Source organism: Schistocerca americana, chromosome 5 (assembly GCF_021461395.2).
Source record: "Schistocerca americana isolate TAMUIC-IGC-003095 chromosome 5, iqSchAmer2.1, whole genome shotgun sequence".
Taxonomy (NCBI): Eukaryota; Metazoa; Arthropoda; class Insecta; order Orthoptera; family Acrididae; genus Schistocerca; species Schistocerca americana.
Window position 1 is genome coordinate 31,581,238 of NC_060123.1, and position 72,089 is coordinate 31,653,326.

Below are 72,089 nucleotides of genomic sequence, written 5' to 3' on the forward strand. Positions count from 1 at the left end.
AATAGTAAAATTTAGTACGTACCAAGCTGAGCTGCAGTCACAGGTAAGCTAAAATATGGTAACAAAACTCTTACTCTTAATCTGTGCTTGTGTAATCTAAACATTGTAGCCAGCTATGAATACTTTAGCTGAACTTTGAAATTAAAGCAGTGTAATGGAATAATATTACTTTAATGCTGGCGTTTGAATTTCAACGACACTCGGGTTCATTCCGGAAAAGGAAGGGACCCTGCTTGGTAATGCAATTGGGACAATGAGCAACAAATGTTCATGCTAAGTTGCTGTAATTATAGTTACGAAAATGGAACAGTTTGAAAAGCTGAGGTCTGCCATACAGTTCTAAAACTTTACGTGCTTCCAGTCTTCCTTGTTGGTTGATTGAAGGTTTGAAGCCGTCGATCGAGGAGGTGGCGACAGTCACTCATTGTCGGCCGTCGCTGTTGCAGAAGCTGGATGTTGGCGCGCCTTCTTCTCGACACGGTCACCAGGCGAAACTGGCTCTTGATGTGCGCCAGCTAATGCTTCCCGTCCGCGACACCATGTCAGAAACTATCATAGCAAGTCGAGCGCAATTACATGCCGCCAAACCCCGAAAGGGCGGCAACTCGCGGGAGCGCCACACAACACACCTCCTCCCGCCAGACTCTGCTCTGCTCTCGCTCCACGCGGCAGAGTTAACACTACCAAAGATCGTAAACACTTTGGTTCTCCACACGACCTATCAATGCAATCGTTCGATAGCATAGTTTTCCCTAGGCAAGACCCAGCGTAAAAATACAAATAATATTTACAAAACAAACCAATTATACGTCGACATAAATGCATAAATATATATGTATATACAAACAGTAAAACAATTACAATATATAAAGAGACAGAAATGTCATATCTTCAGGTGACAAAACAAGGAAAAAAATTATAGTACAATAGATGGAAATAGAAGAATATGCATTTCCGGCGTTGCACGCTATCTGCATAAAAATGATCCTACCCACACATCCCTGCTTTTGAAGGGTTGGAATGACGTTAGTGCGCAAAATACTCCCATTGAGTTTACCAGTAACTCTGCAGGTAACAGGACCCGCCAGCAGAGCTCATCTCCTCGAAAAAATACGGCCCTGCGATAAACGACGACGTCAACCAGCACCTCACGGTCACTTTTGCAGAATGAAGTGGAACTGCAATTCTGCTTATTGACATGTCCTTGGAGGTGGAAATGGGCTTCATCTGTCCACTGACATGCGAGTAAGAAATTCCAGAGCGAACGGTGGTCCTGCTAGCAGGTCAGCACGAAGCAACTCCTGAACATGGGTGACTTCGTACTGATAGCAGTTCACGATGTTTCGTAGGATTTTATGCACTGTGCTCATAGGTAGGCCCAACGTTTGGACAATTCTCCGTGCACTGCATGTTTGCTAATCACTGCTCGAGTCCTCCTGCAGTGCTGTGGCCACGTCTTCGACGCATGTCGGATCGGGCTGTTGGTGCACAGTCGCTGTTCTTGTAAAAGAGCTTTAACAGCAGTGCGCGACTCATGTTGGGCGTCTCCGACGCAAACTGAGGAACAGCCGTGTGCCGCGATTCTGTTTGTGAGCGTATTCTGGCGCTTACAACATCCCCTCTCAGTGAAATCATCGTTTTTTTTTTCGGATCGTATCTCTCAACGTCAGTAATATGCTCGTCAAATCTGACGTCATCCTAACTAGCGGTTTCCTTTCTACAGGGTTTTGAAAGTGGAACTTTAAATATTTGCAACATGACCACCACTCCATTATAAACAATAATTTCACAAATAGATACATACTGTAGCACGGATTAAATTTTCATGGGTATTTTGTGACCTCACCGTTGGTTGTGGTACCATGCACTATCATTAACCCAGCTCCAGGGAGGTAGGGTCCCCTTCCCGATTCCTCCACTGGGGTAATTCCTGTCAGGCGCGTCCACGTCGCGGGGGTGGGCGGGCAAACTACACTTCAATAGGCCGGAGTGCTAGGATGGCTGAGTTCAGGCAGGGACTCAATCCCGTGGGGTATAACACGGAACCCATGCCCAGGGTTACGGGTGAAGACCTTAATGGCAGCGACGGCGGAGAAGGAAGACTTCGGAACGGCGTAGCTGGCAGATGAGGCAACCCTCCTTTCTGGGGATTAAATGAGAGGGGAACCACTGCCTTGTGGTGGAGGAGAAACTCCAAAGGCTAAGCGAGACAGCCCCAACAGAAAATCCTTTCTTGCGTTACGCCTAGCAAGCCAGTAGGAAAGGCTTCATATACTGCTTTCAAAACACAGACGAGCCTCGGAATGAACCACTCAGGATTTGGCCGCACTGCTTCTTCAAGTATTGGTGCGAATGATGGGAGACCTGATGATACTCTTCAGTATAAGAAGATGAAACCAACTGGACTAAAAAATAACCTAAATATTGGCACCCTTAATATATTAACCCTCAATGGAAAGTTGAAAGAAATGACAGATGTACTAACAGAGAGAAAGTTAGATATATTGGGATTAAGCGAAACAAAGTGGAAGGGAAAAGGTGAGAAGAATTTGAGAGGAGAAGGAAAACTGTACTGGAGTGGGAATAACAGGTTTGGAAAAAATGGTGTGCCAGTGATGGTGAATAATAATGTACAAAGCAGTATTGAAAGTGTGAGATATATATCACACAGGATCATAATTTTAAACCTGAGATTCCAAAAAGAAACACTACAAGTAATCCAGATTTATGTAACAAAGAAGACAAGATGGACTTTGAAAATGAGTTAGAAAACCATATAGAGAGTGCTAATATAGTGATGGGAGATTTTAATGCACAGGTAGGCAAAGACAGAAAGAGATTTGAGCAAGTATTGGGATGTTTTGGATATAGAGGCAGAAATAAAGAAGGGGAAAGACTCCTGGATTTGTGCCAGAGGAATGGAATGAAAATAGCAAACAGCTGGTTTATGAAGAGAGAAAGTCATGTTATCACCAGAGACAGTTGGGATGGAAGAACGAAGAGTGTAATTGATTATATTCTAGTAGATACGGAATGGAGAGAGACAGTAGCAAATGTGAAGGTAATTCCAAGTGTGAGTCCAGATAAAGACCGTAGATTACTGTTGGGACAATGGAAAATGAATCAGTATGTGAAAAATAGAAAACAGAAGAGAGTGATGAGGATGCGGGATTGGAAACTGAAGGAGAGTGAAAGTGCAGAGAAGTATAGACAATTAATCACACAAAAATTTCCAAAAGAAGTTTTCTGCGATGTAGAAAAAAGAATGAAGTTTATTCAAAGACACTTTAGTCGAAGCAGCACAAAAAGTATGTGGTAGAACATCTGGAAAGGACAAAGTAAGACAGACAAGTTGGTGGGATGATACCACAAACCCAGTAGTTAGAAGAAAAAATGGAACATGGAGAAAGTGGTGGAAAACTAAAACTGACGAAGACCATAAAAGACATATAGAGGGAAAGAAGAAGTACAAAGAAATAGTGGAAACTCCAGAGAAAAAGGCATGGGAAGAGTTTACAAAAAAACTTGAAGAGGATATGAAGACCAAAGACAGACAAGTTGGTGGGATGATACCACAAACCCAGCAGTTAGAAGAAGAAATGGAACATGGAGAAAGTGGTGGAAAACTAAAACTGACGAAGACCATAAAAGACATATAGAGGAAAAGAAGAAGTACAAAGAAATAGTGGAAACAGCAGAGAAAAAGGCATGGGAAGACTTTACAAAAAAACTTGAAGAGGATATGAAGAGCAATGAGAAAATGTTCTATAAAATGATGAAAAATAAAAGGAAGGCTTCTGAAGTACCAGTAAAGATGGAAACAGAGGACGGTACCATGATTGAAGATCCAGGGAATATAAAAGATCTCTGGAAAGAACATTTTAAGAAACTGTTAAACGCTGAGGAGCAGGTACACGAGGAAACAACAAACAATAGAGAAGTTGAGAGAAGTTGGGAAGGAGAATTAGGACAAATTACACTGGAAGAAATGGAAATAGCTGTGAAGAAGATGAATGGGGGAAAAGCGCCATGACCTGATGAAGTATCAGTGGACATGAGAAGAGCAGCAGGTCCAGTGGGAATGCAGTGGCTGTATAGAGTACTACCAAGCGTGTGGAGAAATAGTACAATACCTGACGACTGGAGAACAGGATACATTGTTCCCATCTTCAAAAAAGGCAATAAAAGACTTTGTAAAAACTACAGAGGAATAACCCTTATGAGTCATACAGCCAAGATTTTTGAAAGAATTTTACTAAATCGAATAAGTGATAAGATAGAAAACGAGCTGAGTGAAGAACAGCTTGGGTTTAGGAAAGGAAGAAGCACAATTGACCAGATATTTTCTATCCGGAAACTGATGGAAAAAAGTTGGGAGTATAAGAAAAGGGTGATTATGGTTTTTATAGACATAGAAAAGGCATATGACTACCAGCGAAAGACTCTGGAATGAAATGAAGGAGATAGATATAGAAGATGGATGTGTTGTTGTTGTTGTTTTCAGTCCTGAGACTGGTTTGATGCAGCTCTCCATGCCACTCTATCCTGTGCAAGCTTCTTCATCTCCCAGTACTTACTGCAACCTACATCCTTCTGAATCTGCTTAGTATTCGTCTCTTGGTCTCCCTCTACGATTTTTACCCTCCACGCTGCCCTCCAATGCTAAATTTGTGACCCCTTGATGCCTCAGAACATGTCCTACCAACCGGTCCCTTCTTCTTGTCAAGTTGTGCCACAAAATCCTCTCCTCCCCAGTTGTATTCAACACCTCCTCATTAGTTATGTGATCTACCCATCTAATTTTCAGCATTCTTCTGTAGCACCACATTTCGAAAGCTTCTATTCTCTTCTTGTCCAAACTATTTATCGTCCATGTTTCACTTCCATACATGGCTACACTCCATACAAATACTTTCAGAAACGACTTCCTCAGACTTAAATCTATACCTGATGTTAACAAATTTCCCTTCTTCAGAAACGATTTCCTTGCCATTGCCAGTCTACACTTTATATCCTCTCTACTTCGACCATCATCAGTTATTTTGCTCCTCAAATGGCAAAACTCCTTTACTACATTAAGTGTCTCATTTCCTAATCTAATTCCCTCAGCATCACCCGACTTAATTCGACTACATTCCATTATCCTCGTTTTGCTTTTGTTGATGTTCATCTTATATCCTCCTTTCAAGACACTGTCCATTCCGTTCAACAGCTCTTCCAAGTTCTTTGCTCCCTCTGACAGAATTACAATGTCATCGGCGAACCTCAAAGTTTTTATTTCTTCTCCATGGACTTCAATACCTGCTCCGAATTTTTATTCTGTTTCCTTTACTGCTTGCTCCACATAGATTGAATAACGTCGGGGACCGGCTACAACCCCGTCTCACTCCCTTCCCAACCGCTGCTTCCCTTTCGTGCCCCTCGACTCTTTTAACTGGCATCTGGTTTCTGTACAAATTGTAAATAGCCTTTCGCTCCCTGTATTTTACCCCTGCCACCTTTAGAATTTGAAAGAGGGTATTCCAGTAAACATTGTCAAAAGCTTTCTCTAAGTCTACAACTGCCAGAAATGTAGGTTTGCCTTTCCTTAACCTATTTTCTAAGATAAGTCGTCGGGTCAGTATTGCCTCACGTTTCCAACATTTCTGCGGAATCCAAACTGATCTTCGTTTGTAAAGAATTCGCGTTAGTATTTTGGAGCTGTGACTTATTAAACTGATAGTTCGGTAATTTTCACATCTGTCAACACCTGCTTTCTTTGGGATTGGAATTATAATATTCTTCTTGAAGTCTGAGAGTATTTCGCCTGTCTCATACATCTTGCTCACCAGATGGTAGAGTTTTGTCAGGACTGACTGTCCCAAGGCCGTCAGTAGTTCTAATGGAATGTTGTCTACTCCGGAGGCCTTGTTTCGACTGCGGTCTTTCAGTGCTCTGTCAAACTCTTCACGCAGTATCGTATCTCCCATTTCATCTTCATCTACATCCTCTTCCATTGCCATAATATTGTCCTCAAGCACATCGCCCTTGTATAGACCCTCTATATACTCCTTCCACCTTCCTGCTTTCCCTTCTTTGCTTGGAACTGGGTTTCCATCTGAGCTCTTGATATTCATACAAGTGGCTCTCTTTTCTCCAAAGGTCTCTTTAATTTTCCTACAGGCAGTATCTATCTTACCCCTAGTGAGATAAGCCTCTACATCCTTACATTTGTCCTTTAACCATCCCTGCTTAGCCATTTTGCACTTCCTGTCGATCTCATTTTTGAGATGTTTGTATTCATATTTGCCTGCTTCATTTACTGCATTTTTATATTTTCTCCTTTCATCAATTAAATTCAATATATCTTCTGTTATGCAAGGATTTCTACTAGCCCTCGTCTTTTTACCTACTTGATCCTCTGCTGCCTTCACTACTTCATCCCTCAGAGCTACCCATTCTTCTTCTACTGTATTTCTTTCCCCCATTCCTGTCAATTGTTCCCTTATGCTCTCCCTGAAACTCTCTACAACCTCCGGTTCTTTCAGTTTATCCAGGTCCCATCTCCATAAATTCCCACCTTTTTGCAGTTTCTTCAGTTTTAATCTACAGTTCATAACCAATAGATTGTGGTCAGAGTCCACATCTGCCACTGGAAATGTCTTACAATTTAAAACCTGGTTCCTAAATCTCTGTCTTACCATTATATAATCTATCTGATACCTTTTAGTATCTCCAGGATTCTTCCATGTATACAACCTCCTTTTATGATTCTTGAACCAAGTGTTAACTATGATTAAGTTTTGCTCTGTGCAAAATTCTACCAGACGGCTTCCTCTTTCATTTCTTTGCCCCAATCCATTTTCACCTACTATATTTCCTTCTCTCCCTTTTCCTACTCTCGAATTCCAGTCACCCATGACTATTAAATTTTCGTCTTCCTTCACTACCTGAATAATTTCTTTTATCTCATCATACATTTCATCAATTTCTTCATCATCTGCAGAGCTAGTTGGCATATAAACTTGTACTACTGTAGTAGGCATGGGCTTCGTGTCTATCTTGGCCACAATAATGCGTTCACTATGCTGTTTGAGGTACCTTACACGCACTCCTATTTTTTACTCATTACCCCTATTTGATTTTGTATTTATAACCCTGTATTCACCTGACCAAAAGTCTTGTTCCTCCTGCTACCAAACGTCACTAATTCCCACTATATCTAACTTCAACCTATCTATTCCCTTTTTAAATTTTCTAACCTACCTGCCCAATTAAGGGATCTGACATTCCACGCTCCGATCCGTAGAACGCCAGTTTTCTTTCTCCTGATAACGACGTCCTCTTGAGTAGTCCCTGCCCGGATATCCGAATGGGGGACTATTTTACCTCTGGAATATTTTACCCAAGAGGACGCCATCATAATTTAACCATACAGTAAAGCTGCATGCCCTCGGGAAAAGTTACGGCTGTAGTTTCCCCTTGCTTTCAGACGTTCGCAGTACCAGCACAGCAAGGCCGTTTTGGTTAATGTTACAAGGCCAGATCAGTCAATCATCCAGACTGTTGCCCCTGCAACTACTGAAAAGGCTGCTGCCCCTCTTCAGGAACCACACGTTTGTCTGGCCTCTCTACAGATACCCCTCCGTTGTGGTTGCACCTACGGTTGAAACGCGTACGTTTCATATGTATTCATTACCAGCGATGGCGAGGCATGACAGAATCTCTGACCAGAGAGTTATTTATCGTTGCTAGTCTGCGCTTGACCGCGCGAGAGTTCAGTTGCGAGTTGTACTCGGTCTGCAGTAGAAGGCGGATACAGTAGTGTGTGGCGAGTGGGCAGAGAGAGTAGTCTGTCGGAGAGTAGTAGCAGTCTGGTGTAGTAGTCGGTGGTAGTCAGTGGTAGTCGGCATGCGTCGACGGCGTGCTGTTCTTCCGAATCGGGTCAGGATTGTGGTGGACGATGTGTATTATTATAGAAGGTAATGAAGCAGCATTGCACTCAGCTAATAACGTATGTTAATTGTAATTAATTTGTTCAAAAAATGCCCCAATAATAATTTTTCTATAAAGTAACTTTTTAAAGAAAAAGATTCATTTCAAGTTAAATAATATTTCCTATGCATTCCTTCCAAGAATCAAAATTAAATATAAGCCAGCATTGCCGAAATATAAGAGCAGATATAGGTGCAGTTTTACTGAGGTAAGAATTTTGGTTTAATTATTTCACAGGGCCGTAGGCAGCACTGCTGTCCTTATAAAATTTATCAGGTTCAATTATTTGTGTTCAGATGTTACATTCAGTTCATGGTTCATTATTTAATTAATATTATTGTGGGTTTAATGAGCAATCATCTTAACGTTAATTTTGTGGGGAGTTTACATTTGGGCCATTACTATTCTTTAATTTTGCAAGGAGGTTACGCTTGGCACATTTTCATTATCATGGACTTTTATTTCTAATTTCTTGCGGGGAGGTTACACTTGGCGACATTCGGACCAGGATCGTATTTCTTTGTGAATCTTCTGATAAGTAGTCACATATCTGCTCTTATTTACGTAAATGTAATTAGCACTTGGCACAACGCATCTATTAATTTTGTCACTTTCTTTCACAGATCATCAGCAATTCGTTGCTCTTTGTTGTATTTGTGTTTGTTGCATTTTGTATTGTCTTTGTTTCATTATTGAATAATTGTGATTTGTGTAAAAATGCCGCAAAAAAACTGTTAATAGTACATCGCGAGGTATAGTGAGTGAAATAACTGAGTTAAACAACTTGACCGATAGTACTTGCGACTTACGGACTTACGGACAATCAGTGTGTACCGACCACTAATGTGGATTTTGATCCTAGTGATGAACAGACAAATTCAATTGTGTCGTCTGTTAATTTAACGACAATTGATGACGCGGGGCGTTCTGTTGCAATGAGCGCTGCCCAGCTCAACACAACCGGTTTGCAAAATTCACGTGACGAACAGACAAATTTTTCTAATGAAAATGAACAGTATAATCAGAGTACGACAGATTTAATTAATTCCGAGGTAGTGACCGATAGTGCACATACGATCAGCAAACATTTTCTAGAATCACAGAATATCCAAATGGATACACAAAACGTGACAATTGCAGGTACACTATCAAACAACACAGAGAATAGAAATGCTAATTTTGGGTCGGATCAAATGATGGCATTATTGCTACAAGTTCTTGAAAAACAAGACAACCTTATAGAAGATTTCAAACAACAACTTAAAGAAAATTCCAAACAACAGAATGAAAAACAAGACGACAATCACAAACAACTAAATGAAAAATTAGACAACAATTCCAGACAGCTTAGTGAACAGATTAGAGCCGTTGCCGCGCAGTGTCATGATACTAAGGAACAATTACGTGAGGAAATTGAGACTTGTGCTAGGAAAAGTAGTGAGGAAATTAGATCTGTTGCTCAAGAATTAAGGGATATGCAAACAGCTGCAACAGAATCACTTTTAGAGACGAAATTAGTGCAGTCGGTAAACAATGCTCTGAGAAGGCCACACAATTACGCGACGAGTTTAAATTAATGACGGCAGAACTTTCGAGCACAATGGATGCAAAGATAGACGCGAAATTTGAACAACAGAACAGTCAAATTGACGAACGTTTTAATCTTCACCTATAAAACAGTGATACGCGTTTCCATAAATTTATACAGGAACAGAATAAAGTAAAAGGACACGTCATGGAAGCACTATGCACTGAACGCTTTTTTTAAATGCAATGCTTTTTTTAAATGCAATTGAATACGCAGAATGTTGTTCACGAAAATGTAATTACCCTTGACGACATCAGAGACACTCTTTTGCAGGAAAGACCAATTGTTCAAAAAACCATTTCACACCCTGTCATTGCATTGCATTTAAAAAAAGCGTTCAGTGCATAGTGCTGTGGAATGCAGAAAAAAAACAGCAAATTGGCGCTCATAGGAAGAAGAACAAGACCAAATATGCAACAGGAGCGTAATATGTAAGAAACTGTCTACGCAACCTGCCACTGATGATGCCTTGCAGAAAATAAAGGCGAAACGCGTATGGCACTAAAATTGTGTTTTATTCAGTTGCTGTCAGACGGTCCATAAGTGAAAATCATCAACATACCGTAGTATTACGCGCAACTGAGGAGGACAGGACCAAAAAATTGAAGACGCAGAATGTTGTTCACGAAAATGTAATTACCCTTGACGACATCAGAGACACTCTTTTGCAGGAAAGACCAATTGTTCAAAAAACCATTTCACACCCTGTCATCGAAATTAAAATTGGATCATCGAAATTTTCAGCAGTAATCGATTCTGGATCACCTATGTCAGTTATAAATGAAGAAACTTTCAACGAGTGTAACAAAGAAAATACCTATCCTACATTACCATTAGGCAAAACGAAAGTGAAAGGAGCAGTATCGAGTAAAGGAGTAGACGTTAAATTACAGACACATTTATCATTTTGCATTGCAGGTCACACATTTCACTCAAATTTTTGGATTGTTCCTTTATTGAGAACAGACGTTATTTTAGGTACTAATTTTCTGGTACAACACGACGCAGTTATTGATTTTCAAAGTTCCTATTTAATGTTGAAGGATGAAAATGTGCAATTGGCTTTAGAATTTCAGCACTCTTTATCTGCGGAGGAACAGACAATTATTTGTACTGAGGTCATTTCCGTATCACGCAGCATAGACTGTAATTCCACATTGTTCACAGATACGTACGTACATAACTATAATCCTCCAGACGAAGCTGACTACGACTTTATGCAAATGATTTGTGATAAAGTTAAACAGAGTAGTGCAAATACAGACGACGAACGCACGCAACTACACAAAATTCTTTTACAGCAAGCTCCAGTTTTTGACAACGTTCCTGGTACTATGTCCGGTTTTATGTATGAATTTCAAGTCAAACAGCACGACATATTTCAAGTCAAGCATTATCCCATTCCGTCTGTTATACTGAAAAACGTTGAAACTACCTAAAAAAATTAAAGAATTAGTAACATTTCCTACATCTCGTCGACTACGACACCATGAAATAATTGACATTGCGCTGAACAACATCAAACGTGCCGCAGAGCGCCGGAGAAGACAGCAAAAACAGGTTTGTACACGCCGTGACTTTCACGTTGGACAGAATATATTAGTACGTACACACTATTTATCCAACAAAATAAAAAGTAGGTGCAGTAAATTTGAACTTCTACACGCAGGTCCATATCGGATTCGCAGCATTCCTCACCCCAATGTTGTACACGTCGAAACTTTGAGAACCAGAAAATCGAAAGGAAACCACCACGTCTCCAACATCAAACCCTTTATTGAATGAACATACTTCATGATTTATCACACTGTAAAGCCATTTCCTAATTTTTTTTATGACCACTTATGCAATTATATTCACATGAACACTTACTGATGATTATTGTATTATTTTCTTGGCAAGTGACCAGCAAGGTAAGGTTAGCAGGTCGCTTTTCTTGTCGTTACACATCAGACCGTGCACATTTTTCCAGATAAACTTTCCTATCTTATAAATAATTATGCAATCCTATCTAGAGACATATTAATTTTATTAAATTCTCTCTCCATTAAAGTCTACAATTCTCGCCTCTATTAACTACACAACATACAAGCTGAACACAAAGAAGGTCACATTCCTTGTCGTTATATATCAGACCGTGCATATTTTCCATTTCTTCATATATGTATGATTGTTTTCCTGATTTGTTTGTATGCACTATCAATTAGTTAAGATATAGCAAACACCAGTTGACTTTGACATTTTTGCCCTATGATATCTCAACATCGTGACTATTTTTACATTTTTTGCTGCTGCATTATGATATTCTGTGTACATTTTTGCATCTGAACACTGTCTATATTTTTTGACATAATACGTTTTCTGTCATGCTATGCTGTATGCTTAATTATATCACTATAAACCAGTTTTTATCTAATGGGTATATGAATTAAATGCAAGACATTAATCTTTGTTCATCATTTTCAGAAAGAAAGAACGTGTAAAGGAAATAAAATAAACAGAAATGGGAATTTCACCTACGGAATAAACGAAAGAAGATGCAAGAACCTTATGAGGAAGAGTAAATGGATCAGAATTAACAAGCATTAACAAGAATATACTATACACATCGTAGAATAGCAGTCTTAACTAATTTTTTCTTTCAGAATACGAAGCGATTGATGCAGGCTGTCAGACAGAACTTCACATCTTAGTTTTAGTGAGGAAATATGCTAGAAATAAGGAGTAGTTGTGTAATGAATAATGAAGTGATTTTTTTTTTTTGCAGATGATAATGAATGGTGATGAATAATGATGAAGAATACGTAGCTATGAATAATGAAGTTTTTCTTTACAGGTGATGAAGTGATGGATAATGAAGTTTTTTCTTTACAGATGAGGATGATGTTGAAGTTTATGTATTTATGCTCTGTAGTTATTTAAGTATTTGTTGCAGTTCGTTTTGACAGTATGTGTTGTATTGCATAGTATGATGATTGAAGGTTTTGGAAAGGACAGCTAGGGAACACATATTATACACATTTTACTACCTGTTAATTCGAAGTTCACTACTTTTAAGCATAAAATGCGTTTCTTCTTTCAGTCTAATAATCCATTTTTGTATATTTTGCAGGAGAAATTATTCATGAAATTAATGTACTATAAGCAGTTGTTCATTAAACCCATGTCATTTACGAATGTGATTACATATACTCTTCTTGGTTCATAATCTTGATACAGCTGACTCATGACGAATAACGTTACACATCTTCATTTGCAGCAATAACTCAAAAGCAAATATTGTTATTAATTATCGAACCCAACGCAATGCATTGCTAGCACAAAAAAATGCTTTGTAACTGGCAAATGAATGCCACTGATTAATGTAATAAGATGAACTATGAGGACAATGTTTACTATAATTAGATTAAGTATGCCATTTATTAACTCATTTTCGATGATGACTTCTGATGGTTTGTAATTAGGCAATAAATGCCAATGTTCTCTGTAAATGACTTCTGATGGTTTGTAATTAGGCAATAAATGCCAATGTTCTCTGTAAATGACTTCTGATGGTTTGTAATTAGTCAATAAGTGACAATGTTCTCTGTAAATGACTTCTGATGGTTTGTAATTAGGCAATGAATGCCAATGTTCTCTGTAAATGACTTCTGAGGGTTTGTAATTAGCCAATGAATGCCAATGTTCTCTGTAAATGACTTCTGATGGTTTGTAATTAGGCAATTAGTGCCAATGTTCTCTGTAAATGACTTCTGATGGTTTGTAATTAGGCAATGAGTGCCAATGTTCTCTGTAAATGACTTCTGATGGTTTGTAATTAGTCAATGAGTGCCAATGTTCTCTGTAAATGACTTCTGATGGTTTGTAATTAGGCAATGAGTGCCAATGTTCTCTGTAAATGACTTCTGATGGTTTGTAATTAGGCAATGAGTGCCAATGTTCTCTGGAAATGACTTCTGATGGTTTGTAATTAGGCAATGAGTGCCAATGTTCTCTGTAAATGACTTCTGATGGTTTGTAATTAGGCAATGAGTGCCAATGTTCTCTGTAAATGATTTCTGATGGTTTGTAATTAGACAATGAGTGCCAATGTTCTCTGTAAATGACTTCTGATGGTTTGTAATTAGGCAATGAGTGCCAATGTTCTCTGTAAATGACTTCTGATGGTTTGTAATTAGCCAATGAATGCCAATGTTCTCTGTAAATGACTTCTGATGGTTTGTAATCAGGCAATGAGTGCCAATGTTCTCTGTAAATGACTTCTGATGGTTTGTAATTAGGCAATGAGTGCCAATGTTCTCTGTAAATGACTTCTGATGGTTTGTAATTAGGCAATGGGTGCGAATGTTCTCTGTAAATGACTTCTGATGGTTTGTAATTAGGCAATTAGTGCCAATGTTCTCTGTAAATGACTTCTGATGGTTTGTAATTAGGCAATGAGTGCCAATGTTCTCTATAAATGACTTCTGATGGTTTGTAATTAGGCAATGAGTGCGAATGTTCTCTGTAAAGTTACTCATGAACATTATTCTGTAATACTACGTACATGGTACAGAACTGTACAATGACTGGGCAATGAGTGCCACCCATTACTAGTGTAATTCCCAATGAAGACTAGTATGTGACTTAATGTCCTTCTCCTTCTAACCTAATTACCTGGAATTACTGCAATATCCATTTGTCCTGTATATCCTCATGATCATGGAGCACTATATTTGGTTTTTGCACTAATTCTACGATGTTGTAACAGACAAGGACGTGGTGTTAACACGATATGCTGTCCACCACCATGAGCGATGAAGATGATATTATGGTCCCACTGTTTGGTGTACCTAGTGTACTACCAAAAGGATAACATGGAATATTACTACGACATTTCAGTGTCTTGGCTATACTGATTAATACTTCTGGGAAATGAACTGTAGATTGCCTCACTTGGTGTTGTGCTTCTGTAGAAAGATATGGACTTTCAGTGCAGCTGCGTGCAACCTAGAGTGCTACAACCATGATGCAATCAATCCCTTTCCTATCCTAATTCTTGTAACATATTAAAATTCATTTTGTTATCATGATTTGTATTCATGGCCTATACATTTTGTGATTTTGCAAATATGTTCTGAACTAGAGGGCATGTGCACCTTTATCATTTTGTTAACATGATTTCTACTCATCGCATTTACATTTTTTGTGATTTGCTGATATGTTCTGTACTCATTGTATATATATTTTGTCATTACTTGATATGTTCTGTACTCAGTGCATGTGCACTATATTTACTTCATGTTCTACACCTATATATCTGTATATTCTGTAATTGTAAAGTTAATTAGTTAAAAAAAATTTGTTGCTCATGGCAAGTCCAAATGACTTGCTCCCCCAGTGGAGGGTTATGAAACGCGTACGTTTCATATGTATTCATTACCAGCAATGGCGAGGCATGACAGAATCTCTGACCAGAGAGTTATTTATCGTTGCTAGTCTGCGCTTGACCACGCGAGAGTTCAGTTGCGAGTTGTACTCGGTCTGCAGTAGAAGTCGGATACAGTACTGTGTGGCGAGTGGGCAGAGAGAGTAGTCTGTCGGAGAGTAGTAGCAGTCTGGTGTAGTAGTCGGTGCTAGTCAGCGGTAGTCGGCATGCGTCGACGGCGTGCTGTTCTTCCGAATCTGGTCAGGATTGTGGTGAACGATGTGTATTATTGTAGAAGGTAATGAAGCAGCATTGCGCTCAGCTAATAACGTATGTTAATTGTAATTAATTTGTTCAAAAAATGCCCCGATAATAATTTTTCTATAAAGTAACTTTTTTAAAGAAAAAGATTCATTTCAAGTTAAATAATATTTCCTATGCATTCCCTCCAAGAATCAAAATTAAATATAAGCCAGCATTGCACGAATCTATGCCGAAAAAAAAGAGCAGATATAATTGCGGTTTTACTGAGGTAAGAATTTTGGTTCAATTATTTCACAGGGCCGTAGGTCAGCACTGCTGTCCTTATAAAATTTATCAGGTTCAATTATTTGTGTTGAGATGTTACATTCAGTTCATGGTTCATTATTTAATTAATATTATTGTGGGTTTAATGAGCAATCATCTTAACGTTAATTTTGTGGGGAGTTTACATTTGGGCCATTATTATTCTTTAATTTTGCAAGGAGGTTACGCTTGGCACATTTTCATTATCATGGACTTTTATTTCTAATTTCTTGCGGGGAGGTTACACAGTACGGCCATCTGTATCACTGAGGCATGCGAGCCTCCCCACCAATGGCAAGGTCCGTGGTTCATGGGGGTAGGATAATTCTATATTTGACATTAAAAGATGGATACGTTAATGTAATAAAGACAATGTACAGAGGACACAATTGTAGAATTAGAACTCTGAATACTTTGAAATAAGACAAGGACTTAAGCAAGGAAGTATTCTATCTCCCGCATTTTTTAATGTTGTGATGGAGGGAATGAATAGTGCAGTTAAAGATGTAGTAATTTTTGCAGATGATATGGTAATATGGGGCGATAAAGAGGTAGATGTACAGTTACAGCTTGATGCATGGAAGGAAATAATGAAAAGCTATGGGTTAAAAATAAATAAAGGTAAGAGTGAAGTAATGGTATTTGGAAGAGAGACAGGGATCAATGGAAATATTACCTTGAATGAAGAACCCCTCAAAGTGGTAGAAAGTTTCACTTATTTAGGGAGTAAAATATCTAGGGATGGAAAAATAACCAACGAAATTAATAACAGGTTACAGGAGTGAGGCAATTTCTACCAAACAATAAAACATCTGATTTGCAATAAGGAAGTTCCAGAAAAAGCAAAACTCCTTATGTATAAGAATTATTACTTCCCTATTGTCACCTATGGTGGAGAAACATGGACAATGGCAGAAAGGGACTGGAGCAGAGTGCAAGCAGGGGAAATGAAATTTCTGAGAGCAATTAAGGGAAAAACAAAAATGAACAGAATAAGGAATGTAGAGATTAGAAAGGACCTTAAACAAGAAAGTATGAGAGAAGAAATTGAAGAAAGAGATTAAGATGGTATGGGCATGTTAAGATGATGCATGAGCAGAGACTCCCCAAAATTATGGAAGAACTAAGGATGGATGGAAAAAGACCTAGAGGGCGCCCAAGAACACGGTGGAAAATGAGAGTGAGAATATCTGTTGAAAGGAGAGGTGTGACCTGGCAGCAAGTGGAGGAAGAAAAGTGGTGGGAGGGCCGAGCCAAATGGAGAGGACTCCTCAGCACCCAGACCCGGTGTAGGGAAGCAGCCTATGCCGTAGTAAATTCACATCAGTCTTGCAATTGTGTGCCAGCCAGTCCATTGTAACTAGCTCTGACGTCATAAATGTTGAGCAATACTTTAAAAATCAAGCAAATAACCTAAAACATTTCTAGCATGTCAGGAGTAATACTAAATTAATGTGTGTTGAATATCAGTTCAATAACTTTAACCAATTTCGAAATTTGGACGTTTTTCTGTAAAAATCATTGGCGCATCAGAAAAGAGCTAGAGAATTAAAAATTTATAATTAGATTCCTTTTTCATAATTATTTAATAGAAACAGTCTTCTGGATCTCACAATTTAAGATTTTAGTTGAAATTCATGATTTTCTGGTTTTTGTCTTAAAAATGAAGGAAGCAAGATAGATTAAGTAGGCTAGTAAATAAGGCTAGGATGTTTATATTTAAGTAGAATGGAGATCCGCTATAACCATAAAGATGTGAGAAGTCTCATTTGAATAACTAGAAAACTATAGCGATAGCGTATCTCCAAAGTGCCAGTTCAGAGTTCATCTACTGCGTGCAGTGTAATTAAATTATTTCTCTCGCCCAAAATATTTAACTTAGCCACGTCAAACTTTTATTATGATTACTTACCTGTGTGTTGAATGCACATTTAAATTGAGAGCTTCATCGGCCATCAGCAAAAGAAGCTATGATTTATTCGGTAACCTAAAGTGGTGCGTTACTAGTCCAGCGGCTAGTCGGGAGAGCCGATTTGATCAGGCGTTCCCTTAGCCGTCCGCACCGCGGCTTTATATATAAGAACGCTGCGCGAGGAAGGAAGGCCCAGTCCTCTCCAGACGCTGAATGGCACGCCATCTGTGTTGGGAGTCGCGTCGCGTCGGTATCATTGCTACAAACAGCCTCGGATGCCGTATTAAGTTACTCGGGATACGCGTAACCATGAAATCATTTTCGAGTGAAGTGTTAATTCTGGGTTGACTTTAATTATCTAGCTTCAGTTTGCGTATGTCGTATTTTCACGTGCCGTCGCGGGACAGACATTCTACCATTATTTAGCGTGGCGTTTGATGAGCATTATCATCAAATTATGGCGAGCATTCATTTAAACATTTAATTTGGACATTTGTAGTTGCATCAGCGCATTAGACTCTGAACTGCTCTGTTAGTCAGATTGTGTGGATTCTTTTGTTTTCATCTGTGACTTTCAGAATACAGAACGTTTTTTCACGATCGTTTTTGATTATAAATTTCAGACAATCTCCTAATTCCTCAGAGCTGTAAGCTGTAACTATAAGTGTATTCTCAGATGAAGTGGGCACTAGGAATTCTAATTACAGGCTTCACGTTTTGCTAATCACTTTCTGGTTGCCAATATTGTAGTTAGAGAGCCAGTGTTGAGAACGGCGAAAGACAGCATAAATAACATTCTAAATAATAGGAAATGCAGTGTTTTAACATTCTACATTCAAACATATTTATATAACAGCAACATAATTTCCCCACCCATCGCCCCACACCGGCAGTAGCTGGAGCGGGATCCGGATATAGATAGTTTGAGACATATAAAAACGTATGTACCTTATTTCAATAGATATAAACATTTGAGTGCGTACATCGTCACAACTGGTGCTGTAATATGTTCAAATGTAAACTAAAAATTACGCATATATCGTAAAACATTGAACCTTGTTTGGTTGAATGAAACAATTTGTTGGATAAAAATCTGTGATACTCATGCTGATTTCACACTAAGAAGTTAAAGTACGATTACTATGTAGTTAAAGCACGATTTACGTATAAATTTAGTAAATTGTTTATAATTGTTCATATTTCTGCGTGAATGTAAAAGTACCGTTTTCTCGTATCTTTCATATGTAGTTTCATAAGAACGTATTGCATGTTAGGTTCATTTTATATACTTTTTTGAACTATATCTGTGAAATGGAAATGAAGGTCCAAGCTACTTGGGAGAGCATAGGGAAACGATGCGGGAGACCCGCACCACCGTACTAGGCAAGGTTCTAATGGAGGTGGTTTGCCGTTGCCTTCTTCCGACCGCAATGGGGATGAATGATGATGATGAAGACGACACAACAACACCCAGTCATCTCGGGGCAGGTGAAAATCCCTGACCCGCCGGAAATCGAACCCCGGACCCCGTGCTCGGGATGAGAGAACGCCACCGCGAGACCACGAGCTGCGGGCTGAACTATATCTAGTAATTAAAAAATTTTTAAAATTTTGCGTCCAGAAACAAAGTTAAATTTTCAGTGACCTCGTCTCATTGCCGCATTTCATTTGATGTTATTCGTTTTCTCGTACCATATGTGTAAGGCATTTTCCGCAGTTTTCGCAGAATATTACTATTTATGTCCATGTTTCTCCCTACGGTTGTCTCCATCTTGCCCACTGCCCTGCAAGAGAGCCACTTTTTTGCCCACGCTCGCGGATTTCCACCAGACCACCGGTAGCAACCTGTGGATGCTCAGTCCATGATCAGCTCGCCGTGCCATAAAATACACTCAGTGTTATCTCACACCTTGCGAGCCACATGTATTAGAATATCTACTAAGTTTCACTGACACACAATAATTACAGCACAAACTGGACTTCTGTGTGTATCTGTACGTTACTTATAACCATCTGGTTGATTGAAACACACTGATAAGTTCTTGACAAAATTTATCCAGTCTTCTTTGGACAAGGCAGATATTCTCTGTGAGTGGACCTGCTTACAAGAGAAGTATATAATTTTGCATATCTTCGCTCCACGGTATTTATGGATGTGACTAAAGTGTTGTAGTCACCAGTTTGTTGTTAGCGTGACATCGGGAAGCTGTTTTATGTAGTGATGCCACTGTTTGGTTCATTTTGGAAAGTTAATTAAAGCTTGAGGAAGTAATGTACATTCATAACGGTATTAGGTGCGCCAGAGTGGGGAATGTAATCAAAGCATGTTATGACTGCCTCAATTACTCTAGAATTTTTCTTGTTTTGGACCACAGCCAACGGCTATCGCGCGCCAGATTTTCCCAGCCGCTGTGCGATACCAACAGTTTACGTCCTCCCTTTTGCAGACATGATATTTCTCATAGTCTCAGTGTCCGTCAATCACTGAGACACAACGTTGCCGCCATGTGTTGCCGATGCCGTGATACTCGCGTGGCGCCTATGAGCTCATCCCAGCGTGGCTATCTTCCTTGTTGCAGTGGCCCTGGAGTCGTGCTTTTTGACATTTATATTACGTGTATAAGTCGATCGAAGGCCCCCGTGCTAACCAAAGACTTATTGCTTGATTTTATCCACAGTTCTCGTGTAATCACATTGGTGCAAATCCAATGCAGCCACAGGCTACAGAAATACTTGGAAGACGATCCATTTCCAGATTTCTTAACAGATTCTGCCCGGGATGTAATTCTGTTATCCTTCTTCATAAAAATGAAATGTATAGTCGTACACCGCTATCTATCCGTTTCACCTCGTAGTTGCTTTCCCTTAATTTACAGCCAATAAAGTCTCTGTTAGATGAGATTCGTAATAATTTCAATTTCTGTGCATATATTAAGTGTTTATTTTAGTCTCAGTGCTAACACAGCAATATCAAACATCCTCAGTGAGGTACGAAAACAGTTCTTGTATTCTTCAAAAAATGGTTCAAATGGCTCTGAGCACTATGGGACTTAACAACTGAGGTCATCAGTCCCCTAGAACTTAGAACTACTTGAACCTAACTAACCTAAGGACATCACACACATCCATGCCCGAGGCAGGATTCGAACCTGCCACCGTAGCGGTCGCGCGGTTCCAGACTGAGGCGACTAGAACCGCTCGGCCACGCTGGCCGGCTTGTATTCTTCCCCTCCCCCCTAAGTATATATATATATATATATATATATATATATATATATATATATATTGTAGTGTAAGTAGTGAGACCAAAATAAACTCTTAACTCAATGGAACATTCGGGTGTAAGAGTGAAAACGGAACATCTTCAGAGTGCATCTTGAAGCAGTCGGGAAAAAAGGTATTAATAGTGCTGCTGTGTCTTCGGATGTATAGTGTATGTAAGCTGTACGTTTATCCACTGCAACGATCTAGAGACAACACATCCAGGAAGTCGATGGGAGTAGCATCTCTATCTCACGGATACGAAATAAGGTTTTCCACACAGTTTGTGTGACAGTTCCCTCAGAATTTTCGCACATAAACATACATATTTTAACTTTATTAGATTTGGTAACTTAATTGTTAACATAAAAGGTTTGCAGAATAATAAACTGTGCTGCTAAGAGCACGTATGGTTCAAAATGTATTGCAAATAAACACTTCCCATCTTTATGTCTCTGATCACAATTTATCGTTCACCGACATCCTAGACTACATATAAATGAAGACTGCACTCAGTTCATCTCATAATGACTTTACGTTCTATGGCCTTTTATGTTTCAGTCACTGGACTAATACCAGGATTCGGTGGGGATAAAAAAATTAGGATCTGGTACTTCTGACAATATATAAGGACAGTGCACATCACCTCTTAAGATTTGTCCAACATTTAGGCGCCTCAGCCGCTTTGTGACGTAACTGCCGAATGTTTGGTTTGTTGCTGCCCGCTGTTATTCTCCTTGGTTCAACCGCTCTCTGTGGAAATGGAAATGAAGTCCCATGCTTCTTGACAGAGGGTAGAGGAACGATGCGGGAGACCCGCACCTCCGTACTAGGCAAGGTCCTAATGGAAGTGGTTTGCGGTTGCCTTTCTCCGACCGTAATGGGGATGAATGACGAAGATAAAGACGACACAACAACACTCAGTCATCTCGGGGCAGGTGAAAATCCCTAACCTCGCCGGGAATCGAAACCGGGACCCCGTGCTCGGAAAGCGAGAACGCTACCGCGAGACAACGAGCGACGGACTAACCGCTCTCTATAGTTAATAATAACTCTTTAATCTACTATCGCATACCGGAGCCACACTCGTAACTAATTTTGGTAAACTAAGGGCAAGAGAAATTCCAATGACGTCACGGAAAATTGAATACTTTTCCCGTGAAAACATTCTCCAATTTGGAAGAAACCATAAGGTCTCACTAAAGCACCCGACGAGAGGAGCATCCCAGCTCTCGTATAGTTCGCGCCATCTTACGAAAAGCATTTCAGCCAGCAGGTATATCAGACCCGCTGGTATATCAGCAGCTACAGCGGTCTTCCACACCACGATTAAACCTCGTAAAACCACCCTCCACATTGAAATCTGGGTCAAACGATTACTCCTCCGATAGCACATCCCCAGAGGCACGTAAAAGATACAGTACAACATTTGCGTTTTTAAAGCAGGGTAATTTTGTAAATTCATGTGATTTGAGTGGATGACATGAATTCTAACCGTCAAATGGCTGCAGCTAGCTGCAGCGCTTACTATGCAGCGAATTTTTATTTTATTTTTATTTATTTATTTTATTTTTTGTTCGACGCCGCTGTCCTGTTTCGTTGGAAACAAACTGACATCGTACGCCTCATTGTATCTTTATGTGGTAATTGGGATCTAGTGTATTCTCCTTGTTACGTCGCACATAAATAAACAAAATTTACATAAAATATAAATACAGAACAAACCCCGAATACATACAAAACATATTTCTTTATTGCCAAATTGTCTATGCAGTGCAGATTTCAACTTTAAATATTTCCAGTTTTTAATTACGTTTGATGTAAATTCACTTTACGCATTCGTAGGAGAGCGTTGGCGATTGGAGTCTGCGTTCATCATCTATATATACTTCACTGATCTGCAATTCTAATGGCAGAGCGGTTCTAGGCGCTTCAGTCCGGAACCGCGCGACCGCTACGGTCACAGGTTCGAATCCTGCCTCGGGCATGGATATGTGTGATGTCCTTAGGTTAGTTAGGTTTAAGTAATTCTAAGTTCTAGGGGACTGATGACCTCAGATGTTAAGTCCCATAGTGCTCAGAGCCATTTGAACCAGTTTTTGTAATTCAAACCATACGGTTCTTCGAAACACCTTCAAACTATTTTTCTACAATCAAAATATCCACGGGTATGCTGCCGGTCTATAGTGTCCAACGGGCACAATATTTCGGCGATCAAACATGTCGCCATCATCAGGTGAACTGACGGACTGAGCTCCTGTGAACGTGCCGGCACGGAGATCCGTACGCTATGGCTGCTCAGAGGGAACTGGGTTCGGTCGCACCGGCGGCCGATTTAAATACCCTCCGCCCGCGGCGCGCTCCCTCCGCCGTCCGCGCCCAGCGCCACGGTCGTGCGGTGGAACAGATTGCGACGGCGTCTGAGATGACGTCGGTGTGATGGCTCTGTCCGCCGTGGTCGTCACAACTATACGTCTGCTCGATTTACTCTTGATTAACCCGATCGCTGGTTCCCAAGCCTTGCTAAGATTATAGCCATAGTCACGGCTTATGAGGTCGTCATTGGTGCGAATTTCGATGGCCTCTCTAACAACGCTGTCCCAGTATCTCGACGTCTGTACCAGAATCCTCGTGCGGTCATACTCCATGGCGTGATTTTCCGACAAACAATGTTCAGCGGCCGCCGACTTGCTCGGATACATCAGTCGAGTGTGCCTCTGGTGTTCACGGCATCGATCCTCGACGGTACGCATCGTCTGACCAATATACGACTTGCCACATTGACACGGAATCTGGTACACGCCGGCCTTCCTAAAACCGAGGTCATCTTTGGCGCTCCCCACCAGTGCACGAGTTTTATTTGGAGGACAAAACACAGTTCCGACCCGGTGTTTCTTCAGAATGCGGGCGATTTTTCCCTCTCTAGCTCACAGGAATTACCTACTTTAATATCGGCACAAGATAGATTACTTCTAACAGCAACAAAAACGCCACAACCAACTGTAGTTAATTTATCCTTTCCGAACACCGTTAGGTGATTTATAAAAATTTCAGCTGAAATTATTTCTAGTTTTAGCCAGCTTTCAGTACCCACAACGATTTGTAATTCAGTTGTTTCTAAATGCGCCCGGGGTCTGATTCTTTCCCAAAACAGCTACGACAGTTTACTCCCAGAATACTTACGGTTCCTTAGTCATTTCTTGACGTGTACCCTTTGTCACTGAAACCCTTTTGTTGTTTCCCGACACCCTCAAACCTAAAAAATCGCCCAGTTCACTTCACACAGTCCCGCTACCCGTGTAGCCACTTGCTGTGTGTAGTGCACACCCGACGTATTAAGCGGAACCCGGAAACCCTCCACCCTACGGCGCAAGTCGAGGAATTTGCAGCCTACACAGTCGCAGATCAGTCTGGGCCTCTGATTCAGACCCTCCACTCAGCTCTGTACCACAGGTCACTATCGGTCCTGTTGACGATGCTACAGATAGTAAGCTCTGCCTTCATCTCGCAGGCAAGACTGGCAACCTCTACCAGTTCAGCTAACCACCGGAAACCAGAAAGAATATCTTTTCTATGTCCACCCTTTTATCAGGAGGTCTCTGGGACGACGGCCGTTTAATATCGTGACAAAAAATGAAAACACCTACAGCCGTCCTTATGATTTTATTTTTAATTTGTCGCTGCCAGTTCCAATGCTTCATTGCATCAAAACAGCCTGAAGATGACGCAATGAAGCGTTGAAACTGGTAGCGATAAAATAAAATAAATCATAAGGACGCCTGTAGGTGTTTTCATCGCTTCAGATACAAAGGGGCACACAGCATTAGTACCGACATGAGCCACCACCTACAGTTGGCTGCAGCCTGCACGTTTCATGGCAACGAGGACCTGCTCCACATCTTGAATTAATCCCTCACGTAAGCATACAAAGTGCACAGTGGATTCCTTCCCCTCCTTAACAGCCATGTCCCTAAGGATCACCATTATACACTTAGCGTTGGAGTTCCCAGCTACCAGCAATCCCACCCTCCGTAACTGCCCAGTTCTAACACGCTGAGAAACTTCCTCTGAAACAGGACAAACGACCGCACCTGGCTCAACATCTTTGTCAACCACGGATATCACCTTAAACCTGTTTGTCAGACGAACTGGGAATGTCTTTCGATTCCCTCCCGGAAACTCTTTCGCTGCCTGCTGCTCCTTGGGACTACCTCCCTCTAGACAAATGGTGAGCGGTAAACCTTAGTGCGGGTAGTAACCGGCACATCCACAATAGTGGACCGATCGGGGGACACTGGAACTTGGTGGACGTCCCTCAGATCCCCATGCCCAAAATGGTTCAAATGGCTCTAAGCACTATGGGACTTAACATCTGAGGTCATCAGTCCTCTAGACTTAGAACTACTTAAACCTAACTAATCTAAGTACATCACCCGCATCCACGCCAGAGGCAGGATCGAGCCTGCGACCGTAGCAGCAGCGTGGTTCTGGACTGAAGCGCCTAGAACCGCTCTGCCACAATGGCCGACACCCATGCCCAGTCCGCCACAAAACTGGAAATTTGCGGTACGGTCTTGTCTTATGGGACCAAACTGCTGAGGTCATCGGTCCCTAAGCTTACGCACTACTTAATCTAACTTAAATTAACCTTCGCTAAGGAGCCCCCCCCCCCCACACACACACACAACACACACACCCTTGCTCGAGGGAGGACTCGTTCCTCCGACGGGGTAATCCGCCCGTACCGTGACAAGACACTTTAGACCGCGCGGCTACCCCGCGCAGTCCGCCACAACGATGCCAATTGGCAGCAACCTCAAACTCTGCGACCAAATCCAGCACCACCAGGAGATGTGAGCGAAGTCCACCAACTCAGCTCACATCCAAACACATCCTTATCCATACTAAGGACGGGAGAACTCTATACTACATAGTTACTAAAACGCTAGACTGCCCCTAGTAAGCCCACAAACTTGCTAGAAATGTAAGCATTAAAGTATTAAAAACACAGGTAGCGGAAAATAACTAGCTACTGTTTGGAGCTCGTAAGAATAATTGACGAAGGAACGCTGTTATCGCCTGTGCTATTCCAGGAACGGAAGCAGCTGCCTTACTGCCCGGCTAACAGGCAGACAGGTAAAAGAGATAGAAAGATACGTCATAGCGCTACAGTTTAGCTTGTGCTCAGTTTTGTAATCTCAATGTATACCCACACACATAGAGAGTAATGATCATTGTGATAAAATAACAGAAATCACGGCTCGCATGGAAGAATTTAAGTGTTCCTTTTTCTCGCTTTCTGTGATTGAGTGGAACGGTAGGAAAATAGAGTGAAATTGGTTCGAGAGTCCTCTGCCAGGCATTTAAGTGCGAAATGCACTCATGTAGATATAGATGTATCTAGTTTCCCAATAATAAGCTGGTCTTACAACAAGGAAATCGAGATCTTCATAATTAGAAAATGCGAAGACTGTATGATGTATGTCTGTAATAAACTGACCGTCTCATATGTACTGGTGGTTTTCCGTAACTTCAAATCTGAAGACCTGATCGGGAAGACTGTCGTGATTGAACGTATTTCTTTCTCGGGTTATCATAAACCTTAATCTGAATAATAAGTTGCACTTGAGGCCCCTAATGTGGTGACATACAGATGTGATAAGTATAACTGAGTGCTCACAGAATTTCGAAGAATGATTAAGTCGTTAGCGAGAGGAGTTCTGTGTTACGAAGCAGTTCACTTATACGAGTACATTAGTCTTGCTCACATTCGTTTCTCCCTCAGATGGTCCGAAAACGGATAAGAATTCAGCGGTTTTCACCGTATAGGAAGTTGGTTTGCGTAAGCGCAGATTAAGATGCGGACCTCAGGCATCCGGTGTCGTAGCAGCGCTTGTAAACGGAGCGCTCGCCGGGCCGGCACACGTGTTCGGTGTTGTATGTCGAGCCGTACACCGTAATACTGTGCAAACAGCGGCTACCTGCCGCGCCGTGTCGGAAGGGCTCGCGGCTACGCATTATTTACCTTTTGTTCGAGGCGCCCCTTGCACACACCGGGGTACACCAGAGCAAATTTGCCTCCGCTGACACATAATACCTGCCCCTGAATGTTGAGTGAATGGGCGTACACGAGCGATATGCTGCATCCAAAGCGCCATAGCTACAGGACACGAAAAGGAAAGAGGTGAGACGAATGGAGAAATTATTCACTGGTCATTAATACTGCAGGGGATAACCTCACAATGGCCTTCATTCAGGAAGACCTGTTGCGAATGTCTACCATCCACAGACGGGGCAGAGAATGTCTGTTATGGTGAGGCGTAGCGCCGTACACCGATCCTGTCTTGAAGGCGGTTAAGTGGGAGATGTGTCTCAGAGTTGGATAGCGACAGATGGTGACGCGAGACTGGACGCGCACGTAGTTTATGTATCAGCCGATAGAGGACAGTATTGGATAGGGGACTGATTTAGTTTCGATGCCCACTAGAGTGCACTAAAGTAATAGGATGTTTCTCATAAACTGTTCTAGTATTTTCATAAAGTGTTATTATGTCTTTTTGTGTATGTAAAATGTTATAAATGTGTTTTGCAGTATGAATGATGCGTGAGTGTGGTTTAAGGTTAATATGAAGATAGTAGTTTAACGAGTTATGTAATGGGATTTAGTGTGGGAACATTTCGAAGAAGTATGGATGTGGAAAAAAGGGATTTTTGTAGACTAGATTTGTAAAGTAAGTTTATGGTAAAGGGAAAGTGAATTCAGGTATAAATAACAATAGTAAATAACTTTATGCATAACCAAAACTTCAGCATATTAGATAATTGCGTCGGTGAAAAGTGTAGTCGTTAGGTTTACTATTTTGCGATTGGTTACTAATGAAAAGCGCGGATTGACGCGGAGGAATGTTGTTTGCTATTGGCTGTTGAGTAAACTGACCAATGGTAAAGCAATATTCTTCACGCGCCTTTCTTTGCGGGTAGAGAAGACTTAAGAGTATTCTAGGGAGGAGTCGGAGCCTAGCCACGAAACACTTCGGACGTGTGTAGTAGTAGTTCCGATAGCAATGATAAGTTGCCGGATCTAGCAGTGTTTCATACATCAAAAGTGTTGTAAAGTGACGGCATAATTATTCCAAAGGGTGCGTAGAACTTTTGGAATTTTTAAGTAAATTTTGTGACGAGAAAAGACATAAATTCTGCTTGGCGTATTGAGCAGGTCGGTGGCTAAAGACTGTGACTGTATTTGGTACCGACAGAGTTAATATTTGGTGAGCATTCGCAATCAAAAAACAATCAGTATTTTTGTAGCTATTACGTTTCGGGAAATGCAACACCATAAACTTGCTAACGTGAGTGAAAGGGATTGTAAGTGACTGTGTTAAGACTAGCACGGTATTGGCAGTGATACTTGTTTACTTAAGTTTCAGAATATATTAATTGAGGACAACCTTTCATTTCGTGTGAAAACTTTCTCCCGGAACGTAGATTAGTGACTTTAATTGCAGCCTGGTTCACGTCGAAGTACAGTAGGTTTCGCTTGGCTTCCCTGCTGATGATATGCTGAGATAATGTTCACAGGTAGGTGCAGGTTCGTCGTAAAGGGACGGAAAGAACCGCGCCGCCGCATTGGTGCTGTATGTATGCTCCATGGAAACATTAAGCAAGTGTGACTTTAATAGGAATAGAGGGCATTTATGGTTAAAAAGATTCCCAGTAGTCTCACATCGCAAAAAGAGAGAGAGACCAGAAAATTAAATGAATTCTCTTTAAAGAGAGAGCACGTGGTTTCCAAGAGAACGCTACGCAGGAAATAAACAGCACTAAATCAATGATCAATTTCGAGGTCTGGTTTGAATTCCACAGTACTTCTCCAGGCAACGGTTGCATCAATACCCGAAACCTCGCACAGCTATAATAAATTCTATCTGCTTGTTCGTATGTTGTTTGTCGCTCACTGCTTCCAAAACAAGGCATATGTTCATCAAAAATTGGAATAAATTGTTAGCAATTTTACTTTTATTCTATTTATAATTTGATTGTTTTAATGAGCATATGTGCTCCAATACGTAACTGGTGCTGTCCATTTTTGCTAATTGATTTTTATGTCCTTAGAAACACCGCGTGTTATGCCCTGATTATGTACTACGCGGTTCGGAATGAATACTGTTAAGTTCCACTCCATCACTGCAGTTGATAACATTACGCTATTTGCTGCTAGCTTTTACAGTAATTCTGCTATTCCTGTTTGTTTTTCTTTAATACTTCGCCATACAGTTATAGCATATTTTAACGCAATATTTTTCCAAACGCCGTAATATGTAAGTTTACTGTTTTGCATCTAGTTCTTGTAAGTAAATATCGCAAAGCCCACTATTTATCAGTTTTCATCAATGTTAGTAACAGAGATAGTGCAGTTCTTAACACAATGGACTCGTTTTCAGCAGGACAGTGGCTAAAATCCGCGTCCGGCCCAACTGCATATAGTTTTCCCAAATCGTTCGAGGCAAATATCGGGATGATTTGTAAGATCCGACATCGTCCAGTGGGGGAGACACAGCAATCTATACTATTTATTATAAAATTTCAGCTGTCTTGAACGGAATATATTGCAACAATAATTAGATGACAGCCGGTTTCGATTGACTAGGAACCACCCTTAGATAATGCTTACCCTGTAATTGATACGTAAGTGCAGCGTTAACTACAGCAATATCCTTACTAAGCGTAATATGATGATAACCAAAGGCTGGTGGAAGAAGGGCTCAGCGTACAAGCTTGTACTGATTTCTCACTGCTTTTGTGCGCTAACAGTCATGTTCTGCTTAGCCTTTGGATATTGGTAACTTGCTCTTAGTAACGGTATTGTTGTAATTAACTCTGTAATTAGGTACCACTAATAATGCAGGAATGACGTGAGGGTAGATGCTAATCAACCGAAACAGGCTATCATCTATTTGGTACTATACAGGGTGATTCAAAAAGAATACCACAACTTTAAAAATGTGTATTTAATGAAAGAAACATAATATAACCTTCTGTTATACATCATTACAAAGAGTATTTAAAAAGTTTTTTTTTCACTCAAAAACAAGTTCAGAGATGTTCAATATGGCCCCCTCCAGACACTCGAGCAATATCAACCCGATACTCCAACGCGTTCCACACTCTCTGTAGCATATCAGGCGTAACAGTTTGGATAGCTGCTGTTATTTCTCGTTTCAAATCATCAATGGTGGCTGGGAGAGGTGGCCGAAACACCATATCCTTAACATACCCCCATAAGAAAAAATCACAGGGGGTAAGATCAGGGCTTCTTGGAGGCCAGTGATGAAGTGCTCTGTCACGGGCTGCCTGGCGGCCGATCCATCGCCTCGGGTAGTTCACATTCAGGTAGTTACGGACAGATAAGTGCCAATGTGGTGGCGCTCCATCCTGCTGAAATATGAATTGTTGTGCTACTTTTTCGAGCTGAGGGAACAGCCAATTCTCTAACATCTCCAGATACTGTAGTCCAGTTACAGTAGCACCTTCGAAGAAAAAGGGACCAAAAACTTTGTTGGCTGAAATGACACAGAAAACGTTCACATTAGGCGAGTCACGTTCATACTGAGTTGTTTCCCGCGGATTCTCAGTGCCCCATATACAGACATTGTGACGGTTGACTTTCCCGTTAGTGTGGAAAGTTGCTTCATCACTAAACACAATCTTTGAAACGAAAGATTCATCTGTTTCCATTTGAGCAAGGATAAAATCACAGAAATCGATTCGTTTAATCTTATCAGCTGCAGACAGTGCTTGAACCAATTTCAGACGATAAGGTTTCATAACTAACCTTTTTCGTAGGACTCTCCATACAGTTGATTGTGGAATTTGCAGCTCTCTGCTAGCTCTGCGAGTCGATTTTCCTGGGCTGCGAACAAATGCTTGCTGGAGGCGTGCTACATTTTCATCACTCCTTCTCGGCCGTCCAGAACTTTTCCCTATGCACAAACACCCATTCTCTGTAAACTGTTTATACCAACGTTTAATACACCACCTATCAGGAGGTTTAACACCATACTTCGTTCGAAATGCACGCTGAACAACTGTCGTCGATTCACTTCTGCCGTACTCAATAACACAAAAAGCTTTCTGTTGAGCGGTCGCCATCTTAGCATCAACTGACTCTGACGCCTAGTCAACAGCGCCTCAAGCGAACAAATGTACAACTAAATGAAACTTTATAGCTCCCTTAATTCGCCGACAGATAGTGCTTAGCTCTGCCTTTTGTCGTTGCAGAGTTTTAAATTCTTAAAGTTGTGGTATTCTTTTTGAATCACCCTGTATTATTAGGTATGGCTATAAAATGAGGGACTAATATTGTCACAAATTAAGTACGAATGCGTCAAATATGAACGACCAATAATTACGAAACGTGAGCCTTCTCAGTCGAAAGCGCCATCTCTGGTGATTGTAGGCAAATCAGTGTGGTCGTGGCCTTCGTTTGTGTAGGACCTGCTATATTGTTTTGCCGGAAAAATGCTTAGTGTAGTAACAGATTAACGATTTGTCGTGAAGTTTAAAAAACTGCTACTGACAGCTATCTTTTACTAAAAAGAAGTGTGTAGCGAAAACTGCTTATCAGGTACGCGAATTTTCGTGTGGTCCAAGCGTTTCAAACACGGGCGACAAAACGTTGAAGATGACTCACTCCCGGGACGTCCTTCAACGTTAAAAACGGATGAAAATCTCGAAATGTAGGAAATCCGATTCAGTGTGACAGTCGGTTGAGTATTCGATCGATTGCTGAAACTTTAGGAATTGACAAATAATGCGTAATGTAAATTTTGCACAACGAGTTTAACAAGAGAAAAGTGTGTGGGAAACTTCTGCCGTAGATTCTCACGATCGAACAAAAAGAAGCTCGTGAGAATGTTTGTACTGGCATTTTGAATACCATTGAAAATGATCCTAATTTGTTGGAAAGAGTGGTAACATGTGACAAATCTTAGTTTTTCTCTTATGATCCAGAAACTAACCGGCGATCAACACAATGGAAGAGACCAGCTTCATCGAGAGAGAAAAAAGCTCGAATACGAGAATCAAGACCCAAAGCGATGATTTTTCGTTCTTCATGGACAGGGTTCCTGAAGGTCAAACTATTAATCAGCATTGCTACCTTGAGGATCTTGCTCAACTCTGTGAGAAAATAAATCCGACCCGAATTGTGGAACAAGTCATGAGTTCTGCATTAACACAAAGTACCACATTCAACAGAGATACCGCTTTCGACTGATAAGGCTTCATGCTTCACAACTATTGGTCATTCTTCTTACGTGCATTCGTACTTACCCTGTGACAACATCAGTTCCGTTATGGGTTCTGCGTTAAGACAACGCACCGGCTCACATCGCGTTGTCCATTAAAATGTTTCTAGCCAAGTACGGCACCCCATTGTCAGACCATCCACCTCATTCGCCTGGCCTAGCACCATGTGACTTTAATTTTTTTCTCCCCAAGGTCACATCGCTATTGAAAGGAACAAGATTTCAGTCCGCTGAGGCAGTGAAAGAATGGCGGTACTTGTCATCAAGGAGCTCACAGAGGAAGACTTCCAGAACTGTTTCTATCAATGGAAAATTCGCATGGTGCATTGTAGGGCTAGAGGAGGGAGTATACTGAAGACTAGTTTAGCAACCGCTGCTTCACTCGCGAAGACTGTAGGATCTGTAGAGACTTTTTTGTTTTTATTTAATCGAATTTTTATGTAGTGCACAAACTGCAACACCTTCTAAGCTTTTCAAGCTAATTAAGGCCATATAAGTATGGTACTTCTAGCCAAAAAGTGATTCTGGTAGCTGGAGTCCAAAGTTGTTGTTAATCACGCCCCTTTGGGTTCATGTGGAGATATCTCCATTGCAACTTTCATCCCACAACAAATATTTCTTTATATCTAACATAGAAATGAAATAGCAATTTTCATAAATTTAGCTTTAAATTTTTTTAATGTAACGATATATGTTCTTAAAAACGTTCATCACCTACTGCACTCCCTTAGGGGTTGAATTTCCAAAAATGCTGAACACGTATTTTTTATTTTCTGACCAAAGAACCAAATACCAGTTTTCTGAGTTCTGGTTTCGAAATTCCCTTAACAGCGACATACTTTTAAAAAGCTTTCCATCCCCTCTTTCATCTCCTTAGGAGTGTAATTTCCGACAATTCCTTCTTAAATGATCCCTACAATATAAGATCCATACCGCCTCCAAACTTCAAGTTCCTATCCATAGCGGTTTGGGCTAGACGATGATGAGACAGTGAATCAGACTGGCCCTATTTCACACCCCTTAGCAGCTGAATTACCAGAAACAGTGAAACACTTATTTTTTTCATCTCTAACCGAGAAACCAAACACCACTTTAAAAATGCTTTCGCAATAAAATATTTTCATAAAACATCTCAGACAGTATTGCACCCTCCAAGGGGTTGAATTTCCAAAAAAAGTGAAACACTTTTTTTTTTATTTTTGACTGAGAAACCAATTTTCCATTTTCATAGATGTAGCTTTGAAAATGCTTTCATAATAAAATATTTTCATAAAAAACCTCATCACCTATTTCACCTGCTTAGGGGTTCGACTTCCAGATCACTGTAACACGTATTTTTTTTTTTTTAACCGAGAAGTGAAATACCGTTGTTCAGAGATGTAGCTTTAAAATTACTTCAGCAGTTCTTCAATAATAGTATATTTTCAAAGAAAGCTTTCTCTCACTGTTTCACTCTGCTATGGTTAAATTTCCTAAAATGCTGACACTTGTATGTCTTTATTTCTGACACAGAAACTAAATACCACTTTTCGTAGGTCTAGCTTCAAAATTGCCTTAATAATGGCATTTTTCAAAAACAAGACCCTTCTCTCCTACGAGGGTTGACAGAAAAGTAATGCCTGCACCTTCGTAACTCTTAAACAGTTGGCAGCATTGGTATGCGGCAGGTACTGGCTTGTTCTGTAGTCTCTTCTCTACGGCTCCAGTTGGCGGGAAGCCTCAGCATTGAACGGTTGTGTTGTTACAGTGTAAAGTATGGAACCCTGGGCAGACGGTCGGTCAATGTGATTTAAGCAACGTGCAGTCATTGAATTTATGACAGGAGAAGATGTCACCCCAAAGGAGATTCATCAGTGATTGAAAGCAGTTTATGGTGATTGTGCTGATGTAAGTACTGTGTGTCGTTGGAAGAGTAAGTTTCAAGATGTTGAGGCGGGAACATCTAACTTGCGTGACAAACAAAGAGTTAGACGTCCTGTGACAGCAACCACCGAGTTTCACAAGCAAATTGTTGACAGATTGATTCAGGACGATCGTCGTATCATTCAGAGAGAAATTGCAAGCACTATCGGTATTTCATAAGAACGTGTGAGTCACATTATTACCTTGCTTGGCTTGTCGGAAGATCTGTCCACGATGGGTACCCCGGATGCTGACTCCTGAAACGAAATCGCAGAGGCTTCGAATTTGCCAAGAACTGCTCTCTCGTTACGAGAATGAAGATGACGCCTTTCTCCATTCATTTGTGACAGGAGACGAAACGTGGGTACACCATTACGACCCTGAGACGAAACGTCAGTCTATCGAATATCGACACAAAGACTCGCCTCAGAGAAAGAAATTCAAGCTGGAAAAATCGTGGCCACAGTGATCTGGGACGCAGATGGTGTTATCCATGTTGATTTCCTTGATCGTGGAACAACAAAAATTCGGAGCGTTACATCACAACACTGCGAACTGTGAAACGACGGCTAGCAAGGGTCCGAAAGGAAAAGGGAGTGTTTTCCTGCACCATGACAATGCCAAACGACATACTTCACATGCCACCACAGCAGAACTTTAGAGACTGAATCTCACCACCGTACGACATCCTCCATACAGTCCAGATTTAGCACCTTCTGTCTTCCATCTGTTCCCAATAATGAAAGACGATCTGCGGCGACATCATTATGCTTCTGATGAAGACGTTGAGAGAACTGTGAGACTGTGGTTGCGGAAACAGTGTGTCGACTTCTTCCGTGGCGGCTTCAGGAAACTTGTTCATCGTTGGCAGAAATGTATCCAATTGGCAGTGAATATTTGTAATTAAAGATCATATTCTAAGGATTATTTCTGCGTTTGATTTATTAAAATATTCCCATCCAAACCCAATTAACGAAGGTGGAGGCATTACTTTTCATTCAACCGTCGTAAGTGATTAGGGTTGGAATTTCGAAAAATCCCTTCTTAAACGTCGCCTACAATATGAAACGTCCCCTTTAAACAATTATACATGACTGTGCTTAAACTGACACACAATATTTTGTTAGCGCAACGCAATCTGACTTTCAAAATTCCCTACAAAAGAATGGCCCTGACTAACATTAAACTATACCTTTCACAAATCACTTACCTCACAAAAATCTTCGCTGCTCAAGCTACTGCAATACAGTGAGCGCCACTACTGCCAGCTAAATAAAAGATTCAAACTATGGAAGGCACTAACTACTGATAGGGATAGTTAGCAAATGAAAGATATTAATAGAGAACGAACAGTGTATTTACCTTGATATCATCATATATAAATATAGCAGTTCATGACAAATTTCAAAACTCCGCCATCTCTCTCCCCACATCCACCACTGCTGGCGGCTCACCTCCAACTGCGCAACGCTACGCGCTGTTCACATCCAGCTGCCGCTGCCCAACACTACAATGGCGAGTATTACAACAATGCAAAGCAGCCACAGACTGCACACAGCACAGCCAGTGATTTTCATACAGAGGTGGCGTTACCAATAAAAAAACCTAAACAGCCTACTTACATAGCTACATAGCCGCCATGCTCCCCACAAAAAATTTTACAAATTGGATTGGGCAGTGGCCAATACAGATTTGAAAAAAAATTTTCATAATTACAATAACAAAGAAATCAAATGCACACACTTATTGATACAATGTCAGTCAAAAGCTAAAATTTCTCACAGTCCATAAAGACAGTCCAGATTGTTCATCACAGTAAAAATGCAGAGTTTTTCTCAAAGTCTGAGCACTAAAAGAAAATGCACACGGAAGTAGGGGATTGCCATGCAGTCTTGAAGAAGTAGTGTTGTCCTTCCAATGGAAAGACAGTGCTGACTCTTGACATGCAGACAGGTAATGGGCCACAACATAGCAAACCCACAACAGAGTCATTCGAAGTTTTGAAGAATATTGGTAGGTAGGTCATCACAGAGCAGACCCACTGTAGTCCTGGTAGAGATTACGGTATTGGTGGGCCACCAGAGGTGCAGACCCACTGCAGTCCTTGTAGAAATAATGGTATTGATGGATCATCAAAGATGTAGACCCACTGTAGTCCTTGTAGAGATAGCCAGCAGCCATCTGTTGTGACTGTGCAGGTGCACAATCACCATTGAAGAGTCTTGCGGATAATATAGCAAGTCCATAAACCACCACTTGTGCACTCACAAAGTTTTTGGAATTGTCCTTAGAACCAGCAATGCTGTTATCCAGTCCCTTGCTGAATTAGTAACACACGTGCAAACACTAACAGTCCCAACTTCTCACATATTGTCCATATACTATGACCAACAGAAATGTGTTCAGTGAAATGTAACTAACAAGTTAATAATATCATGAACTGGTGACAATTACAATTTTATAACATAAAAATACAATTACAAAGGTACAAAATACATCATTAAAGAACGTAACAGTACAGATAACATTTGTATCGAAATAACATATACATCAGTGTTACAGGAATTATGACATAAGTACATACATAAAAGATCGAATAACTTTCGAAACATCAACTTCACACATGAGCATTAAAACAGAACAGAATAAACAATGTCTAAACATCTTTACAAAGTAAATAACATATTATAAATGCAAATTATATTTGAGGATAACAGTATTCCTCATCATAGTGAATATAGCTTAGTACTAGAAAAATTCTACAACATAAGTCTTATCAGATAAACACATAAAGACAGGAAGTACACAAATACACAAGGGTACACAAACACACAGCACAATAATACAAAAGGAAAGGACAGGGTTTGTTTTACTGCAGTATTTTGCAAACAAAACTTTCTTTACTTCTTGGAGATCTCCCTTCATTCATCATTATTCCGAAAAAGTCCTATCTATACCTGCTTTCTGTATTCTATTCATATTTCTTTCAAAATAATTATTTCTCAGTGCACAATACTCATTTTTGCCAAATCTGTTTCTTATATAACTTCGCAACGCATTCTTTACCTATTCTCCATAGTCAGTTTCTTATATAGTCTACCCCTCTTAAGCTAACTTAAATCTGCTGAGCTCAGATGCTAAACTAAGGGACGAGGCAATGCAGCAGCACAAAACAATTAACGCAAACATCAATGAAAAAAATGGAAATTTGCAAAGCAAGCTACAGTAAATCTAAATTACCAAGCAATTCAACATTACAACTAATATGAGGCAATGCACAGCAAACAAGAAAAATAAATCTGGCTTAGCAGAGTAACACAAATTGAAATTCAGTAGCACTATGCTTGGCAACCAACAACAGAAAATGAAATAACTTATACCTAAACATGACAAAGCTCAAGTAGAAAAAAATAGTACTTCTAAAAATGGCCATGTGTAATACCTATGTCACATCTTAATACTAGAGTGATGCATCACAATTTATTCTACAAAAGAAATTACCAAGTACTTGAAAAGAAAATTATGAATGTAGTTCCTGTGAAGGTAAATGTCGTTTTGTGCTCCCTCATTTTTTTGAAAAAAATTATTATTTACTCGATCTGTAGACAGAAAATATTTATATTAGTACATATATAAAATTTTATTTGAACCAATGCTGCAGTGCAGCTAGAAACTAGATATCAAATGAAATAAGCAACTATGTACAAAGTAAAGTATAAGAACATCGTTCAATAGCCATGTTGCATTTCATAAGTAGTAAAAAAAAAAATCTCTCATCTAGAAAGACAGTAGTCATAATCAGGTGTGTAGACATAAACTATTTCTCGTCATTTCATTAGGCATTTCAGTAAATATCAGAAAGTACGATATGTTTCCAAGTAATGAGTGTGTCGTATTTGCGATGCTTTCTACAAAGGAATGTCAGAAGTGAGGTTAATGGCCCACTTTTTTTCTCTCCACCTAATGGCTTTCTTTTGTCAGACGGCTACCTCTCAGCTGGGCACCCAAAACCGTTATGTCAAGGTCACTTACCTTTCTTACTGAAATATTTACGACAGCAGTTTCCGCTACAGTGGCAGTCTCATATAAAAAATTTCACAGGTCGAAAATTTGCGTTACAAATGTGTAGAAACAAAATCCTGTAAATATAACAGCGTCCAAAAAATTTTCGCCAGCATTGTGATACATTCACGCATATACACACATTTCTTAACTCTTAAAGTACGATTCTTGGTTTCCAACATCCTTTTCATAAATCAGAGTCCCTAATCATTACTCATTATTCCTTGCTTTATTACACATATACATATTCGTAGACACTTCTTCAATATTTCATCATAATAACTACATAGCATAATCAGATTCCTCATATAGCATCAGCTTATTGATCATAAACATACCTCAGTAGCATAATACACATCGTCGTCGTAAAAATATCATCATAACACCTCAGTCAAATCTCAAAAACGTCGTAGCTTTCTGCAATAATGTCAAAACCTAAAAAAAATTCTCTGCTCATTTCAATAGTGTCATCTACCTCAAACGTACTTTAAAAATCATGATCCCATACCAAATATATCATTCAAAGCTCTCATAATATCACAATGGTTCCGAAAAAATATGAACAGTTCACAAAGTACAGACAAAATACAGTTTCATAAGTGTGAAGTTATCCAACTGTGTAATTGCGTAAACATCTGTCACTGATGTAATAAAAAAATGTTTGTTTCTCTGTTAAATAATCAAATAGCTGTGTAATTTATGTGTTAGAGAAATATGGTACCGATGTGTAAAGTTGTCTAAGCAAATACCATATTAGCTAGGGCTCCTTGTGCTTGCCAAACACATGGTACACAAAGTAAGCGTGTACCCCCCTGAGGATTAATGTAATTATACCCTCAGGTGTTACAGATTACAGCAATGGAATGAAATGTATCACGGAAAACTTTCTTTGTAATTCAAAAATCTTGAAAAATAAATGGTTTAAGTACAAAATTGATCACTCAAATGCGTGTCCTGTAGTGCTAAATGTGCGTCTTGCTGTAAGATAATCTCTGTGAAAGTGTCGTAGTTATTGTCCTCCGAAAGCTAAGTTCTGCAAAAGCCAATGTACTTACCTCATGATAAACAAAAGTGAAATGCATTGCCTATAGATATCTTAGTTATTACACTTATTGCCGTGATGAGGAAAGTACTGTGCTGTAACGTATTGTTGTACTATGGAAAAGGCAGTCTCATTGTAGCTATACCACAAAAGTTACTACTAAAACCTGTTTTACTTTCCAGAATAAAACAGAAAACTGTGCAGATATAAAACAGAAACACTGCAAAAGCAACATTGTAAATTGTCACTCATTAGTAGCGTCGTGATAAAATCGTGTAGCTGTCACATAAACTAACCACTGTGCCATCTGGTATCTCACTGAAAGTACTTAAAATCCAGAATATATTTTCAAGTAAACCAAAATGTTGCATTAAAATCTCATTAGCAGTACTGGTAAATGTTCTAAGTATGTAAGCCTTATAGTCGTTCCATAATCGTGCAACTAACATGCAAGAATGTACACACACAATAACACTGTGATGTCTGTTCACTATAACAATGCATTCGTCATTTCTGTTTCAATAAGTTCTCTTGGTTCTTGACTGTATATTTAACTTCAAACATTGTTGCATGTTAACAGATTCTAAGTCTGACAAGCATACTAGTAATGTAAAGAGAAAAGTTTTATGCCAATGACAAAGTTAAAAAGCAGATTATCTTCCAATAAACGGTTTTACATGTGAAATGTGGTGTAAACCTTTACTCTTCCTAGTACGCAGAGTTTCAACTTCAACGCAATTATCATGTGGTATACGTCGGATTCTGTAAGGTCCATTGTAAACTAGAAAGAATTTGTGACTCAAGTGTTTCTTCTTATGTGACAATGAATGAACTTTAATGAGAACTTTCTGACCCATATATAATTTCTTTGCATTTGCTTTACCGTGTAGTTCTCTCCTTTTGTCTGCTGCAGATTTTATATTTTTAAGAGCCAAATCAATTATGTCTTTGTGTCGAAGTTTACGTGTATTCGGGAAAGGTACAAGCTCTCTGATTCTGTTCGGTGGTTCTTCATTCTTCAGTACAAGAGTAGGTGGTAAAGCAGTGGAATCATGAGGCATTTCATTCAGCACATTTTGAAATAATTGTAGATATCTGTCCCAATGCTGATGCTTTCTGTGACAATAAAGTCTGCAAAGCTTATTGATTTCTTTCATAATCCGTTCAGACGGGTTGCAATGTGGTGAGTACAATGAAATAAAAACAGGTTTGATTTTATGATTCCGAAGCGTGCGTGACCAAACAGCAGATCTAAATTGCGGTCCGTTATCTGAAATGACTTTAGCAACGTGGCCAACTTCATGTAAGAAATTTTTAACAAAGGCGTTGGATACAGATCGTCCAGTGGCTTTACGTAACGGAGTGAAAGAAACAAATTTTGAAGTAAGTTCAACAGCGACTAGAACGTACGAAAATCCATTGGATGTTCTGACAAGCGGTCCCAAGAGATCAACAGCAGCAAATTCTTTTAATTTAGAAGGAATAATAGGAAACAACGGAGCACGATGTGAGACAGTAGATGGTTTCGCCTTTTGACAAAGTTTACAAATAGACAAGACTCTTGGAATTCTTTTTTCCATATTGTTAAAATAACAAGTCGTTCGAAGAATATGATAACATTTTCGTGGACCAAAATGTGCGTAGCTGAAATGAATGTACCAAATGAGCTTATTAACAAAATCGTCAGGAATGCAAAGTACCCATAGCTTGTCATCAACAGTGCAGCATTTGAACAGTATGTTGTTTCTAACCAGATAATAATGCCGAATCTGTGTGTGTGTCTTTTCATGCCATTTGCTCTTGATGTCTTTCCAAATCGGATCTTTATCTTGTTCATGAGCAATGTCCTTTAAATATGTGGTGATGAAGTCTTCAAAGGCGACTTTCTGAATGTAAAGAATACTGAAATTTTTCTCGAGGTTGCCTTCTGTGGTACTTTTCTCAAGCCCAGCCGGTGCGCGTGACAGTGCGTCCGCAACAATGTTCTCCTTGCCGGGAATGTAGACTATTGTGAAGCGGAATTCTTGCAGAAACAATGCCCAACGTTTTAACCTGTCATGATTTAATTTTGAAGACATAAGAAATTGTAATGCACGATGATCACTGTATACTTTTACGTGCTTACCGGAAAGAAAGAAACGGAATTTGTTAAATGCCCAAACGATAGCTAAAGCTTCTAATTCAGTAACGGAATAATTTTTTTCAGATTTTGTTAGGACTCGGCTAGCAAAAGCAGTGGTTTTCTGAATGGTAGTGTCATTTTCTATGGCTTCTTGAAATAAATGGGCACCAAGACCGACTTTAGAAGAATCCGTGCTAAGGCAGAAATCTTGTGACAGATCTGGATGAGCTAAGATTGGCGCGTGAAGTAACGCTTCTTTCAAAGAATTGAATTCCAATTGTGCTTGTTCGTCCCAGTTCCAAATAGTATTTTTTCCAGTGAGAGAACAAAGTTTTGGTGTAACAAGAATTTGCATATTCAGAAAACGACGGTAAAAATTTACGAGACCTAGAAAACTGCGGACTTGTCTTTTTGTGGATGGAACTGGAATGGCTCTGATTGCTTCTAACTTTTCAGGATCCGGCTGAATGCCTTCAGAAGAAATAATATGTCCCAAAAACTTCACCTTTGTCCTACCGAATTCAGACTTTTCCAAGTTAACTGTAATTCCAGATTCTGCAAAAATACGTAACAAACTGTTGCGGATGCGATTATGTAGTTCCCATGAAGCTTCTACTATTAGAATATCGTCCACATATAAGGTGATGTGACGTTTTAAGAACTCAGGTAATATGAAATTTAGCCCGCGAATGAATGCTGCTGAAGAAATGTTCAAACCAAAGGGAAGTTTCCGAAACTGATAACAAACGCCGAAACAAAGGAAAGCTGTGTATTTTCTACATTCTGGATGAAGTTCGATCTGAAAAAAGCTGGATCTGAGATCAATGGAAGACAACACTTTTACACCATTAAAATTTTGAAGAAGTTCTTCCAACGTTTGCGGCCTGTCTGTTTCAGGAATAATGATCGTATTGATTTGTCTCGAATCTAAGACAAGCCTGATCGATCCATTTTTCTTCTCAACAACATGTAATGGATTGTTGTATGAGCTTACTGCAGGCTCAATAATGCCCTCGTCAAGCATAGATTGTATTTCTGTTCTAACACGGTCCCTATAATGTGCTGGAATTACATATGGTCTAACACAAAATTTAGTATGCTCACGAACACGAAATTGGTATTGAAATCCCTTGATTGTTCCTGTTTTATGAGTAAAAACTGTGGAATGTTCTTGTAAAATCTCAAAAAGTTCCTGCCTATCAGTGTCATTACAATTCTCAATTGTTTGAATTTTATTCTGAATTAACTCATTAATTTCAAATATGCCGTCGATATCATCCCTGTCAGTTCTGGCAGAGTGATTGTTAGTGTCTAGTTCCGTAGAAAATTCCGAACTGTTGTCCAACAGAAGGTAAAGCCGATTGATTTCTTCGTCATGGTTTGAGAGCCAATCTTCAAATTTCAAAGCTATTGACTTACCTTCCTTCTCTAAACTTATTTCAGCATCGTGAAAGTTTAAGATTGCTTTGAATTCATTCAAAAAGTCTACTCCCAATATAATTTCCGTCGACAATAATGGAACAATAAGAAAGTTCGTAGAGAAGCTGTGGCTTTGACAAAAGAATTCTAAGTTGGTTTGTTGGCGTACATCTACACTTTTTCCAAAGATTGCACCTTGTAATTTAATCTTACGTAACGGAAGTGTGGGGCAATCGTTCGATTTGTTGCATTTGCTAAAGGCTGTTTCACTAATTACTGAGATGGGACTGCCAGAGTCAAGTACTGCCGTAAATTTTACGTCATTTACAGTAATGTGAATCACAGGATATGCAATGTTGTTAAGTTTTACGTCGTGTTCCTGGAGTAAGATGTCCCTAATGTCTTCCATTTTTACGTAATTACTAGCTACGGCAGCTGCGTCATCAGTTTCATAAGTACGTTTTGTTGCTGCCAGCGGTGTGAGTCATTGCCTATTGTCTCTTTGTTGGCGGGCGTCGTTATTGGGATTTGGAGACCTAACTTCTACAAATTCACCGTGACGAGAGGGCCCTGCTCTGTTTGAATCCCGCCAGTTCTGATGCAATTCAGGTCTGTCGTTATGATCATATCGTCTGTCGTCATGTCGGTAGATTCCATAGTTTCTTTCTTGTCGGTCACATGGTGGAGAATTTCTCCCTGAATCGTAACTGCGCGCTGGTCCGTTGCGTCTAAAGTTATTCTGTCTCCCTTGATAGTATTTATTTTGGTTCCCATATTGTCTGTTTCTCTTATTGTCTCTGTGATAGTCATTACCACGGAGAGGTGATCTTTCCCTGTAGTTATTACTACTCCGCCAACGGTTGTCATACGGATGGTGTCTGTTTTGGTCACGATTTGTGTTGTGAGAATAGCCTTGTCGTGTCAAGTTATTACTTCTTTCATCGCGGAATTGCGACGGATGTGACCTGTAATTGTTGTGTTCCTGGTTTCGCGTTCCGCGATTGTCAGTGTCAATTTCTAATTCTTGTTAAAGTCCTTGAAATGCTTCAATGTCGTCTTTGCAACGTCCTGCCAAAATAATATGTCGTAAATGTTCAGGCAGTTTGATTAAGCAAATGCGGATGAGTTCTGAGGGGCTGTATGGGTTTGAAAGATACTGATTCTTATGCAACATGTCTTCAAAATATTTCATAAGACTGGAAAATTCAGATTGTTCGAAACGTTTCATCATTATGATGCTATGTTTTACTCGGTCTTGTGTGGCTTGAGACCAATATGCTGAGAGGAAGGAATGGTAAAACTCTCCTTCACTGTGGCAATCGTGAATTACCGATCGCATTCTTACAGCTGGTTCATTCTCCAAGTAGCCACACATAAATTCTAATCTGTGTTCTAACGACCAGTTGGGAGGAAAACAATGCGAGAATTGATGGAGCCATGCTTGTGGATGAATGTCGTTGCCAGAATTCTTAAATGTTTTGAATTTACGTGTAGTAATGAACAGCTTATAGTCAAAATCATCATGTCGGCGAGTCGCATATCGGTCATTGTTAGGTCGTGTCGGCCGTTCCATATCAAAATTCGGTGCACATTGCCAATTTCTTTCATAACTTCCGAAATGCCCTGTGTTATTATTTTGTGGCTGTTCCGTATTTCTGTGTCCCTCTTCCCATATTGGGGCGCGAGTATCCTCTGAAATACGTAATTCTTGTATTACCTGTGTCAGCTGATCTTGTACTTCCCGGATTTTTCTTTTGTACTGTGTATTGATTTGATTTTGATTCTGTTTGAATTTTCTAATTTGTTCATACTCTTCTGTGTCAGTGAAGGCTACAGGTCTTGTGTCATTCAGATCATCATCTACCTTTGTAGATAAGTTAGTGACCTGATCCGAAAGTTCGGCTACTTTCTCCGATAGTGAACACATTTTCTCAGTGTGTTTTTCTGAACCAAGTTTCAGTGTGTCCATTTGTGTTGAAATCGAATCTACTGTGTCCTTTAAGTTTTCCTGAGTTATTGCAAGTTGCGTAACCGAATCGGTAGATGCAACTGAGTCAATTTTAGCCCACAAGGTCTCATGATTTTCATAAACAATGGCTTGCAGTTCTTTTATGGCTGCTTCGTGATTCTGTAATGCATTTTCATGCCGCGAAAAAATAGGTTGAAAATGCTCACAAATTTGTGTTTTTACGTCATTACAGACTTTTTGACATTTCGATTCAATGTTATGTAACTCAGTAGTTAAATCTTCACGTGTTTGTTCAAGTGTGGTGTCTAACTTTTTAAGATTTTGTTCCACTGTATCTAACTTTCGAAGATTTTGTTCCATTGTGTCTAACTTTTGAAGCTTTTGCTGTGTTTGTCCCATTTGCTGTATTAATTGTAATAACAATGCACTGGTGTCTGGAACATGTTCCTCAGTGCTTTTCGGCAGTGAATTTGCACCGGAAACATTCACATTTTGACAAGCAGAAAATGTGTCTTGACTTATTTGAGAAAACGGTGAGGATCCAAAACCTGAATCTACAGTATTTGCGAGATTGTGTCCTGTCATTTCGGATTCCTGAGGCGAGCTGTTGCCGACCGATCGATCGATAATGCTTCCCTGTTCTCTAATTGTTTCAATGTCTACACCATTGTTTGCCGCCCGCTCCATTTCCCTATGCACAATTACCAAATTACTACTTTGAACATTAGTTAATTCATTACTCTGCGGCGCTAACACACTGCTTTCGTCTTCACTGTCATTTCTCAATTTACTTTGGAGCCTAGTATTACGTTTTTCACACGCCATTATTGTCACAATATTTCACGATAACATAGAAAAGCACAATTTGAAGAGCAAAAATAAGAGAACACATTAACATAACACTGAAAATAATATCTTGTTAATTGCAGCTGCGAAATACTTGGTGCAAATCTACATGCATGCCACAACTGTTTTACTGTACAACAATGGAAGACTGCAACTACAAAGGAGATTTTCTCTACAATTACGCGCTAGCAATAAACAAAAGGTACACTAATTACACAAACTACAAGAAAAAAAAAAATCAGAAGATTCCAGTGAGGTATCCTCGGCTAAGGGTCGATATATGAAACGTCCCCTTTAAACAATTATACATGACTGTGCTTAAACTGACACACAATATTTTGTTAGCGCAACGCAATCTGGCTTTCAAAATTCCCTACAAAAGAATGGCCCTGACTAACATTAAACTATACCTTTCACAAATCACTTACCTCACAAAAATCTTCGCTGCTCAAGCTACTGCAATACAGCGAGCGCCACTACTGCCAGCTAAATAAAAGATTCAAACTATGGAAGGCACTAACTACTGATAGGGATAGTTAGCAAATGAAAGATATTAATAGAGAACAAACAATGTATTTACCTTGATATCATCATATATAAATATAGCAGTTCATGACAAATTTCAAAACTCCGCCATCTCTCTCCCCACATCCACCACTGCTGGCGGCTCACCTCCAACTGCACAACGCTACGCGCTGTTCACATCCAGCTGCCGCAGCCCAACACTACAATGGCGAGTATTACAACAATGCAAAGCAGCCACAGACTGCACACAGCACAGCCAGTGATTTTCATACAGAGGTGGCGTTACCAATAAAAAACCTAAACAGCCTACTTACAAATATCAGATCCACACCTTCTCCAAATTTCAAGTTTCTGTTCCTGGCGGTTGGTGCTGGGCAGTGATGTGTCAGATCCAGAGAAGGAATAAAATCCTTTGGTAATTTTCCATTCCAGTCGCTCAGTGTTAAAAATACGATGGGTTACGGGGATTCCACCAAAATTCCAACAGAATTGCCAATCTGTTTTTGTGTGAGTTGTTAACCTTTTCTTATTCGAAGAAGCATCACCATTTATGAGTAAAGGCCACATTTCTCTTGGTGACTGGTTTAATTGTACTTCCTTTGATACATACGTAATTTGCAAAACTCATCTCACAGCAGCTATTGAGACAGAATTCCGAAACGGAGGGCCTCATTAAACAAGTAATTGGCAATCACAGAGTTCAATAGCTTACGAAAAACCTCATAGTATCGGTTTGTAGTAACATAAAAGAAGAAATTTCATGTTTATTTTCATACTAGGAGGCTCTTGTTTCGCTAGCTGTCGATAACTCTTAAAAAATTACAGTCACTGGAGTGAAATAAATAGAAAAAGAAGTATAAGTAGTGATATATCGCCATAGACAAGAAAGTTCCATGTGTTTAATAATTGGCAAAACACTCTCCTCCTTTCGTTTCTATGTCTCGAGCGGTTTAGGAGATACGAGGGAAGTTGCGAGTATTTCATTCTCGCGGGCGTGAGATTGGAAGTGAGTGCGCTACATGGGATCCATTTTCTCGAGATCGGAGGCAGATAGAGACCTCCTCCCAAGTCTAAACAAAAATCCAGCATGTTAGCTAAATTTCATACGCAGCAACATATGGTGTAATACGCACCAAACGCAAAATCATAGCGACGCCTAATTTTCGTTGCAAAATTTTTGAGTTTTGCGTAGTGTCTTAAGGCCGGTTCCCACTAGGGCTGCCGCGCGTCAAAACCGCGCGTCAGCGGCGTGGTTGCCATGGAAACGGCGTCAGCGGCAAGGCGCGGCGGGCTCTGCGTCGCGGTTTGACCATGTCGAACCGCTTCCGCTGCCGCGTGCCGCGCTCCAGGTGCGCGCCGCCAATCACAGCACGCGCTGAGCGTGACGTCAGGTACGGCACACCGGGCCACACGAACTTTCGCCGAACCGCTGGCGCGGACGCGGCGGCACCTGTGAAATACTTATCATCCGATTCCAAGGAAACTATTCGGTAGAAAAATTTGATTCTCGGGCATGTTACAGCCTGATATCTTCTCTCGATAAAGGACCGAATTTCTTTTCGTTATTCGTCGTGGTTACTTGCTGTATCCCATTTACGTAAACCTTTACACGAAATTTGAATGAGTGTGCAGAGGTAAAAACGCATTGCGTGGACTTTGCGTACAGTTCATTTTAGGTAATACATTATTGCGTATGAAATTTAGTCAACATATCGAAATTGTTTTTAAAGCTGAGAGCAGAACGATAGCTATCACCGTTCTCGAGATATTGAATGATATGTCGGCGGACGGGATATGCGGTGACCGCGTGCGGGTCGCTCGCTACGCGACCGATACTTCGTCCTGCTCGTCGTAAACCATGTGGTTGTATCAACCGCAAATTTCGTAAACGGTTCAAGAAATCGAAACACGTTTTTTTGCAAACGATAACTTGTAAAAAGTCATGTATTTCGTCGCATGATAAATATCCAAAATCTGTTTATCTACCAGGATATGAAAGTAACCACAGTTTTTCAGAAGGGATAGATGAATTTTTTTAAACGGCACTTAATAGAATGTGGAATGAGAAGTTAAACCGAAAATAATTTGCTGGTATGTCATAAGATGTAATTTTCTAAGTATCTACAGCTATTGATTATTTCCTTTGGTAAGTAACAAAGTTTTTTTCTTTATCCACTGTACTCTATTGGTTCAAGATGCTTTTCGCCTTTTACTTTAAGGCATCTTCGGTGGAATCTAAAATGATTCAGTTTTGTTTTGATATGTGATACATGAAGATTATAAAACTGTTCACACCTTTTTTTACGTGAATAACTGATTACTTACAGTGAATCGAGTTTTTGGCGGACATCTGCGTTTCCCCTCACCTGGTCACATGCTGGGGGTTGAACTGAAACATATATTATGGAACGTAAGCACATTTTTGTACCGGCCGGAGTGGCCGTGCGGTTCTAGGCGCTACAGTCTGGAACCGAGCGACCGCTATGGTCACAGGTTCGAATCCTGCCTCGGGCATGGATGTGTGTGATGTCCTTAGGTTTAATTAGTTCGAAGTTCTAGGCGACTGATGACCTCAGAAGTTAAGTCGCATAGTGCTCAGAGCCATTTGAACCACATTTTCGTGTTCGCTCTTTTTTATTCTGTCAATAGCTGTAGACATTTTACCGAAAACACTGATTTGAAGTCGTAACTACAGTGTGTTCACCTCATGTCCCTTCCTGTTTGGTTTGTTTATGTACATGTTGCCAACCTAAAGAATTATATGCTGAAAACTAATGTTTGTTTATTTCTGTCCTCCTTATATCTTTATGTGTGTGTGGCTAGCCAGTAACAGTTATAGAAAGTTGAAAGTGAATGCAGTAGTTGTCAGACAGTGGTTGAAAGATTTGGTGTTCAGCTAATTTCAGTTTTGGTTTAAATGTTTGTCCTCACTCTTTGACGCCTCATAATATGTCCTGTCAACTTACCCCTCTTGTAGTCAAAGTTGTGTCATAATTTCCTCTTCCTCTATTTAATTCCGTTCCTCTTCTTTAGTTACACGATCCTCATATTTAATCTTCAGCATTCTTATTGATCACCACATTTTGAAAGCGTCCATTGTCTTCTTGACAGAACTGTTCATCGCCCACGTTTCACTTACATACAGGGCTGCACTCCACACAAATACCGCACTCCACACAAATACCTTTGTAAAATAGTACCCAGTCATTAGAATTTATATTAGATGTGAACAAATTTTCTTTTTCAGAACGCTTTTGTTGCTATCCACAGTCTTCATTTTATATCCTCTCTACTTCTACCTTCTCAATCACTGCTTCCCTTTCAAGTCATTGAAATCTTAGAAATGCAGTTTGGTTTCTGCACAAGTTGTAGATAATCTTGTGGCCCTGTGTTTTATCGATGACATCTCCAGAGTTTCAATGAATGTTTTAATTAAGATTGTAAAAACCTTTCTCTAAACATGCAAAAGCTTTAAACACAGTTTCGCAGTTCTTCAGTGTGTCTACTTAGCTAAGTGGTAGGATCAGGAATCTAATATTGTGCTTATTTTAGTTTGTACAACCCCTCCCCCTCTCCTCTCTACATATTTCTTCCACTTTCTAGCCTTCTCTCATATACTTAGTTCTGGCTTTGCCAAATGAGTTCTTGACAGTTGCTTCTCCTTTGAGCAAAGTTTTCTTTGTTCTTTCTCATTTTCAGTCCCCTATGTTTTCCAAGAGCAAAATCGCATTGCAATTTTGGACTTTCTGTTAACGTCATGTTTAGACATTTCTATTTCCGATGGCCTACTTTATTTGCTACATTTTCATGTTTTTCCCTCGTGTCAAATTTAATATATCACATTTTATCTAACGATTTCTACTGTACCTTCTTCCCGTTCACATACTCTGCTGTATTCACCACTTCTTTTCTCAAAGATATCCATTCGTATTCTAGCGGATTCCTTCCTCTGTTTCAGTCAGTCGTTGCATTACGGTAACTTTAAGCTTATCGAAAAACTGTGGGTCTTGACTTATTCAAGTTCCATTTCCTTAATTTGCTACCGTTTACTGTCTCTTTAGTTGTAAACCGCAGCTCGTAACCAATAAATTATTGTAGGTTTGCGTCTGCACCAGGAAATGTCTTATAATTTAAAATCTGGTTTCGAAAACTTTGTTCCAAATATGTATTATTCTTTCATGATTCTTAAGCAAGGTGCTGGCGATGATTACATTATGCTCTGTGCGAAATTCTATCAGGTGGCGTCCACTTTCATCCCTTCACCCAAGCCTTTGTGTTCTGTTTTCCTGTACCTGCTACCGTATCACATTTTAAATTTTTGTCTCGCTTAACCATCTGAATAATCTCTTTTGCCGTACATTGTTTCAATGTGTTAGGAGATAGTGAACAATCATGAACGGTAGTCATGAAATCTGTTTATGGTGAAATGAGAAAACATGAATAATGAAATATGTGAAAGAGTACATTGTACAGAAAATGAAAAATTGGTATGTCTTCACCCAACTTAGTCTTTCCTTCCTTATGACGTGTGGTGAGGGGTACGTTGTGTGCCACTGGCCATTTCTTCCTTCCCTGCCCCAATTGCGATATTGCGTAGGAAGAAACTTTAATTGATATTCTCCTGTGAACTTTAGAACCTCCCTGATCTTAATTAACAGTCTTTTCGCGATGTAGAGGAAGGGAAAGCAAGGTACTCATTAAATGTTCCAGAAACATGCGCCTGCCGAGCAAACCACATTCTGATCCACAATACACCTGTTTAGAGTCTTCCATTGAAGTTGGACGAACATCTCCGTGACACTTTCGCGCTCATTTAATAAATCTGAAGCGAAACGCGAAAATACTGCTCTTCTTTATCTCGTCTCTACTTCTTCGATCAATCCTATTGCAGAGGTGTCCCAGTCTGATGAACAATGTCCAGAGTCGGTCGAATAATGGTTTTGCAAGCCGCCTCCTTCATGGGAAGATTACGTGTCATGACGACTCTTCCAATGAATCTCAGTCTGGCATCTGGATCGCCTGCGACTGGTTTTACGTGCCTCTTTCATTTTAAATCGCTCAGCACGCATACTTCCAGATATTTAATGGATGTGACTACTTACAGTGATTATTCCTTAATCAGTAATCATACAGCTGCTGGTCTTTCTGCCTGTTTATGCCCAAAGCGTCAACTGTCAGTCTTCACTAAGCGTCTCCAGGTCTTCCTGCGTTTAGCTACTATTTTCTAACTTTACGACTTCTTAGGGTATAAGAGCATCATCCTCGAGCCTCCGAAATTATCTATTAGACCATTTACAAAGATTGTGAACTAAAATTGTTCTGTAACTACCCTTGGAGTACGTCCAAAGATCCTTTTAGGTTTGAACGTTTAACTCCGGAAGTAATGGTATGTTGTGCTCTGTTTGCTGGGAACTCTTCAATCGACCTGCATCAGCCCGGGCGCCCGTACCAGGTGCATTCTGCGTCTTATGAGCGTATATTGAGAGTTGGGTTTCACACACTCGGTGTTTGTGCATTCGGTGTAGAACCCTGAGGAGGAGATTATCAGCCTCGATAAAAGTCATAATATGTGAACATAAAACATGTTCCAGAATCCTGCAACAAACTGATGTTCGTTCAAATGGTTCAAATGGCTCTGAACACTATGGGATTTAACTGCTGAGGTCATCAGTTCCCTAGAACTTAGAACTACTTAAACCTAACTAACCTAAGGACGTCACACACATCCATGCCCGATGCAGGATTCGAACCTGCGATCGTAGCGGTCGCGCGGTTCCAGACTGTAGCGCCTAGAACCGCTCGGCCACACCGGCCGGCAAACTGATGTTCGTGATGCAGCCCTATAATTGTAAGCGTCTGTGCGATGAATATTTTTGCAAACGGTATAATCTGCGCATTTTTTAAAATCTCTTTGAACACATCGCTTCTCCGCCGACGTACGGCAGAAGATGATGATGATGATGTTGGTTTGTGGGGGCGCTCAACATCATGCTCATCAGCGCCCATACAAGTTCCAAATCTTTCCATTTCCATTCTCTCGAATGACGATAAGATGATGAGGACAACACAGACAGCCAGTCCGCGGGCGGAGAAAATCGCCGATCCTGTCGGGAATCGAACCTGTGACCCCATGGTCCAGAGGCAGAAATGCTAGCCACTAAACCACGAGCTGCGAACACGTACGGTAGACTGCTGCTAGAAGAGGAGCAAGTTCTCCCGCATACTCTATGTAAAATCTTGTAGGTATCCCATCACCTCTTCTGTTGAACGATTTTAGTTGATCTTCTATCCCACAGTCCCCATCCTTCCTCACTCGTTTACAGACGATACAGACTGCTACAAATTACGTGTCACTGAAATGAAACACAGCATTAAACAATGACGACCCTAGTTTCAGGCCTACTGCATGCAGTTTCATTTGACCGCCAAAGTTGATAGCGTGAAGAATTAACCTATTGGAAGACCTGATTCCAACAAGCTCTATCGATTCGTCACTAGGGAGGTGACAAGCCAAGAAACAGTAGGCGCACTGTGCTGGGAATGAAGATACGAACTGCACTGGTAAAAAGGCGATATAGCCGACCTTTCGTATTTAATCACACGTAACTAGAAGCAAAAATTTCAAGTCACATTTCATTCCATTTATAAGCCATCTAGGATTTAAAAAGCAAAGTCGTTTTCTAACAGAAATATCGTTACAGGGCGGAAGAGCTGCAACAAACGAGTCTGAAAAAGCAGCGCGCAGAATCGTGGCTGCAGGGGAAAGGGGGGGGGGTCTTGCTATGTTCCTATTTGAGCTAGGAATATGGGGTCAAAAGGTTTTTTTTTTGTGTAGTCCCGACCAGCGGCCATCTATAACCATTCGAACGTCTGTCTTACTGTAGCTACGTTACAGTACATCAGGCAACCAGAACTGGCACCCAGACAAATTATGTAACTCACTAATTCCTTTTGGAAAACATATTAATTGTTGTTGTTGTGGTCTTCAGTCCTGAGACTGGTTTGATGCAGCTCTCCATGCTACTCTATCCTGTGCAAGCTTTTTCATCTCCCAGTACCTACTGCAACCTACATCCTTCTGAATCTGCTTAGTGTATTCATCTCTTGGTCTCCCTCTACGATTTTTACCCTCCACACTGCCCTCCAATACTAAATTGGTGATCCCTTGATGCCTCAGAACATGTCCTACCAACCGATCCCTTCTTCTGGTCAAGTTGTGCCACAAACTTCTCTTCTCCCCAATCCTATTCAATACTTCCTCATTAGTTATGTGATCTACCCATCTAATCTTCAGCATTCTTCTGTAGCACCACATTTCGAAAGCTTCTATTCTCTTCTTGTCCAAACTATTTATCGTCCATGTTTCACTTCCATACATGGCTACACTCCATACGAATACTTTCAGAAATGACTTCCTGACACTTAAATCTATACTCGATGTTAACAAATTTCTCTTCTTCAGAAACGCTTTCCTTGCCATTGCCAGCCTACATTTTATATCCTGGCTGAAATTAATGCTCAGCCAATGGCACCGTTTGTATGTGCACCGTTCAGATTTTAAATGAAGAAACAGTTATCCTCGTTCCTTTTCGTGCAAAAACAACCACCCTTAAATAACTCCGAACTGGAATAAGGTTGAGGGTTCAGATATGGTCCACCGGAGTTTCCGATCTTGGTCTAAGGTAAGTTTTAACCGTTGAAACAAAAATCTTGATTCTTTTGGATTTTACGTGGGAAAAACACGTGGTTCGTGAGGTTCTTTTACACGCGCTGCTTCTGTTTTCCGAACTTGGGCGAATCTGTTCAAATTTTGGAAGAAGGATGACACATGTTATTAATCGTCGTCCTATAGTTCTGTGAAGGTTTTGTCCATTGTGACGATGTAAGTAACATATTTCCAAAGACAAAGAAACCTGTACTGGATCAGTCGTCGCCCCAGTCAACAAAAATCTACATCGGTTGCTAAGTTACGACGTCTAATGTCAAAACTGCGGTAGAGTAAAAGTTGCAAACCAGAAGACAAATTTTCCTGTCTTAGAAAAAGAAAAAAATAAGGCTAATGCACCCCTCAGCAGAAAGAGGGTTGTAAAAGAAGGAAACAAGGGAACTAGTTTTCGACTTATCTGGCAGCTTCAGTTAACTCCACTTCCCCAGCGCAATGACCTCTCGTAGACCCACCCCCTGTTACATGTATGGTGAGGGGTTTAAGAACAAGTTGACACAATCTGATGTGCTTCTAGACAGGTGGATGCATTCACAATAGGAAGTATCCCAGAGTGCAGGTGCATCTGTAATTTGAAGTATCCCAGAGTGGGGGCACATGCATCCTAAGCTTTAATGGCACGTTGTGTCATATGGTTCTGCATGACAGATGCCGTGTTGGATGACATGATGGCATGTGTCGAGTTATACGTCATGACATTATGTATCATGTTACTTTATGTATCATGTTACTTTGCTTGACATGATGTATTATATTACATGACATGCGTAATGATACTAACAAGTAAAAAAGTCAAGATGTTTTGATTCAAATGTCTTTGAAGATGCTAGATAAGTCAAGAAGATAGTTCCCTTCTATTACACCCTCAACTCTGTGCTAGGATAGGATCATTTTTGTTCTGGTGCTTTAATGTTTGAAATTCACCTACAATCGTCAGAAATTCGTATAAATTGTATTATTTTTTATAATATGTACGTAGAAAACGTGTGCTTCAGGACAGCTTGGTGACACTCATGACTTGCTGGTAAATGTCAACAGAGCGAATACGGAGGGCAATCACCTGGCACGTAAGCTTCGTAAGAGATTGTATAACTTGCAGTATTTAGATCTTTTTGTTACAGGATTTATAAAATTCGCACTGATCCTACAGACAAATCTTGATACCAGTCTAGATGACTGGTAAGTGAAATTCCGGTATACTTTGAAGTATTCCGCAAATCAGACCATATTTTATGGCTTACCTTCTGATTCACATCGTTGCTCCTTGTTGTTATTGCAGTCCGCAGTTTTCTTAAGATTGCGCTGTCTGTCGCTGGACACATTCGCGTTGCTTGCCGGTCACCTCGTCTCAAACTGTTGCTTAGCAACGGCGTATCCTGCTGCAGAGACGCTTCTACTGTTGAGAACTGCGTCTCCTCGCGATATGTTGTTTACTCTAAGAATATATGCGGAAAATAATCACCGCACAGTTAAGGAAACTACCTTGTGATAATAGCAGGGGCGGCATAGCCATGCTGAGACGAGCTAGGCAGTGTGTCCGAGCATAAGGTGTCGCTAAAATTGGAAGGAAAAGTAGAGAAATTAGAAAAATCGATCAGTCAATAGAAGTCTTTCGAAATGTTAAAATAATGAAAGAATGTTTCGGAAATCATTACAACAGAAAAATGTGTGAAACATTGATTTAGATCTTTTATTGATGACAAAAATAATTCTGCATTAGGATACGAGCATTAATTAATAGAATATACAAAACGAAAGAGACTAGATGTGAGCAAGTGTTTCGACCAAAGCTTTGACGGAGCGTGCATCATGAGTGGCAAATCAGATACAAAACAGAATCAAACCCAGTTTAAATTTAGCCGTTACAGGTGCTGTAGAGGCTAAGAAACTAACCAAGAAACATTCCTGTATTTCCAAACAGTTGAGAACATCTACAAATTTTTTACTCGCTGCGTGCTACGCTGGTAAAATTTAAAAACCTTGTTCTGAGTGTGCTTCCGAGGAAACGTTAAAGGATACAATAAAACGCGTTGGGCTGGCAGATAAGAAATCATTTATGCATTCAGTGGTATTCTTAAAGCTCTGATTGAGAAAATTGTAAGAGTAAGAAATATGAAGAACGAAGTGTAGCAACATACCTCAAAACGTGTTTTACCCCTTTCAGATTCAGTGCAAACCACTTGAAAGAATTAATACAGCACCGAAGACCTTGTAGTCTGAGAGTATGGATGCCGCAGCTGCATGTGGGTCCTTCGGAAAGACGCCATCAGAAATAAAGATGCAAGATTAGGGCTTAACGTTCCGTTGGACAACATGCCATTAGCGATGGAGCGAAAATTCGGGTAGGGGAAGGCTGTGTAAGGAAACCAGCCGTATCTTTTTTAAAAGAAAGAACCATTCATTTTTCTCGAGCGTTTTAGGGTGAAATCACGGAAAATTGTCAGGATGGACGGAAGGTGATTTGAAATGCCGTCCTCCCGAAATGACTCTAGTGACTAACACTGCGTCGGATAGCTCAGTAGCTTTCAGAGGATCATACGACAAACTACTTGGCGAAATATTTGTTTCGTAAATGAAAAACGCCTTCTCTTGCTGCACTGTCTTTTGTTCTCCCAGACGCGTTTCGACCTTTTTCCCTTTGAGGTATCGTCAGTGGGACCTATAATGACACAGTTATGATACACTTCTTTTTGACAGGTATCAATCGTAGATTATAAAACAGTTCACTTTTATTTTTTTATGTAAATAAGTGATTACTTACAGCTCGCGTTTTTGGTTGACATTTGCATTTCCTCTCGTTGGCCACAAGCTGGAGGTCGCAATACCGCTCTGTTTACGACACATAAGCTTCTTTTATGTTTCGAGCATTTTTCTTCCCACTTTTCATATTGTTTGCCCTTGTTGATGTGATACACTATTAGTTTTCTGTCACTAATATAGACATTTGACAGAAAACTGTGACTTCAAGACACAACTGCTTTGAATTCTCTCTCTCTCTCTCTCTCTCTCTCTCTCTCTATATATATATATATATATATATGTTTCGTAAACAGAGCAGTAACATATATATATATATATATATATATATATATATGTGCGTGTGTGTGTGTGTGTGTGTGTGTGTGTGTGTGTGTGTGTGTGTATGTGTGAGCGCCCGAGAGAGAGTATACCTGGATGGATATGTATTTATTTATTTGAGCTGTAGAAAGTTGCATATGTATGTACTAGGTGTCAGAGAATGGTTGAAAGTTTTTGTGTTCAGTTGGTTTGAGAAGGTTTTCAACATATACTTCGTTAGGATGGCAACATGTACGTAAACAAACCAGACAGGGTGAGATACACAGTGAACTCAAAATAGTTACGTCTTGAAGTCACAGTTTTTCGATCAAATGTCTATATTAGTGACAGAACGCTGATAGTGCATCACAAAAACAAGGACAAACAAAATGAAAAGTGGGAAGGAAAATGCTCGAAACATAAAACTATGCTCATGTTTCGTAAATAGAGCGGTAGTGCGACCTCCAGCATGTGATCAGTGGAGACGCAGATGTCAGCCAGAAACGCGAACTGTAAATAATCACTTATTTACATAAAAAGCGAGAAGAGAACTGCTTTGTAATCTACGAATAATACATATCAAAAAAGAGCGTATCATAATTGTATAATTACAAACCCACTGATGACGCCTTAAAGCGAAAAAAGACAAACGCTTCTGAGAGAATGAAAGACAGTGCAGCAAGACAAGGCGTTTTTTTATTTACAAAACAAATATTTTCTGTGCTTGCTGGGGTGGACGACCACGCAGACAAACGCATTACTTGACGAAACTTTCAATACTTGTGGAAGAAGGGACAGCGAGTGTAAACTGTCTAATAAACGAATTAATGCAGTAAAGAAGCATCTCGAAGAACTTTGCTAGAACTAGAGGCTGAAAAAGCCCGTAAGTGGACTTACAGATGTTGGACTAAAATATGGAACCATCGTGAGAAATGTATGTCTGAACATAAATGCAGACGCTAGCCAAGCGCTTTTGTATTTGTCCATGAACTGCGTGTGTCAGTCGAAAGCGGAAATACCTCATCCAGTAAGTCCCAACGTGGACGAAAGTGTGTTCTATGGACTTGGCAGACGGTTATTAAAGAGGATTGTGACGAAAACTAAGAGGACGACAGCTGCAAAAGTTTTGCAGAACTGAATGCTGCACTCGCGAACCCTTTCAGCACCAAAAGAACGCGAAGAGAGGTCCAGAAGCTGGGAACTGGAGGGCGAGCTGCGATCCCAAAACCATTTATCAGTGATGCAAATGCCCGTAACACAAAAACGTGGAGCCGAAACCATAAAACCTAGACCATGGAACAATGGAGGAATATCATTTGGTCGGATGAGGTCGCGTTACTGACAAGGATTATGTTACAATTTTGGCTGATCACGTCCATCCAGTGATATAATGCTTTGTTTACCAGTGGCGATTCTGTGTTCCAAGAAGACGGGAGCCTTGTTCACACACAGCTCACATCGTCTAGGACTGGTTTTGTGGGCACGAAGATGAATTGTTGGATTTACCCTGGCCAACATAGTCACCAATCTCAATATTATTGAGCTTTTGTGGTTTACTTTGGAAAAAGAGGTGCGTATCGTTACCTGAACTTGGCACTACTTTGCAGAAAGAATAGAATAAAATTCCCTTGAAAACCATACAAGACCTGTGTTCATCCATTCGGACACGACTGAAAACTGTTTTGAACGCCAACGGGTTCCCTGCAGCGTGTTAGGAATGGTACTGTGTTGTGTTTTCGGTGTTTCCGTATTTTTGTCCAACCGCTTCTAACAACCCTACCACAACAAAGATCAAAATTTAATAATGATTGTGGTGTTGCTCACGCTGCTAAATACTGCATTTTCGGGCAACAACAAAGTTATTATGTGGCAGGTGTCATTAGAGCACAGTTAATAAAGTCATTTCATGTAATAATGAACAAACTAAGCACTCATCTTTTCGTGTTTGCAAGGAAAGCGTTTCTGAAGAAGAGAAATTTGTTAACATCCAGTATTGATCTAAGTGTCAGGAAGTCATTTCTGAAAGTATTCGTATGGAGTGTAGCCATGTATGGAAGTGAAACATGGACGATAAATAGTTTGGACAAGAAGAGAATAGAAGCTTTCGAAATGTGGTGCTACAGAAGAATGCTGAAGATTAGATGGGTAGATCACATAACTAATGAGGAAGTATTGAATAGGATTGGGGAGAAGAGAAGTTTGTGGCACAACTTGACCAGAAGAAGGGATCGGTTGGTAGGACATGTTCTGAGGCATCAAGGGATCACCAATTTAGTATTGGAGGGGAGCGTGGAGGGTAAGAATCGTAGAGGGAGACCAAGAGATGAATACACTAAGCAGATTCAGAAGGATGTAGGTTGCAGTAGGTACTGGGAGATGAAAAAGCTTGCACAGGATAGAGTAGCATGGAGAGCTGCATCAAACCAGTCTCAGGACTGAAGACCACAACAACAACAACACGCTGGTCTCGTTGTGAACTCATGGCTCAATCGTCGAAAATCAAGGTAGTGATGATTCCAAGCTCGGATGCAAAGAGGCCTAGGAGTTACTCAGCGATATTCAAAAGTTTTATAGATGTGTTTCATAAACCATTCTTGAAGATTAAAGTTTTGCAATCTAGGACAATGGTGATGTAAAAAAGTAATCAGCACTCCGAATTTAAGTTACACTTCTTTTTTACTACTTTTGTTGCAATATCACGTAACACACAAAACATCACTTCATAATGCAAAACATTCTTGAAAACATCTTCCTCACTGTTAAAGTTCACATTTTATAAGCTGACTACAATACGCGTCTTTCCAACATGACGTCCAAGACTTGACTTTTTCAAGGTCCCACTCTCTAACAACCAACTGCTAACCGCTTACGCTCCCAAAAATCAGAGTTACACGTACGTCAAAGATCATAGTGACAAAAGAAAGAATCCACATACGAATAATATCATTGCAACATAAACATATCGATGTATCAAAGTACCTCTACATTAATGAAATCAAATCTGAATGTTGTCTCAGAAATATGTCAACTACTTTACAGAAACGCAGTAGAATATTGCTGGTATCGAGAGGTTGAGGTGAGCTGCCGTAATGGTTACGTAATTCAAATACCATTACGCGCTGTAATGGAGCATTGTTATACAATGATTTGCAACATTTAATCGCAATTAAATGGCTGGTTTTAAGGAATGATGTTTGTTACAGATGTATGCCTAGCAATGCATCCTTTTTTCATATCTACCGCCGGGGAAGATCCTGAAATGAAGCATTTCACTTTTTCAGTATCATTTTATCAAGACATTTTTCTTCTGTTCCCAGCATAGGTAATGATGATAATAATATAAAAAATATAATAATATAATATAAAATAATATTATATTATATTATATTATATTATATTATATTATATTATATTATATTATATTATATTATATTATATTATATTATATTATATTATATTATATTATATTATATTATATTATATTATATTATATTATATTATATTATATTATATTATATTATATTATATTATATTATATTATATTATAAAATATAACAATATAAAAAGTTTTTGGTGTAGAAGATTTACCAGAGCTGATGTCGAGTTATCCAGACCTAGGCATAGCCATCCTCGCGTATCTAACAAAACCTATCGCTATTGCAAAAAGTAAGCCTTTTCCAAGCTTAAAAATATCTTTAAAAATACTTATACTTTACGTGGCCTTACGCCATCTTCCTGGGAAGCCCACGTCGTACGACTCTGCTGGTCGACGTCGGAGGCAACGACCTGCTGCATCATCCCCATGATCCACGCACTGCTCCCCACGGAGTGCATCCTTTATTGAGCTGAAGTCGTTTCTTCAGTTTCCTGTGGGTAGCAATTGATCACTGCACCATGAGAGTGGACATCAAGCAGATTAACCCCTTCTAAGACCCAGAAGGCCGCCGCCAAGACTTTATCGGCTGAGGGCGCGGCTTTAAATCTTTTGTTATGAGATGTGGAGTGCCACCACTCCATTGAATTCGTTTTGTTTCCAGTTCGAAGTGATGAACCCATGATTGATCGCCTGTGACGATGTTCGACAGCAAAATTGTCACGATCGGCCTCGTAACGCGCAAGAACTCAGCCCCCCCCCCCCGCCCCCCCCCCCCCCTGGTCATTCGTTGCTTTTTATTGTCTTTCGTTAGGTGGCGAGGAACCCAACAGAGACACATCTCTGTGTACTCCAAATGGTTGACGAGAGTATCTGTACTACCGACAGTTACGTCCAGTTGTGGAACGAGGTGTTTGACTGTGAGCCATCGGTAACCTAGAATGACAGTGTCCACACGTTCCAACAATGATGCGTCACAACTGTGTGCGGCCGGCCGCCACGCGGGACATCGGACACGTTTAGGGGACTTTGTTGCTATAATGACAGACGCTTCGCCCAACGAATCACCGTGCTTTTGTTCACTTCGCAAACATTCTGCAAGAGCCTATGAATAATTATGATGCTCTGGTTTTCCACAAAAAGAAACTAAAAGACAGCTCTCTTCTTGGAAAGCACACTCGACACAGACATCATTTTGAACACTACGTATAACGCCACCACCTATCGGAAACTTCATCAACCTATAAGGGTTGATGCGGGAATATCGGACAATGTTCCATAGCAAATTTCACATTTTGTTTTCAACCGAACCTGGCTGACAAAAAATGTGTTGCATTACTTACAGAACGCCCCTCGTGTATCGCTGACATTAGTCTATAGCAGAATTTTGAAACATCCTTTATGCCCTCGTATTATAGCTTTTCTGCAGGCCGAAATTCTCCTATGTAGGAATTAACCCGGATTCTGCAAATCAAAATACCTCTGTCTGTACAGGAGGCGCCGGCCGGTGTGGCCGAGCGGTTCTAGGCGCTACAGTCTGCAACCGCGTTACCGCTGGGGTCGGAGGTTCGAATCCTGCCTCGGGCATGGACGTGGGTGATGTCCTTAGGTTAGTTAGGTTTTAGTAGTTATCTTAGAAGAAAGATTAAAGAAAGGCAAACCTACGTTTCTAGCATTTGTAGACTTAGAGAAAGCTTTTGACAATGTTGACTGGAATACTCTCTTTCTAATTCTAAAGGTGGCAGGGGTAAAATACAGGGAGCGAAAGGCTATTTACAATTTGTACAGAAACCAGATGCCAGTTATAAGAGTCGAGGGACATGAAAGGGAAGCAGTGGTTGGGAAGGGAGTAAGACAGGGTTGTAGCCTGTCCCCGATGTTGTTCAATCTGTATATTGAGCAAGCAGTAAAGGAAACAAAAGAAAAATTCGGAGTAGGTATTAAAATTCATGGAGAAGAAATAAAAACTTTGAGGTTCGCCGAAGACATTGTAATTCTGTCAGAGACAGCAAAGGACTTGGAAGAGCAGTTGAATGGAATGGACAGTGTCTTGAAAGGAGGATATAAGATGAACATCAACAAAAGCAAAACAAGGATAATGGAATGTAGTCTAATTAAGTCGGGTGATGCAGAGGGAATTAGATTAGGAAATGAAGCACTTAAAGTAGTAAAGGAGTTTTGCTATTTGGGGAGCAAAATAACTGATGATGGTCGAAGTAGAGAGGATATAAAATGTAGGCTGGCAATGGCATGGAAAGCGTTTCTGAAGAAGAGAAATTTGTTAACATCCAGTATTGATTTAAGTGTCAGGAAGTCATTTCTGAAAGTATTCGTATGGAGTGTAGCCATGTATGGAAGTGAAACATGGACGATAAATAGTTTGGACAAGAAGAGAATAGAAGCTTTCGAAATGTGGTGCTACAGAAGAATGCTGAAGATTAGATGGGTAGATCACATAACTAATGAGGAAGTATTGAATAGGATTGGGGAGAAGAGAAGTTTGTGGCACAACTTGACCAGAAGAAGGGATCGGTTGGTAGGACATGTTCTGAGGCATCAAGGGATCACCAATTTAGTATTGGAGGGCAGCGTGGAGGGTAAAAATCGTAGGGGGAGACCAAGAGATGAATACACTAAGCAGATTCAGAAGGATGTAGGTTGCAGTAGGTACTGGGAGATGAAAAAGCTTGCACAGGATAGAGTAGCATGGAGAGCTGCATCAAACCAGTCTCAGGACTGAAGACCACAACAACAACAACAACAAGTTCTAGGGGACTGATGACCTCAGTAGTTAAGTCCCGTAGTTCTCAGAGCCATTTGAACCATTCTTGTACGTGACGCTGTGAAGGCAGAAGACTAATGCACCCAGTTTGACTTCCGGAAGGCGTTCACACAGTTCCAAGCTGCAGCCTAATGAAAAAATTACGAGAGTACGTAATATCAGACCAGCTTTGTGACTGAAATGGAGAACATTATGATGCGGTACCAGACTCAGATAGCTTTTAAGCCAACAGACTGGCTGCGGAAGCCTGCCCAATTACAAACAGAACGCAATTATGTCTGTCTTAACGGAGCGAAATCATGAGTCGTAAAATTAACTCCAGCCATACGCCAAGGAGTATTATGGGACAGCTACTTCTCACAGTTGCATATGTATGAGCTAGTGGACAGCAGTACTGGACAAGGTTTCACACCTTGACAAAACACTACTGTGACTCCCCGAGGCCGCAACAACTACTGCCCAGGTGGCCACGTCGGCTGCCCCACACCGGACACCGCAGACAGTCTCACGCCGAGGTCGGCGATTGGAGCTCAGATGACGGGTCAGCCAGCTGGTCTATCAAGAGCTGTCAGGAGTGCTGCGATCGACGAACGACCTAAAATCCGGAAACTGACAAAGAGCTGTTCAAAAATTGTGTGTGAAATCTTATGGGACTTAACTGCTAAGGTCATCAGTCCCTAAGCTTACACACTACTTAACCTAAATTAACCTAAGGACAAACACACACACCCATGCTCGAAGGAGGACTCGAACCTCCGCCGGGAACAGCCGCACACAAAGAGCTGACAACCAAGACAGAGAAGTACTGTTCTTTCTCCAGAGCTGGAGATTATAGGAGGCAAAGTAGTACGTTCTCGTACTCTGCCAAGAACCAGTGGGTGAGGCATCTGCTGCAGAAGATCGCAGCGGTAATAACTTACTGGGTGTCGTCGCATGCTCCGTTTTTCTGCTCACAGATGATGAGGATACTGTATATAAGGAAGTCGCAGAGTTAGAAAATGTAGCGAAATGCAGGATGATCTGCAGAGGGTAGACACTATGTGTAAGGTTTGACTTTTAGCCCTCACCAGAAATGATTGTAAAGCACTACACATAAATAAGCACAAAAATTCGTTATTGTATGATTACAGGATTCCCAAAAATTGCTAGTTTCACTTACAGTCTTATAATACCTGGGAATATCTGTTGTGATGTAAGCAATGCTGATAGACATTCCGAAGACATCGATACCAATAGGTATCGGTAATTTCATTTATAAGCAGAAACGTTGGTACAACACTTTCTTAACTAAAATCTATTATTTTAAGCGTAACTGTTTGCATTCTATATTATTATGATGATTTCTGAACCTTTAATACGAAAATCTGTAAATATATTTTACCATGTTTTGCTAAGTATCAGTGAGCCGAAACAATATCTTCGACAACGCTGTAATTCATTTAAACCTATTTGACTCAAATGTTACCTCGTACTTCTACTTGTTGGCACTGGGTGAGAAACGTGACTGGATGGCATAGCGCTGGAAAGACGATCGTACAAAGCTGTAACGTCTAGTTGTGGAAAGAATAGTCTTGCAGAACTTTTTGTGATACGTATCTTGTGAACTAGTTTTCTACGAATTCATGGACGCAGAAGATTCAATCAAAAAACTGGTTTATTTGACAGCTAACAAACCATCAACCCGACAGACCTAGAAACAATGTACTTCTTTGTACAGCCAAACTTGGAGACCAAAATTATATAACGAAAAGAAGACAACGAGGTCAACTTCAAGACAATTAGCTGAGTAAATGGAAATGCCGGGTGGCTAGGGCATCCCGTCGGGTAGACCGTTCACCTGGTGCAAATCTTTAGAGTTGACGCCACTTTGGCGACTTGTGTGACGATGGGGATGAAATGATGATGATAAGGACAACACAACACCCAGCCCCTAAGCGGAGAAAATCTCCGACCCAGCCGGGAATTGAACCCGGGCCGTTAGGTATGACATTCCGTCGTACTGACCACTCAGCTACCAGGGGCAGACTATCAGCTAAGTAAACTGTTATATTGTAATGAAGCGAACAGACCCTTCAACGTCACTTTCTTCAGAATAATAACGAAAGTCCGTTCAGTAAACTTCATTGAAGTGAAACTTCCTGGCAGATTAAAACTGTGTGCCCGACCGAGACTCGAACTCGGGACCTTTGGCTTTAACGGACAAGTGCCCTACCATCTGAGCTACCGAAGCACGACTCACGCCCGGTCTCATTGCTTTACTACTGCCAGTACCTCGTCTCCTACCTTCCAAACTTTACAGAAGCTCTCCTGCGAACCTGCCAGGAAGTTTCATATCAGCGCACACTCCGCTGCAGAGTGAAAATCTCATTCTGGAAACATCCCCCAGGCTGTGATTAAGCCATGTCCCCGCAGTATCCTTTCTTTCAGGAGTGATAGTTCTGCAAGGTTCGCAGGAGAGCTTCTGTAAAGTTTGGAAGGTAGGAGACGAGATACTGGCAGAAGTAAAGCTGTGAGGACGGGGCGTGAGTCGTGCTTGGGTAGCTCAGTTGGCAGAGCACTTGCCCGCGAAAGGCAAAGGTCCCGAGTTCGAGTCTCGGTAAGCCACACCGTTTTAATCTGCCAGGAAGTTTCATATCAGCGCACACTCCGCTGCAGAGTGAAAATCTCATTCTGGATTCACTGAAGTGGTGTGTTACACTGTAAGAATGATTTAAAGTGGAACTAGCACTTAAAACTAGTGGTAGGACAGGCAGATTCCAGGTCTGAGACACACTGAAAAAGATGAAGTCCACCATCAAAGTAGTAGCTTACAAATCCTCGTTCGGCAGATACCGAAGTATTGCTCGTTAGTGTTGGACCTATTAGGTTTCACAGAGAAAACAGACAAGACCCAAAGAAGGACAGTGTGCTTCATTTCAGGTTCGTTTAGTAAGTGCGGAAGCGTCATGAATATGTTCATCTACATCCAGTGGTAGAGTGAAAGGGAGACGTTGTTGATCTCTAAATGGTTTATTATTCAAATTCCGACAGCGCACGTTGCTAGAAGGTTAAATCGGTACATTGCTCCCTCCAAAGTACCTCTCGCGAAAAGACACGAAAGTAAAATGAGAGGCATTGGAGCTTGCACGAACGCTTACTAGGAACCGTTCATTTCGCGCACCATTCGCGACTGAACAGGAAAAGGCAGAAGTTGCAGTAGTACACGAAGTATTCTTCGCCACAGTCGCTGAGGTGTCTTAATGTAGACGTAGTTCTTCGCTCTCCGCCTACGTAACACGAAGACATCATGCAGGTTAAGTACGACAAAAAAACCACTTTCACAGACGTTTGTAGTGAGTAATCCTTCGTTTGTTCCATCCGTCAATTGAATGGGGAGAAATCGTAATAAATTGCACAATTAATAGCACCCACTCAATCGCACTTCACAGTGAGTGAATGTACGCCTAAATTCCCTAGCAGATGCACAGACAGACAACTGGCGACTGCTACAGGTTGACAATGGTTGAACTATATAAAAAAAACGATTACTTTCAAACTACAGCGTGCACACACTTTATTCAATATCTAAACGTCATTAGAGATATTCGAATTTAGGTTATGACATGTTTAATCTGCCTGCCAATATTGGAGATGATGTGACGCAGACGAATACGAAATCCTGCATGACCCGCTGAAGTGTCGGAACATCGATGTTGTCGGCGACCTACTCATTTACTGTTTTCAGCTCACCAATGGTTTTGGGGTTATTGCTGTACACTTTGTCTTTAATATAGACCGACAAAAAGGAGTCGCCTGTGTTTAGGTCCGGAAATATGGTGGCCAATCGAGGCCCATGCCAGCGACCTTTGAATACCCCAGAGCCAGAATGCGGTCCCCAAAGTGCTCCTTCAGGATATCAGACACTCTCCTGCTTCGATGGGATCGAGCTCCGTCTTACATGAACCACATCTTTTCGAAACCAAGGTCACTTTGGATAATGGGGATGAAATCGGCTTCCAAAACCTTCACGTACAATTGGGTAGTCAACGTGCCATTAGGGAATATCACACCGATTTTTCCGTGACCGAACAGTGCACACACCACAGTCAGCGTTTAAGTGTGGAGAGATTTCTCGATCGCCGGCCGGTGGGGCCGAGCGGTTCTAGGCGCTTCAGTCTGGAACCGCCCGACCACTACGGTCGCAGGTTCGAATCCTGCCTCGGGCATGGATGTTTGTGATGTCCTTAGGTAAGTTAGGTTTAAGTAGTTCTAAGTTTTAGGGGACTGATGACCTCAGGTGTTAAGTCCCATAGCGCTCAGAGCCATTTGAACCATTTAACTTTAGACTTCTCGATCGCCAAATCCCGATTCTGAGTCCCCCAAATGCGCCAATTTTGCTTATTGACGAATCCATCAAAATAAAAGTGGGCTTCGTCGCTAAATCAGACCATACAGCGCATACTAATTCCCGTCATGGCCCGCGGCCAACCGTACAGTATAAACGTCTTAACGCAAACCGTTGAGAAGTTTTATTTCATATAGTTCAATCATTGTCACGCTGTATAAGTACTGCAGGCGGGTCGTTCACTAAGCAACGGATCCAAACTATTGGTTCACCAAACTGAACGGAAATATCGAAGAACGATTTGTGGGAGCGGTCGTCCACCGTTCCCTTTAGGTCTGTCTCGTACATGCCTCGGATTCGTTCTATCTAGGGTGATCAATCGTTCAGCCGTACAGTCGCATAGTTCTTCGCTCTACACCATTCAGCATTATGACCAGTAATTTAGGACTTTGTTACAGTTATTTATTTAAGTTAAGTCAAGGAGTCTCGATTAGATGGAACTCGCTTTTTGGCATGCTGATCCGTGTTTTTGCTAACAAAGAGCCCATAGCTTCCATTTTAACAGTTCACACATTTTACAAAATAACCGAAGAGAGCTGAGCGTTGAGCAAACGGTGTCGTTACCCAAGACACTTCCTAAAAATAATTTCTGCGTTCAGAAACCGGACTGGGGTGGCTACGGAGATAGTAAATGTCTGAGAGGGTGAGAAAAGCTACTGAAGACCAGGTTGATAACATGTCGATTACTGTTGGTCGAGCGACGTAACTTAATCCATACAAAAACAAATAAATAAAGAAATGTTCGAAGCAGCCACTACAAAATATGTTCAAGCGTATGGTGAAATAGTTTATAAAGTAAGGTATCATGCCTCGCCACAATGACAAGTGTATCAATTCTTTATCAATCTGAAATAAGGCGGAACACGTCATGGATACTGACTTGCAACCATTAATTATGGAATCTCCAAACTATTACGCCATTCACCGTGAATCAAATATGAGGTGCCTCCATCCCTAGCTGGGAGTCTGCAACCGCCCTTCTTGTTGGTTACAGCGCTTTCAGGTTTCCCATTATGACTGTTTTAAAACTCACACGGCATTACACAGTTAGATAAATAAATTTCCTGGACGAATAAAAATGAATGAGTTAAAACACGGACCGGTCACCAACGAAATATTTCCAAAAGATGAACGAGTTTGCCCAAAGTTCAACGAGTTCACCCACCTGTAGTCATTGATCAGCAATCATCAACGAAATGAGGATCCAGAAGTCTATGGAAACCGCTGCATTAAAGACACATAACGTGTATCCCCAAGTCATGTGACCTTTAATTGAAAAAGTGTCATGATGATATTTCAATTGGCAAGAGGTTCCGGAATAGTCCCTATTCGGATCTCCCAGAGGGAAATGCCAAGGGGGTGGTGACCATGAGAAAAAGTCTGAATAGTCAACGCAAGGATAACGTTCTACTAGTTGGAGCGTGGAATGGCAGAAGTTTGAATGTGGTAGGGAAGCTAGAAAATCTGAAAATGGAAATGCAAAGGCTCAATCTAGATATAGTGAGGGTCAGTGAAGTGAAATGGAAAGAAAACAAGGCTTTCTGCTCAGATGAGTATAGAGTAATATCAACAGCAGCGGAAAATGGTATAACGGGAGTAGAATTCGTTATGAATAGGAAGGTAGGGCAAAGAGAGTGTTACAGTGAACAGTTCAGTGAGGGTTGTTGTCATCAGAATCGACAGCAGACCAACACCAACAACGACAGTTCAGGTATATATGCCGAAATCGCAAGCTGAAGATGAAGAGATAGTATATGAGGATATTGAAACGGTAACAGAGTACGTAAAGGGAGATGAAAATCTAATAGTCATGGCGGACTGGAACGCAGTTGCAGGGAAAAGAGTAGAAGAAAATGTTACAGGAGAGTATGGGCTTGGGACAAGGAATGAGGGAGGAGAAGAATTAATTGAGTTTTGTAATTAATTTCAGCTAGTAATAGCGAATACTCTGTTCAAGAATCACAAGCGGCGGAGATATACTTGGTAAACGCCGGGTGAGACGCGAAGATTTCATTGAAATTACATCATAGTCAGACAGAGAGACCAAAATCAGATACTGAATTGCAAGGCGTATCCAGGAGCAGTTACAGGCTCAGATCACAATGTGCTGGTGATGAAGAGTAGGCTTCTGTAAAGTTTGGAAGGTAGGAGACGAGATACTGGCAGAAGTAAAGCTGTGAGACCGGGCGTGAGTCGTGCTTCGGTAGCTCAGATGGTAGAGCACTTGCCCGCGAAAGGCAAAGGTCCCGAGTTCGAGTCTCGGTCGGGCACACAGTTTTAATCTGCCAGGAAGTTTCATATCAGCGCACACTCCGCTGCAGAGTGAAAATCTCATTCTGGAAACATCTCCCAGGCTGTGGCTAAGCCATGTCTCCGCAATATCCTTTCTTTCAGGAGTGCTAGTTCTGCAAGGTTCGCAGGAGAGCTTCTGTAAAGTTTGGAAGATAGGAGACTAGATACTGGCAGAAGTAAAGCTGTGAGACCGGGCGAGAGTCGTGCTTCGGTAGCTCAGATGGTAGAGCACTTGCCCGCGAAAGGCAAAGGTCCCGAGTTCGAGTCTCGGTCGGGCACACAGTTTTAATCTGCCAGGAAGTTTCAGTGCAGAATATGGTCTGAGAGTAAATCGAAGAAAGATAGTAATGGGAAGTAGCAGAAATGGAAACAGGGAGAGACTTAACATCAGAATTGATGGTCACGACGTTGATAAAGTTAAGGAATTCTGCTACCTAGGCAGCAAAATAACCAATGATGGACGGAGCAAGGAGGACATGAAAAACAGACTAGCAATGGCAAAAAGGGCATTCATGGCTAAGAAGTCTACTGTTATCAAACAAAGGACTCAATTTGAGAAAGAAATTTATGAGCGCAGCGTTGTATGGTGGTGAAACATGGGCTGTGGGAAAACTGGCACGGAAGAGAAACGAAGCATTTGAGATGTGATGCACAGGGGGAATGATGAAAATTAGGTGGACTGATAAGGTAAGGAATGAGGAGGTTCTTCGCAGAATCGGAGAGGAAAGGAATGTGTGGAAAACACTGACAAGGAGAAGGCACAGGAGAGGAACTCGTGGCGGGCCGCATCAAACCAGTCAGAAGACTGAAAGAAAGAAAGAAAGAAACGTACAGCAGCGCTACCACGAGGTGAGGGGTCCGTGTACCGAGGGCCGCACCGTGAACCCAGTAGCAGCAGACATGGGGGACGCCGGCACGCCCCTGCCGCCCCCGCGGTACGCACTGCCCCTCCTCCCACGCACACAGCAGTTGGCCAGCCCAGAGCCTGCTGGACAGGAAGGTGGCTTCCTGCACGTGCCTCTGCCGCTTCCTGCACGCCCCATCACCTGCTGCCCTGCCTCACACCATCTGCCGCTCAGCCTGTCCACTCCGCATCCCCTAACGCCCGGCAGCTCCTTAACAAACATCCCATCCGTGCGATTACTCAGTAACCTGCATTCTTTTTTAACTTTCCTGCGCAGCTGTTTTCCTTCGGAAGAGAACAAATACGAGGGTCACTCCAAAAGAAATTTACACTATTTTTTGTAAAAATACGGTTTTCATTCTGCACGTGTGAAAGTTTTACAGTGCGCAGATACATCCTTCCCGCTTGTTTTCAAACTTAGTTCAACGTGTTCCCGTGAGTGGCGCCGCCACAGCATGTCTTCGAGATGGCTGCTACAGTTGACGTTTGTCAGAAGCAACGTGCTGTCATAGAATTCCTGTGCTGTGAAAACGAGACAGTGGGAAACACCCACAAGAGGTTGAAAAAGGTGTATGGAGATGCTGCTGTCGATCGCAGTACAGTCAGTAGGTGGGCCAGCAGGCTACATGATGAAAGCGGGCGCGGCAATATTGAGGATTGTCCCCGCAGCGGCAGGCCTCGTACTGCACACACTGCAGACAATGTGCAGAGAGTTAACGAATTGGTGACTGTTGACAGACGCATCACAGTGAACGAATTATCACGCTACGTTGGGGTAGGGGAAGGAAGTGTTTGTAGCATACTGAAAGTGTTGGCGTTAAAAAAGGTTTGTGCCAGGTGGGTTCCCAGGATGTTGACAGTGGCTCACAAAGAAACAAGAAAAACGGTATGCAGCGAACTTTTGGAACAGTACGAGAATGGTGGAGTTGAATTTCTTGGAAGAATTGTGACAGATGATGAAACATGGCTTCATCGTTTTTCACCAGAGACGAAGAAGCAATCAATGGAGTGGCATCATCGAAATTCACCCAAGAAAAAAAAATACAAAACCACACCTTCTACTGAAAAAGTTACGGCTACGGTGTTTTTCGATTCCGGAGGACTCTTGCTTGTGGACATCATGCCAAGTGGAACCACCATAAATTCTGATGCGTATGTGACGACAATGAAGAAACTTCAAGCTCGACTGAGTCGTGTTCGACCACAACGGCAAAAGCAGGATGTTTTGCTGTTGCATGACAATGTACGGCCACATGTCAGTCAAAAGACCATGGAAGCGATCACAAAACTCGGATGGACAACACTGAAACACCCGCTTTACAGTCCTGATCTGGCTCCATGTGACTACCATCTCTTTGGGAAACTGAAAGACTCTCTTCGTGGAGCAAGGTTTGAAGATGACGACTCCCTTGTGCACGCTGCCTAACAGTGGCTCCAGTAGGTTGGTCCAGAATTTTACAGTGAGGGTATACAGGCGCTGGTTCCAAGATGGCGTAAGGCAGTTGACAGCGATGGAAATTATGTGGAGAAATGAAAATATTGTTCCTAAAGGATGTATCTACACACTGTAAAACTTTCAAACATTTAGAATAAAAGATGTATTTAAAAAAAATAGTGTGCATTTCTTTTGGAATGACCCTCGTATCTGCATTGCAACACCGCTCAACTGGTT